Raw genomic sequence first — 58,312 nt, 5'->3', positions numbered from 1 at the left:
AGTTTACTACTTCCGGCGCCGACAGAGATGGCCGCCTCGCTTCGCGTTCCTAGGAAACTATGCAGTTTTTAGTTTTTTTACGTGTTATTTCTTACATTAGTACCCCAGGTCATCTTAGGTTTCATCACATACAGTCGAGAAGAACTACTGAATATAAGATCAGCGTCAACTCACCATCAGTACGACCAAGAATACGCTTTTCGCGACGCGGATCCTGTGCTCTGCCTTACAAACAGGACAACGGAGTGGATCCCATGCAGCGACCCAAAAAAACGACTCCGAAAAAGAGGGAAACGAGGCGGTCTTCTGGTCAGACTCCGGAGACGGGCACACCGTGCACCATTCCCTAGCATTCTTCTTGCCAATGTCCAGTCTCTTGACAACAAGGTTGATGAAATCCGAGCAAGGGTAGCATTCCAGAGGGACATCAGAGACTGTAACGTTCTTTGCTTCACGGAAACGTGGCTTACTGGAGAGACGCTATCCGAAGCGGTGCAGCCAACAGGTTTCTCCACGCATCGCGCAGACAGGAAAAAACATCTTTCTGGTAAAAAGAGGGGCGGGGGCGTATGCCTTATGACTAACGTGACATGGTGCGATGAAAGAAACATACAAGAACTCAAATCCTTCTGTTCACCTGATTTAGAATTCCTCACAATCAAATGTAGACCGCATTATCTACCAAGAGAATTCTCTTCGATTATAATCACAGCCGTATATATCCCCCCCCAAGCAGACACATCGTTGGCTCTGAATGAACTTTATTTGACTCTTTGCAAACTGGAAACCATTTATCCGGAGGCTGCATTCATTGTAGCTGGGGATTTTAACAAGGCTAATCTGAAAACAAGACTCCCCAAATTTTATCAGCATATCGATTGCGCAACCAGGGGTGGAAAGACCTTGGATCATTGTTACTCTAACTTCCGCGACGCATATAAGGCCCTGCCCCGCCCCCCTTTCGGAAAAGCTGACCACGACTCCATTCTGTTGATCCCTGCCTACAGACAGAAACTAAAACAAGAGGCTCCCACGCTGAGGTCTGTCCAACGCTGGTCCGACCAAGTTGACTCCACACTCCAAGACTGCTTCCATCACGTGGACTGGGACATGTTTCGTATTGCGTCAGACAACAACATTGACGAATACGCTGATTCGGTGTGCGAGTTCATTAGAACGTGCGTTGAAGATGTCGTTCCCATAGCAACGATTAAAACATTCCCTAACCAGAAACCGTGGATTGATGGCAGCATTCGTGTGAAACTGAAAGCGCGAACCACTGCTTTTAATCAGGGCAAGGTGTCTGGTAACATGACCGAATACAAACAGTGCAGCTATTCCCTCCGCAAGGCTATCAAACAAGCTAAGCGTCAGTACAGAGACAAAGTAGAATCTCAATTCAACGGCTCAGACACAAGAGGCATGTGGCAGGGTCTACAGTCAATCACGGACTACAGGAAGAAATCCAGCCCAGTCACGGACCACCAGGATGTCCTGCTCCCAGGCAGACTAAATAACTTTTTTGCCCGCTTTGAGGACAATACAGTGCCACTGACACGGCCTGCAACGGAAACTTGCGGTCTCTCCTTCACTGCAGCCGAGGTGAGTAAGACATTTAAACGTGTTAACCCTCGCAAGGCTGCAGGCCCAGACGGCATCCCCAGCCGCGCCCTCAGAGCATGCGCAGACCAGCTGGCCGGTGTGTTTACGGACATATTCAATCAATCCCTATACCAGTCTGCTGTTCCCACATGCTTCAAGAGGGCCACCATTGTTCCTGTTCCCAAGAAAGCTAAGGTAACTGAGCTAAACGACTACCGCCCCGTAGCACTCACTTCCGTCATCATGAAGTGCTTTGAGAGACTAGTCAAGGACCATATCACCTCCACCCTACCTGACACCCTAGACCCACTCCAATTTGCTTACCGCCCAAATAGGTCCACAGACGATGCAATCTCAACCACACTGCACACTGCCCTAACCCATCTGGACAAGAGGAATACCTATGTGAGAATGCTGTTCATTGACTACAGCTCGGCATTCAACACCATAGTACCCTCCAAGCTCGTCATCAAGCTCGAGACCCTGGGTCTCGACCCCGCCCTGTGCAACTGGGTACTGGACTTCCTGACGGGCCGCCCCCAGGTGGTGAGGGTAGGCAACAACATCTCCTCCCCGCTGATCCTCAACACTGGGGCCCCACAAGGGTGCGTTCTGAGCCCTCTCCTGTACTCCCTGTTCACCCACGACTGCGTGGCCACGCACGCCTCCAACTCAATCATCAAGTTTGCGGACGACACAACAGTGGTAGGCTTGATTACCAACAACGACGAGACGGCCTACAGGGAGGAGGTGAGGGCCCTCGGAGTGTGGTGTCAGGAAAATAACCTCACACTCAACGTCAACAAAACTAAGGAGATGATTGTGGACTTCAGGAAACAGCAGAGGGAACACCCCCCTATCCACATCGATGGAACAGTAGTGGAGAGGGTAGCAAGTTTTAAGTTCCTCGGCATACACATCACAGACAAACTGAATTGGTCCACTCACACAGACAGCATTGTGAAGAAGGCGCAGCAGCGCCTCTTCAACCTCAGGAGGCTGAAGAAATTCGGCTTGTCACCAAAAGCACTCACAAACTTCTACAGATGCACAATCGAGAGCATCCTGGCGGGCTGTATCACCGCCTGGTACAGCAACTGCTCCGCCCTCAACCGTAAGGCTCTCCAGAGGGTAGTGAGGTCTGCACAACGCATCACCGGGGGCAAACTACCTGCCCTCCAGGACACCTACACCACCCGATGTCACAGGAAGGCCATAAAGATCATCAAGGACATCAACCACCCGAGCCACTGCCTGTTCACCCCGCTATCATCCAGAAGGCGAGGTCAGTACAGGTGCATCAAAGCTGGGACCGAGAGACTGAAAAACAGCTTCTATCTCAAGGCTATCAGACTGTTAAACAGCCACCACTAACATTGAGTGGCTGCTGCCAACACACTGACACTGACTCAACTCCAGCCACTTTAATAATGGGAATTGATGGGAAATGATGTAAATATATCACTAGCCACTTTAAACAATGCTACCTTATATAATGTTACTTACCCTACATTATTCATCTCATATGCATACGTATATACTGTACTCTATATCATCGACTGTATCCTTATGTAATACATGTATCACTAGCCACTTTAACTATGCCACTTTGTTTACATACTCATCTCATATGTATATACTGTACTCGATACCATCTACTGTATCTGCCTATGCTGCTCTGTACCATCACTCATTCATATATCCTTATGTACATATTCTTTATCCCCTCACACTGTGTACAAGACAGTAGTTTTGGAATTGTTAGTTAGATTACTTGTTGGTTATTACTGCATTGTCGGAACTAGAAGCACAAGCATTTCGCTACACTCGCATTAACATCTGCTAACCATGTGTATGTGACAAATAAAATTTGATTTGATTTGATTTGAAGTTTAGACATTAACTCAGAATTTCTCAAGGGTAGGCATTAACGCTGAATGGTTAAGGTAAGGGTTATGGTTTGGGATACACTTACAACAAAATATATCAAAAAAATCTTCCTAACGCTGGAATCGAACGTGCAACCTTTGCAATCAGTAGCAGATGCAGATGCTTATGGGCTCCTGAGTGGCGCAGTGGTCTAAGGCACTGCATCTCAGTGCAAAAGGTGTCACTACAGTCCCTGGTTTGAATCCAGGCTGTATCACATCCGGCTGTAATAGGGTGGCCCACAATTGGCCCAGCATCGTCCAGGTTTAGCCGGGGTAGGCCGTCATTGTAAATAAGAATTTGTTCTTAACTGACTTGCCTAGTTAAATAAAGGTTAGCTCACTGATGCCCCTAGTGGCCAGTTTCCATGTCACCTCCTGATGTTCTCAGACATGGATGGACATCGAATACTGACTTGTATCACTGGTGACCTGCCTCGTCATCATTGGAAATACTGTAGAAAGGGCCACATCCTGGCCTACCCATTTCTGTCTGTAACTTCTATCTGGTGCTACTTTTCACTGAGTCCCCTGACTCAAGCCCTTCTGTTATGATCTAATTTTAGATGTTCCCTCGATCAATAATTAATCAGACACGATAAATGAAGAATAAACGACTAGCCTTCTGGTAAGCACTGCCTGTGAGAATAGGATAGATGTACAGTAATAAAGAATATTCAGGGGGTTGAGGAGAAGGATGGAGCCCCTCGACTACTTCCATGATAGACATACTGTACTGAGCTGGGGATCTTCAGGGGTTAGGAATAAGGATGTGTGTGTCATGTTTGTGTGTGTGTGTGTGTGTGTGTGTGGCCAGAGACTTAGAGACAGACCTAGCTTTAGGGGCTTTTGTGAGGTTGTTAAACATGTTCCTGTTCACTTTTCCAGCTGCGCCTCCTAAATGGTGCATTAAACTCTGGTAAACCCCAAAAGTCACCTGGGAAACCATGAAATGCTCTGAGCGTCAAGTGGGTTCAAGGACAATCCTCTTGCTCAATTCTCTTCTTTCACATGTGTCATTTTTAGGGATACAAAGATAATAGACTCTTATAGATCACCAATAGCCATATCTCACTTAAAAAGCATTTTTAAATAGCTTTTTAAACACAGAAAAAAGATGTTGCATAAAGCTTACTTAATTTTTAGATTATTTTCACTGCATCAGGGATAGCGTACACAGACTTTTCGGATTTGCAGCCCTCTTCAGTGTGTACTGTAGGTACAATTGAAAAAAAAAATCAAAACAGCATTTGTAGGGAACACAGGTGAGTGACCGATGAGCAGCAGGTGCTTCTAATCAGGGTTGTCACTCATCTGCCAATCAGGGATGTGGCTTCTCTGGTCTACCTTAAATTCACTTACGCAAAATAGTTATAGGATAGAACAAATTGTTCCTATAATTAAGAAAATGTTGACCATTAAGCCCCATTTTACAATTTTACGTATCACTAATAGCATATTGCACAATGTTAAATTCAACATGTTTCAAACATGTTTGTTTTTTGCTATTAGTGGATGTGAGTCATGCTGTAACAATGAGTCATACGAATGTTGAATTACAGTACATAATAACTGTATTTTTCTAAACATATGTGCTGTAATTTTCCCTGGCCCAGAAAGATTACCCACTGTGGATAAGGATAATCCTGAAATGGTTTTAGTGCTAATGTTACATCTGGTCACACTGTGTTTGGTAGCCTATAACGACAGGTACTGGACAGATAAAGCCTATTCCTCTGAGAGCACATGAACCCAGCTAGTCTACATTTGCACTATCAAGGACACAGTATCACAGCTTGCTATTAAATTGATGAAGAACCCTGACTACTTATTGAACGTACGCTACAGCTTGGAAAGATGCACTTAAAGATGCAGCGTTGCATTTTAAAATGATAATGAACAACATAAGAGGCTATTCAGACATGTTTTTCAATACATAATGCAAAGTTGATACCACGCCACAGCCTTGAATCAAGACCCTTCTGCCCTAGAGAAGACATTCACTAACACCAAGAACACTGAAGAGCAAGATGTGAAAACACACATTGTGGGGATAATAATGTAACATTGAAAGAGGACACTTATTCTGTATTATGGAAAAAAGCTTGCTCTAATGCATTTAACATTCATAACGCAAAGTGAGAGGCAGTCAAAGGTGACAACCCACTGGGCACACACTTCAATTCTATTCCACGTTGGTTCAACGTAATTTCATTGAAATGATATGGAAACAACGTTAATTCAACCAGTGTGTGCCCAGTGGGAAACCGTTTTATCAAAGCATAGTCTGGTTGTTTGGTGATAAAGAGATATAGGTTGAGGAAAGATTGTAGATAGTACAGTGGGAAGAACAGTGATAACTGTTTCTTTGTAGACGACGAGTTCACAATGACTGTATGAGACTAGACAGCAGAATCTGTTAAAACATACATTATCACATAACGCATCCATTTTATTGGTTGCGGTAACCATCTTAATTGGTAGGACCTCATTGGATGATGGCCCGTGGTATATCTCTGCTACCCTTTGAGCAGACGCAGATGGGGTGATCTATGTATGTATCCATGTCGTCTCCTCTGTCATGCAAATAAACCATCTTTTCGAGATGTTATCCTGTACACTGTTGTGCTCCTTATTCAAGAGCAATAGAACCCTGCTCCCGGGGATGCAACACGGACTCTCCTCTTAAAGAGAAGATCACGTCTTTTCACCTACCCTGCTGTTCACTGCCTCTGTTTTTTCTTCCCTTATTTTTTTTCATGGCAGGAGGTAGTTGCCACGGAAATATGACTTTGACCGATACCCTGCACAAAGGCAGTGAGATATCAATGCTTCACGATGCAAAATTCAAGATGTTTTTCTCTCTGTTCTGTGCATTAGACATGGGACATTGTCATGGTAACAGCTGCCATTTTAAATGTTAAGGATTTCTTCACATTATGCTAGGTATGAATTGCACATAAATATTTCCCATAAGGGAAAAAAATATAGATGTTCAATCAAACACTTGGTTTCATAAAGTTTCATTAAATTGATAAGGTTTTGAAGTGCCAAAACACTGTCATTTATGTTATTTTTTCACTAATGCTCTCTGCATTGCTGCTATTCTAAATTTTACAGTTGAAATAATCTCAAATATGCTTACATTTCTATCACTAAACACTGAGTCTAAAAACACTACATCATTGGCTGCTGTCGAGCCTTCTAAACTATGATTGTTACCAGGGCTACAGCAATATTTTCACAGCCTATTATTTTAACAATAACCACCTAAAGGCCAGTGAGAACTATTTCTCTCTAACAGAGTCTGGTAAATAAAACTTGAATTGACTATTGGCCTTGACGACAGCCTTACACTGACTGACTCTATGCCATGACTGTTAATCTGCCATCACCTGTTGCCAGGTAACGTAACAACGAATGAACGAACACAGTGCCATCACCATCCATTCTTTATGAAGAGATGAGCAATCTGTTTCTCCCTCCTCTCTCCCTTGCTCTCTGGCTTACGGGGGAGTTTCCACTCAAGGTCAGAGACAAGCCTCTTAGCTATCCAGCAGCTATATTCAAAACAAAATGTATTGTGTAGGCTGACATGCACATGCTCCATGTCTATATGTGTTTGCATACATATGTGGATGTACATCAATGTACTGTATCTGTTAGTGTGTAGAACAGATATAGCAGCATGTAAAACATACTGTACCTTACAAAAGCTATTCCTCATAAGTGCATATCATGAATGTTTGTTGTTGTGCTACAGCAAAGTATAATACAGTCCAGTTGTTACAGTAAGTGGCACCCATTTGGATTTAAAATGCCACCATAGCACACTATGGAGCAACAGAGCTCAATAAATTACAGTGGCAAATCCTACTACCTTAACAGTGATTGCCCTTGTTGCCTGTCACTGTGATTTCGAAACCCCTGTGATTCAATAAGGGAACATTGTTTGGATTCGACCTGGGCTTGGAATGCAACAGGTCCTCACAGTAACATGTATTTCCCAAGCTTGCCGATTATCTCCCCATGGTTCTGTCTGTACCATACTGTCATTTAAAAAAAGTTGCAGAGCACAATCTCAGTAAGTTGCTGAAACTATTAGCTGAATTAGCTGTGAATAAGACCCTCTGAAAAGTGGAGCATGAGTCAAAGGTATCCCGCTGCCATGGGGCTGTGAACTCTTTTCACAGAGTCAAAGAAAATAAATGACATTGCACAAGACGTCTGCCAAATATCTACTGGAAAAGATTTAATTTCATATCACATTTTAAACAATTTATTTTGATTTTATCAGATAGGATAATTTTGCAAAAGTTATTGTTGATTACAAAAGAGAAACATAATTAATGTGCGCCTTTGATGTGCTTATAAAATGAATGGAAACAAGCTGAACCAGGTGTGTGGAATGGTCACACACACACACACACACACACACACACACACACACACACACACACACACACACACACACACACACACACACACACACACACACACAACACTTTATTTCTGATCTCCGTAACATGAGGGATCATTTTTGTTTTGATAAACTTTTACAGCTACAAAGCCAGACATTATTGTGAGATTCCTCTTCTGATCCACTCATTTCCCTAAGAATGCAAACCCTGAAAAATGCAGTCAGGTTGGTAAAATTCATGTCAGCTGATATTCAGAAATGGAGCTATACAGGCCATAAAATCTAAGACTATTTGATACAAAAAGAGAGAATATACTGTATAACAGAATCACAAGTTGCCTCAAAATCAATCCTAACCTTAAAACATTACTGCATCATAAATATGAACTAATCCATTTTAATTGACTCAAATTTAAAACCTATGAAACTTGGTGGACATGGCAGGTACTATAAGCTGAAATTGAAAAAATGCATCCTTTGTATATTAAATAACATTTTACTCCTTTGTGATATGTTTTACAATCACATCTTCAGAGATGTAATTTACTAAAAACAAGTGTTTTGACGTGAGAATAAAATGTATCATATTTTATCTTCAAATTTATTTTTCATATACAGTATGTCACTCCATGTCCTCAAATTAAAAAAAATTCTGCAATTTTTCAGAAATGAAAGCAGCATATTTTTGCCAGTGTTTGCAAAAATGGAGTTCGCTATACTTATTTACAACACTTTGTAATATGATAGTAGTAATACAAAAATGGAGTTCGCTATACTTATTTACAACACTTTGTAATATGATAGTAGTAATACAAAAATGGAGTTCGCTATACTTATTTACAACACTTTGTAATATGATAGTAGTAATACAAAAATGGAGTTCGCTATACTTATTTACAACACTTTGTAATATGATAGTAGTAATACAAAAATGGAGTTCGCTATACTTATTTACAACACTTTGTAATATGATAGTAGTAATACAAAAATGGAGTTCGCTATACTTATTTACAACACTTTGTAATATGATAGTAGTAATACAAAAATGGAGTTCGCTATACTTATTTACAACACTTTGTAATATGATAGTAGTAATACAAAAATGGAGTTCGCTATACTTATTTACAACACTTTGTAATATGATAGTAGTAATACAAAAATGGAGTTCGCTATACTTATTTACAACACTTTGTAATATGATAGTAGTAATACAAAAATGGAGTTTGCTATACTTATTTACAACACTTTGTAATATGATAGTAGTAATACAAAAATGGAGTTCGCTATACTTATTTACAACACTTTGTAATATGATAGTAGTAATACAAAAATGGAGTTCGCTATACTTATTTACAACACTTTGTAATATGATAGTAGTAATACAAAAATGGAGTTCGCTATACTTATTTACAACACTTTGTAATATGATAGTAGTAATACAAAAATGGAGTTCGCTATACTTATTTACAACACTTTGTAATATGATAGTAGTAATACAAAAATGGAGTTCGCTATACTTATTTACAACACTTTGTAATATGATAGTAGTAATACAAAAATGGAGTTCGCTATACTTATTTACAACACTTTGTAATATGATAGTAGTAATACAAAAATGGAGTTCGCTATACTTATTTACAACACTTTGTAATATGATAGTAGTAATACAAAAATGGAGTTCGCTATACTTATTTACAACACTTTGTAATATGATAGTAGTAATACAAAAATGGAGTTCGCTATACTTATTTACAACACTTTGTAATATGATAGTAGTAATACAAAAATGGAGTTCGCTATACTTATTTACAACACTTTGTAATATGATAGTAGTAATACAAAAATGGTGTAAATATTTTGTTCTCCATTTCAAACAAAAATAATGTAAAAACATTTTTCTCAATTTTCACGGTGGCATAAAATACCTGCATTTTGGAGGCCAATTTCTCACATTTCAGAAACCAAATATCTCACCGTTGACCTTGTCTGCAGCAGGGCTGCTGGTGTTGTTGTATTAGCTTTGGTCTAATAGGTGTAATGTGCTGTCACGTCTTTAGCTCAGGGGGAATGCATTTCCTTTATCACACAGCATGGAGAAAGCCCAGCGCGCGCGCGCGCACACACACACACACACACACACACAGACACAGACACACACACACACACACACACACACACACACACACACACACACACACACACACACACACACACACACACACACACACACACACACACACACACACACACACACACACACACACCCCAGCGGGAGAGCCCAACAAAAACCCCAGTGCAGTGGTTAACAGAGTAATGCGTGTGACAGGTAACTGTAGACCTGTTTCTAAGTCAGTGGAAGTGTTTCATATGAGAACTGACAGTTTTCCAATTGTATTGTGCTCAAACTGGGATGGTTTTTGACAGATGACACAATGGACAAACAGGCTCACGCATACACATAGGCCTATGCACATGTGTACACACACACACACACACACACACACACACACACACACACACACACACACACACACACACACACACACACAGCTTCAATGCTCCTTGGCATAGATTCTACAAGTGTCTGGAACTCTATAGGAGGGATGTGACACCATTCTTCCACGAGAAATTCCATCATTTGGTGTTTTGTTGATGGTGGTGGAAAACGCTATCTTAGGAATCGCTCCAGAATCTCCCATAAAAGTTAAATTGGATTGAGATCTGATGACCGAGACTGATATTATTTAAATAGTTTTCATGCTCATCAAAGCGTTCAGTGACCACTCGTGCCCTGTGGATGGGGGAATTGTCATCCTATGGAGGCATAACCATGTTACTCAAAATAATGGCATGCTCAGCATTTTTATACATGACCCTAAGCATGATGGTATGTTAATTGCTTAATTAACTAAAGACCACACCTGTGTGGAAGCACCTGCTTTCAATATACCTTGCATCCCTCATTTACTCAAGTGTTTCCATTATTTTGGCAGTTACACACTCACTCAAAATGATATCACGCCTTTTCAGATGTGGATTTGATGAGGCCTCTTGTGTACTTTGTCCTAAACCATAACAGCCATAATCTCCTATAATATGCCTCAGTGTAGAAGTCTAACATCCTGTTCTGTCTACCATCTCCCTCTCCTTCTCAGTCTCTCTGTATCCCTCTCTCAAGTTTCTCTCTCTCGCTCTCTGTCTCTCTGTCTCTCTGTCTCTCTCTCCTGGTCTCATGTTTCTCTATGAATATTTCCCCCTGTCTCTCTGTTTCTGTCTCTCTGTTTCTCTATGAATCTTTCCCCCTGTCTCTCTGTTTCTGTCTCTGTTTCTCTCTCTCTCTTTCTCCCTGTCTCTCTCTCTCTCTCTCTCTCTTTCTCCCTGTCTCTCTCTTTCTCCCTGTCTCTCTGTTTCTCTCTCTCTCTCTCTTTCTCCCTGTCTCTCTGTTTCTCTCTCTCTCTTTCTCCCTGTTTCTCTCTCTCTCTCTTTCTCCCTGTCTCACATGTTTCTCTCTTTTAGAATGTCTATAGCCTTGGTCACAGTATTGTTGAAGCAGCAATATACAATTCAAATGAACAAAAGCTACTTCATAAAAGCTGTGCATGAGAGGAGGATGAAATAACACCAAGACACATAACTAAACACTATTCTTTAGGTTACCGGGCATAGAAACAGGCTGGGTATGATTCAATAATGTTATAATTACTTAATGACGTTTACTTTAATCAGTAGGACAGAGCGTGGGAGCTGGATTTTGTCCAGACCATGCATTTCTTTGTTCAATCAGATAAAAAATAATAATGCCAATCCAATAGCCCCAATACAATCCAATACCCCTAATACAATCCAATAGCCCCAATACAATCCAATACCCCTAATACAATCCAATAGCCCCAATACAATCCAATACCCCTAATACAATACAATAGCCCCAATACAATCCAATACCCCTAATACAATACAATAGCCCCAATACAATCCAATAGTCCCAATACAATCCACTACCCCCAATACAATCCAATAGCCCCAATACAATCCAATAGCCCAATACCACCAATACAATCCACTACCCCCAATACAATCCAATAGCCCCAATACAATCCAATAGCCCAATACCACCAATACAATCCAATAACCCCCAATGAAATCCAATAGCCCAATACAATACAATCCAATACCCCCAATCCAATCCAATACCCCCTGTACATATGCAAGTTGGAATGCAGAATACGCCACAAGCAGATGCAGAATGCCGTGGCAGTGTGGTGGCAGGGTGGTGGCAGGGTGGTGGCAGGGTGGGAATGATGCACAGCCACATTCAGATGTTCTTTATCTTTCTGCTGCAGAGTGAAATGTAGAGGAATGTAAGCTGTGCATTTACAGGGGCCCTGAGGAAATATAATACTTCTGCTTTGTGGATGTACTAATGTAATTATGCATAGTTCCCGCTTTGGCTCAAGATTGCTATCCCCCACTAACATAAACATTTGTCCGCAAGAACACCTTTTCAGTCTAATATGACTGTTTTATCTGTGTGTGTCCCCCCCCCCCAGTAAAACCAGGGTGAAATGGTAAAATCAGATTTTTTTTGTAACACATTTAGGGTGCACACGCAGATGCATACACACACACCACATTTTGGAATACAGGGTCTGTGATCTGAGTTTCAATGAAACATCTTGTTTGATGTATTTGGAAGGTCCAAATCACCGTCGGGAACAACATCAAACAGAAACAAATGAAAACACTGTAATGTCTGCTAGGACTCCGGCTTATTGTGCCTTCATTTGTGACCGGGCCCTGTGGACACAGCTACAGGACTGTCTGATTATAGATTAAAGATGGGTTGATTAGTCCAGTACTTTCATCTCTACCAAACTTCGACAACTTCTCATTTGCTACACGAATAGGGTCATCATTGATATGCTGTATCATAGTCTAACCCAAAGTAATGCCCAGTTGGAAAGCTTGATGGCTAGGAAGGTGAATGGTGACATTGAGGGTGCGTGTTCTTTTATTAATGGCATGTGACTGTGTTCCAATAGGGAATGAAGCTGCTCCCTAACCCCTCCCCCTCCTAAGAGTATATTATAGTATTATCCCGCCTCCCACTCATCATGGGGAAAGAACATGATCACCAGTATATTGAACGGTATTACAATGCACTTCTCTTGAAGATGATAAGGCAAGAAAGCTAATTTAACAGACAGATTACTTAGCGATAATGAACCAATATATATGCATCATGCAACAACAAAATTACCTAAAGTCTTGGGGAGAGAAGGGAGGTCCATATTTTTCATTCATCATTATGTTTTTTGCCTGAGCTACGAACACAGAGGATTCTGACTCAAAATAGACACCGTCACATCTTGGACCCTGTCGTGTTGATATTGGTGTTAGAAAGGGGGATTTGATTGTGTGCCACTGATTTAACAGTTTATGATAAAGCTACCTCTTAAAGGGATACTTCGGGATTTTGGCAATGAAGCCCTTTATCGACTTCCCCAGAGTCAGATGAACTTGTGGATACCATTTCTGTCTCTGTATATAGTATGAAGGAAGTTAGAGGCAGTTTCGCAAGCCAACTAGCTAGCATTAGCACAATGACTGGACGTCTATGGGTATCTGCTAGCACGTTAGCAGATACCCATAGACTTTGTGTCATTGCTCTAATGGTAGTTACCAAATGCGCTAGTAAGCAACTTCAAACCGCACGTAGAGAAATACAAATGGTATACACGAGTTCATCTGACTCTGGGGAAGTAGATAAAGGGCTTCATTGCCAAAAATCCTGAAATATCCCTTTAAGAGGTAGCTTTATCGTAAACATCTAAATCAGTGGCACACAATCAAATCCCCCTTTCTAACACCAGTAACAACATGACAGGGTCCAAGATGTGACGGTGTTAATTTTGTGTCAGAATCCTCTATATGTGTTCGTAGCTCAGGCAAAAATAATGATGAATGAAAAATATGGGCCTCCCTTCTCTCCCAAGACTTTAGGGGTTGTTTTTTGAGAAATCCTGACGTATCCTTTTAAGACAAGACAAGATCCACTCCTTTCCAACTGAACTGCGAGTCCGAGAGAGCCTGCTTGTACTGTATTTATGGTCCTGGTCCCTGGTCATCAGCCAAGTTTCCAAATAATATAACAGACCGGTTCAGTGTCTCCCGGCCGGGGCCTGTTGGATCTGGATAGCTCTGTGTAAACGGAGAGGCTGACATTCAAACACCGCGGCAGGGAGCCATGGTGGACTTAGCAGCTCTGCTCCTCTCTGCCCTGCCTTGGCCACGGCCCCCGCTCCTCTCTGCCCTGCCTTGGCCACGGCCCCCGCTCCTCTCTGCCCTGCCTTGGCCACGGCCCCCGCTCCTCTCTCTCACTCCGTCTGACAGAGAATTGGCATCTCACATGGTCTAATGAAGTGTATGTCACAGTTAAATGCAGAACTGAGCAGACGTACGTTGTCTACTAAGAACAGCTGGGTGGTCAGCTTCAAGCAGGACCTACGGGCTGGAAGACCTTACTAGGCAATAATATTTGAATGAAAGTTATTGAGCAGGATCAATCAGATAACTCTCCTGTTGACATTTATTTCCATGACTACAGGTCTAAACAGAAGCTTAGCTCTCATCTTGCTCCATGTCTGGACATGAAAGAAAAGTAACAGTGAGCCATTGCAAACAAGAAAAAATCTCACATTTATTTGATATCAAACAAGAGTTGAATTTTTATATCAGCTGACAATGGGCACTTACAAAATAAATGAACTTAATCTAAACCGTGCTGAAAGTCGCACTGCCCAAACATTTTTATTTTTCAAATTTTCAATAATTCTGTTAATAAATTAATGTCAAAGGCGGAAATATGCTCGTAATATGCTTGAAATATCGCATTGACACAAATGTTTTTATTTTCTTTCAAGTAAAATAAATTACACAATGATCCAATTCACTCCAAATCTGTGCATGGCATGGTGTTAACAACAAATATTACTGCCAAAACTCTTCATTCATGAAAGCAAAATGCACTTCACAAGCGGAGATGTGAGTATTGTTTCTTATGAGATTTTCAAAAAAGTATATATATTTTATGTTCAAACATACTACAACGTGTCAAGTGAGAGGAAAAAAGACATTTGCACCGTTTGAGCAACCTGTTTTGAGGACAATCTCCTCAACATTGAAAGGTTGTATAATTGGTTGCCACAACATTTCTATTCTTTTCTCTTTTTTTTTTACACTGTGGTACAGCAAAATATATTTTATTTAGCTGTTACTCTGACAACAGTTAAATGTGCAATAGAGAAAATATAATGCCTGAGTCTGAATTAGTGGTTCTTCATTTGACATTCCTCAATGTGGAGTGAAATGACTCTAGGTTCTGGAGTGGAATGACTCAACAGATCCTCATACTGGAAACCCTTCCAGGAAGACTTCCCCAGTGTTCCTAAAGTTCTAAACCTGGAGTTTGAAACCATATTTTTTTTCTTCTTCCATATAATACAAATGCAAGCTGGACAGGGATGGCGCCAGACAGACTACTCTCTCACACATTGAGTAGTCTGTGCATTTCCTTCTCTGTAGTCCCACAGCAGAGCGGAGCAGTTCTTGTCCAAAGGACATTTGTATGTGACCGAGTGTATGTGTGAATAAGCCATCCATCTCCTGCCTACCAGCCACAAACATTTCACTTCTTGCTCTCACGGGTCATTGGGAGTGCAGAGGAGGACCAGGAGGAGGACCGGTGAGGGCTGGCAATAGTCTTGACATCAACCAAAGCCCACACACACATACATATGTTCAAACCTGTGCAAAAACACCAGAGAGGTGCTTCCTCTCCTTCCTCCATCCACCTGCTCAGAGGCTGGTAATGAGCTGCATCTGTCCATCCTGGGGGCCCTGTCCCTCAGGTTCACAGTCCTCAGCGCTGGGGGGCACAATGCACCCATCGCTGGTGCCCCGGTGTATGTGGTAGTAAGACAGGGGCTGGGGCCCATCGACCAGCTCAGGCATGCTCTTATGGTACAGGTCCTCCCCCTCACTCCTGGGGGAAGGGGACAGGTCGTCGGCTTCATCGGGGGGGTAGGGTGAGGCCGAGGGGGAGTCTCTCAGGTTGGGCATGCTGGTGTACTGGGAGTCCCCGTCCTCCATCACCCCCACTGTCTTTGAGCCGTGGCCCCCAGGCCCCTCCACAGCCCTCCTGGGGGCCTTGTGGGCGCTGTAGAGCAGGGAGTGAGTCCTCTGGGGTAGGAGGGGGGCCTCTAACGCCTCCTTATGGTGGGGGTGCAGCAGCAACTCCAGGGTAGGGTGACCTCCTCCAATTACCCCGACTATACTACCTCTCTGGGGGGACGAAGCCTCAGCACGGTCGTTCACTATGGCATCATCCTCGCTGCCGCTTCCACCCCCACCATCCCTATCCCTGTCCCCAGTCACCCTGGTCTGGGGAGGGGCCCGGTCCCTGTCCCTCTCCCTGCTATCCCGGTGGGGGTTGTGGCCCTTAGGGGGCCCGCGGGGCCTCAGGTTGTTTTGAACCAGCTCAGAGATTATCATCTTCTCGAAGGCAGCGTCGTCCAGGCTGAGGCCCCCCAGGTCCCCTGGGCCGCAGACCACACCCCCGACCACACCCCCGCCCACAACATCCTCATAGTCATCGTCATGGTCACGCAGGGAGTAGCAGTTGTTAAAGTTTCCGTTGAGGGGGAGGGTGTCCATGGCACTGATGTCCTTGCTGTGGGTCAGAGAGTGCTGCCCTGCAACGAGAGGTACGACACCTGGATTAGATATCACTAAAGCACTATTTATAAATCAATATTAAATTACAAATCAATACAATACAGTTTGATACTGCTCAGGACACTTCACTGTTAAGTGTTTTCAATAGTTGCTAACTCGATTTTTATGTTCAAATTTTCATATTTATACATAATATACAGTTCAAGAGGTTCAAATTTGAAATCATTATCTATCATGTCTGTTTCCATTTTGCATCATCATGTCTGACATTATCATAGCCAATACTGAAGTTATCCTGAACAATATTCGACAAATGAGAAAGGAAAAAAAAAGAAGAAACATTACACATCCAGCAACAACACACTGATAATGTAGCTAGCCAGGTAGCAACAACATAGCAAGATCAACATATCATAGCACAGGTTATGAGAGAAAGAAATACTGTGGGGGAGGTGGAGGTAGAAAAGAGACAATGAATAAAACATTCATTCCAGCCGTAAAAAAAAAGAAAAAAGAAGGAGTAATGTGGAACACAGACGCAGGGCCACCTTGTTCACCCACTGGGGCCACCCAAGCACAGCCCCCCCCCCCCCCCACACACACACACACAAACAACCACGACACAGGCACGGTGCAATGACTCACTTTGCCACCACTCACATCAAGTGTGTCTGCTCAGGCTATCTGGCCTAAGAACTGCTGATATGCAACAAAAAAAAGTAAAACATATGCTTTTTATTGCGGCATAAAAAAACAAGAAAATCACTGAAATAAGACAAAAGAAGAAGGAGGCCTGGATTCAGTCGGCCCCGCTCAGATTTGGGTCCCCTTCAAAAGTTAACGATTTAACTCGAATTTACAGATTCATCTGAAAAAAATTTGAAACATTTGAGAAAGCTCTAGAGAAATAATCCTGAGAACAACTGAATCCAGGACTTGGCAGGTGGAGGGGTTTCAGCAGCAAGCAATCACAGCCTCTTTACAGTCTAAAATGGCAAGTACACTATCATATCATTACTATCTCTCTCTCTCTGCTTAGAATGTGATTGAGGGATGATTTGATTTAACAGGTTTCTATCCATCTACTTCTCCCAGATGGGAAGGAAATACTTTGTACACAATAGATCACATTGATAACCTCTTGTGAAGCTCAAAGATTGGCTAGAAGAATGTCGGCAGAAGATGAAGAAGACTTGGAATAGGAGGATCAGTCTAAATGAGTAAGGGAAGACGATGAAAAAAAGAGCCGTATTTTGGCAGTTAGTGACTGCCTCGCTTCAAGCTCCGCGAAAGGGGGGAGATTGAAGTTTTAGATTTCAGTTAAATGAGTCTGAATAGACCTGACTGTGAGATGGAGGAATAAAATTGGAGCTGGGCTGTGACACACACTGCCGTGGAGATAAGGACCGTCTCTTTCTCTCTTTAGTAGGGAGAAAAGAGTGTAAAAACAGACATCAAAGATTTTTTTTAAAGAGTGAAAGGAGGGAACAGGGAGGGAGGGGTGGGGGAGGAGTGTGAGGGCAAAAAAAGGGGGTTCGAAAAAAAATGACAGAAATAGCGTGAAAACAGCCCCACTGCAGGATTTGCATTTGTTTAAGCACGGGCAGTCATTTTAACGCAGACAGATATTCTACAGGGAGAGGGGTAAGTGATGTGAACAGAATTTAACTGGACACCGCCAGAGCCAGACATCTGCATTCTGGGAAAGATTCCAACGGAGATTCGCCCAAGACGTTCTCTCTACCGTTACTGCAGCAAATGAACATCTGCACTGCATTACCTTTGCATTAATACACTTCATAGAAGCCATGTTGATCCTTCAGGATGGGGAGGATCATCTATAACGACTACAGCAGAACACATTAGGAATAAGCTAACATTTTCAACTTGAGCCTCTACAATACTTCACACTTTTTATTTATTTTCTATTTCACCTTTATTTAACCAGGTAGGCCAGTTGAGAACAAGTTCTCATTTACAACTGCGACCTGGCCAAGATAAAGCAAAGCGACACATACAACAACACAGAGTTACACATGGAATAAACAAACGTACAGTCAATAACACAATATAAACATCTGTATACAGTGTGTGCAAATGAAGTAAGGAGGTAAGGCAATAAATAGGCCATAGTGGCGAAGTAATTACAATTTAGCAATTAACACTGGCGTGATAGATGTGCAGATGAGGATGTGCAAGTAGAAATGCTGGTAGAAATGCTGGTGTGCAAAAGAGTAGAAAAACCTTCACCCAAATCCAGACAGCTGATGTTCTGATAGAGCTGCAAAATCTGGACCTCTACTAATCAGCTGGTCTAGACAATCTGGACCCTCTCTTCCTAAAATTATCTGCCGCCATTGTTGCAACCCCTATTACTAGTCTGTTCAACCTCTCATATCATCTGAGATTCCCAAAGATTCCCTCTTCAAAGGGGGAGACACTAGATCTAAACTGTTACAGACCTACAGCGCCTTGCGAAAGTATTCGGCCCCCTTGAACTTTGCAACCTTTTGCCACATTTCAGGCTTCAAACATAAAGATATAAAACTGTATTTTTTTGTGAAGAATCAACAACAAGTGGGACACAATCATGAAGTGGAACGACATTTATTGGATATTTAAAACTTTTTTAACAAATCAAAAACTGAAAAATTGGGCGTGCAAAATTATTCAGCCCCTTTACTTTCAGTGCAGCAAACTCTCTCCAGAAGTTCAGTGAGGATCTCTGAATGATCCAATGTTGACCTAAATGACTAATGATGATAAATACAATCCACCTGTGTGTAATCAAGTCTCCGTATAAATGCACCTGCACTGTGATAGTCTCAGAGGTCCGTTAAAAGCGCAGAGAGCATCATGAAGAACAAGGAACACACCAGGCAGGTCCGAGATACTGTTGTGAAGAAGTTTAAAGCCGGATTTGGATACAAAAAGATTTCCCCAGCTTTAAACATCCCAAGGAGCACTGTGCAAGCGATAATATTGAAATGGAAGGAGTATCAGACCACTGCAAATCTACCAAGACCTGGCCGTCCCTCTAAACTTTCAGCTCATACAAGGAGAAGACTGATCAGAGATGCAGCCAAGAGGCCCATGATCACTCTGGATGAACTGCAGAGATCTACAGCTGAGGTGGGAGACTCTGTCCATAGGACAACAATCAGTCGTATATTGCACAAATCTGGCCTTTATGGAAGAGTGGCAAGAAGAAAGCCATTTCTTAAAGATATCCATAAAAAGTGTCGTTTAAAGTTTGCCACAAGCCACCCGGGAGACACACCAAACATGTGGAAGAAGGTGCTCTGGTCAGATGAAACCAAAATTGAACTTTTTGGCAACAATGCAAAACGTTATGTTTGGCGTAAAAGCAACACAGCTCATCACCCTGAACACACCATCCCCACTGTCAAACATGGTGGTGGCAGCATCATGGTTTGGGCCTGCTTTTCTTCAGCAGGGACAGGGAAGATGGTTAAAATTGATGGGAAGATGGATGGAGCCAAATACAGGACCATTCTGGAAGAAAACCTGATGGAGTCTGCCAAAGACCTGAGACTGGGACGGAGATTTGTCTTCCAACAAGACAATGATCCAAAACATAAAGCAAAATCTACAATGGAATGGTTCAAAAATAAACATATCCAGGTGTTAGAATGGCCAAGTCAAAGTCCAGACCTGAATCCAATCGAGAATCTGTGGAAAGAACTGAAAACTGCTGTTCACAAATGCTCTGCATCCAACCTCACTGAGCTCGAGATGTTTTGCAAGGAGGAATGGGAAAAAATTTCAGTCTCTCGATGTACAAAACTGATAGAGACATACCCCAAGCGACTTACAGCTGTAATCGCAGCAAAAGGTGGCGCTACAAAGTATTAACTTAAGGGGGCTGAATAATTTTGCACGCCCAATTTTTCAGTTTTTGATTTGTTAAAAAAGTTTGAAATATCCAATAAATGTCGTTCCACTTCATGATTGTGTCCCACTTGTTGTTGATTCTTCACAAAAAAATACAGTTTTATATCTTTATGTTTGAAGCCTGAAATGTGGCAAAAGGTCGCAAAGTTCAAGGGGGCCGAATACTTTCGCAAGGCACTGTAAATGCTAGTAAAACGAATTGCATGCTCTTCAACCGATTGCCGCGCGCCTAGCATCACTACTCTGGACGGTTCTGACTTAGAATATGTGGACAACTATAAAAACCTAGGTGTCTGGCTAGACTGTAAACTCTCCTTCCAGACTCATATTAAGCATCTCCAATCCAAAATTAAATCTAGAATCGGCTTCCTATTTCGCAACAAAGCCTCCTTCCCTCATGCTGCCAAACATACCCTCGTAAAACTGACCATCCTACCGATCCTTGACTTCGGCGATGTAATTGACAAAAAAGGCTCCAACACTCTACTCAGCAAATTGGATGCAGTCTATCATAGTGCCATCCGTTTTGTCACCAAAGCCCCATATACTACCCACCACTGCGACCTGTATGCTCTCGTTGGCTGGCTCTCGCTACATATTCGTCGCCAAACCCACTGGCTCCAGGTCATCTATAAGTCTTTGCTAGGTAAAGTGCCGCCTTATCTCAGCTCACTGGTCACCATAGCAACACCCACCTGTAGCACGAGCTCCAGCAGGTATATTTCACTGGTCATCCCCAAAGCCAACACCTACTTTGGCCGCCTTTCCTCCCAGTTCCCTGCTGCCAATGACTGGAACGAATTGCAAAAATCACTGAAGTTGGAGACTTACATCTCCCTCTCTAACTTTAAGCGTCAGCTGTCAGAGCAGCTTACCGATCGCTGGGTGATTCACCATTATATACCTAGGCCTGGGAATTGCCAGGGACTTCACGATACGATATTATCACGACACTTAGGTGCCGATACGATATGTATTGCGATTCTCACGATTCTATATGTATTGCAATTTCATACTGCAATTTCATTGCGAATCGATGTTCCAAACATATTCCTCCCCATATGTCTGCTGCAGAGGGACCAGAGAGACATGAGCAAACACGTTCTGATCAGTTCTGCTGCAGGTACAGCCAAGTAGCACAAAAATAATACTGCGATATTGTCAAAATGATACGATGCAACATATCGTCAAAAATAATTTCCTGATCTGTAACTGTATACATCCCCCCCATCGCCACATATAACACTACTTGACATCTGTCTGTTAGGAAGTTACACCCAAACCAGTCAACATCTATTGAGGTCCATTCCTAAGTGTTTCATGTCTTTCAACTGTTAGTCATTAATAATAGTATCTGTTGTGTTTGAGGATGCAGGTATGTGGACTATCTCCCTTTTGATTGGCTGTGTCTTTCATGTATTTCCATGATTCAGCCAGGCCTGTACAGAGGGCTGATGATGTGCTTTGGCAGGTCATGGGATGATCACACTGACGCATACAATAACCTGTTAATTAGACTCTGTCACTGTTAATTTATTACCACCGCTCAACTAGAATAAGTTATCTTATACTGTAATTACCTATGATGACTGTGAATTTTAATGTCTCAAAAGCATTGTTTGCTTTGCACGTGGCGTGGGGCTATTTGCAGATTCTAGATACATTTGTGGTGTTTTGATTATGGTCGTTGGTATATTGATTGTAATGAAATAGCAACGATATCATGAAATGTCTGATTTCTGTGACAATCTGTTCATGGTAGGTTCCGAACTCTTTCCAACCTCCAGAGAAAAAGGCAGATGATTTGCCTTAAGTGTTCTCAGTGTGAAGCGAGCGAAATTGGAGACCTGCCAAATCCGAGCGAACAACTACAGTTTCCCTTCTTCTCTCCCTCCACACATTCATCCTGGTGCTGCTTCCTTTCCTTCCATCCTCTCCTCTTTCATCATCAAATGCCTCTGCATATCTGAGGGGTATAATTCAGCCTGCACTGCGTCTTGTACTCCTGTGTTTTTTATTGGGCTTCCTCCTTTAGTCTGATAGAGAGCGTATCTGGTTCACGCTACACAGACACTGACAAAATTCAAATCAAAACGGGGATCAGGGTTTGTAGTCAAGACATTCTTTTTTTTATAATGCCATTGAACCTGCTATACATGTAGCATCAACAGGTGTAGGAGGAGAATGGTAAATAATAAGATATAATATACAAACGGAATAAATGCATCTGATTTCCAATAAATGACTGTTGGAGTAGTCTTGATAAGATAGCACTGACCTTTCTCAACCGCATCTAGTTGGGTGTTACAAAGCACAGCTTGTATACTAGATAACATTGAAATAAAGATCTGTGGTAATGAGAGGAGAGGAAGGGCAACCCTACAATCGACAGCAAGACTTCTCAACACATGCTGTGTAGGGGCCACAACCCCACAAACAACTGCTATTACAATTAGTTTCAAACACACACTAAAACAAAACAAAGTGTGTCCACAAGGCACCCTATTCCCTATATAGTGCACTCATTTTGACTAGAGTCAAACTTATCAAGGTAACACACCACACAGGGAATATGGTTCCATTTCAGACACAGAGAAAGACAGATCAACATAGGGAGAAAGGTTAGAGGTCACCATGCACCTGGTGGGTGAAATGCCGGAGGGGAGGGGGCGTTGCACACCACCGTCTCAGCCAGCAGGTTGTTATAGGGGTTGTTAGGGTCGTGGGCTCGGAGCAGAGGGTTAGTTAGGAGGTAGTTGCCAGTCATTCCTGTAAGAAGGAAGGAAAGAGTGAGGGAGGGAGGAAAGACGAGGCAGGATAGTGAGAAAGAGAGGAGAAAGGGGGAGAGAGGGTATGTTAAGAAGTAGTTGTCAGTCAACCCTGTAAGAACGGCAGGAGAGAAAGGGAAACAGAGTGAGAGAGGGAGACAGCGAGTGAGAGGGAGGGAGACAGTGAGTGAGAGAGGGAGACAGAGAGAGAGAGGGAGGGAGACAGTGAGTGAGAGAGGGAGACAGTGAGTGAGAGAGGGAGACAGAGAGAGAGAGGGAGGGAGACAGTGAGTGAGAGAGGGAGACAGTGAGTGAGAGAGGGAGACAGAGAGAGAGAGGGAGGGAGACAGTGAGTGAGAGAGGGAGACAGTGAGTGAGAGAGGGAGACAGAGAGAGAGAGGGAGGGAGACAGTGAGTGAGAGAGGGAGACAGTGAGTGAGAGAGGGAGACAGAGAGAGAGAGGGAGGGAGACAGTGAGTGAGAGGGAGACAGTGAGTGAGAGAGGGAGACAGAGAGAGAGAGGGAGGGAGACAGTGAGTGAGAGAGGGAGACAGTGAGTGAGAGAGGGAGACAGAGAGAGAGAGGGAGGGAGACAGTGAGTGAGAGAGGGAGACAGTGAGTGAGAGAGGGAGGTGAGACAGAGAGAGAGAGGGAGGGAGACAGTGAGTGAGAGGGGAGACAGTGAGTGAGAGAGGGAGACAGAGAGAGAGAGGGAGGGAGACAGTGAGTGAGAGAGGGAGACAGTGAGTGAGAGAGGGAAACAGAGTGAGAGAGGGAGACAGCGAGTGAGAGATGGAGACAGCGAGTGAGAGAGGGAGACAGTGAGTGAGAGAGGGAGACAGTGAGTGAGAGAGGGAGACAGAGAGAGAGAGAGGGAGACAGTGAGTGAGAGAGGGAGACAGCGAGTGAGAGGGAGGGAGACAGTGAGTGAGAGAGGGAGACAGTGAGTGAGAGAGGGAGACAGAGAGAGAGGGGGAGGGAGACAGTGAGTGAGAGAGGGAGACAGAGAGTGAGAGGGAGGGAGACAGTGAGTGAGAGAGGGAGACAGAGAGAGAGAGGGAGGGAGACAGTGAGTGAGAGAGGGAGGGAGACAGTGAGTGAGAGAGGGAAACAGAGTGAGAGAGGGAGACAGCGAGTGAGAGAGGGAGACAGTGAGTGAGAGAGGGAGACAGTGAGTGAGAGAGGGAGACAGAGAGAGAGAGGGAGGGAGACAGTGAGTGAGAGAGGGAGACAGTGAGTGAGAGAGGGAGACAGTGAGAGAGAGGGAGGGAGACAGTGAGTGAGAGAGGGAGACAGAGAGAGAGAGAGAGGGGAGACAGTGAGTGAGAGAGGGAGGGAGACAGTGAGTGAGAGGGAGGGAGACAGTGAGTGAGAGAGGGAGACAGAGAGAGAGAGGGAGGGAGACAGTGAGTGAGAGAGGGAGACAGAGAGAGAGAGGGAGGGAGACAGGATAGTGAGAGAGGGAGACAGTGAGTGGGAGAGGGAGACAGAGAGAGAGAGAGGGAGGGACAGTGAGTGAGAGAGGGAGACAGTGAGTGAGAGAGGGAGACAGAGAGAGAGAGGGAGGGAGACAGTGAGTGAGAGAGGGAGACAGTGAGTGAGAGAGGGAGACAGAGAGAGAGAGGGAGGGAGACAGTGAGTGAGAGAGGGAGACAGAGAGAGAGAGGGAGGGAGACAGTGAGTGAGAGAGGGAGACAGTGAGTGAGAGAGGGAGACAGAGAGAGAGAGGGAGGGAGACAGTGAGTGAGAGAGGGAGACAGTGAGTGAGAGAGGGAAACAGAGTGAGAGAGGGAGACAGTGAGTGAGAGAGGGAGACAGAGAGAGAGAGGGAGGGAGACAGTGAGACAGTGAGTGAGAGAGGGAGACAGTGAGTGAGAGAGGGAGACAGTGAGAGAGAGGGAGGGAGACAGTGAGTGAGAGAGGGAGACAGAGAGAGAGAGAGGGAGACAGTGAGTGAGAGAGGGAGGGAGACAGTGAGTGAGAGGGAGGGAGACAGTGAGTGAGAGAGGGAGACAGAGAGAGAGAGGGAGGGAGACAGTGAGTGAGAGAGGGAAACAGAGTGAGAGAGGGAGACAGCGAGTGAGAGAGGGAGACAGCGAGTGAGAGAGGGAGACAGTGAGTGAGAGAGGGAGACAGTGAGTGAGAGAGGGAGACAGAGAGAGAGAGGGAGGGAGACAGTGAGTGAGAGGGAGGGAGACAGTGAGTGAGAGAGGGAGACAGTGAGTGAGAGGGGAGGGAGACAGTGAGTGAGAGGGAGGGAGACAGAGAGAGAGAGGGAGGGAGACAGAGAGTGAGAGAGGGAGACAGTGAGTGAGAGAGGGAGGGAGACAGTGAGTGAGAGAGGGAAACAGAGTGAGAGAGGGAGACAGCGAGTGAGATAGGGAGACAGCGAGTGAGAGGGGAGACAGTGAGTGAGAGAGGGAGACAGTGAGTGAGAGAGGGAGACAGTGAGTGAGAGAGGGAGACAGTGAGTGAGAGAGGGAGAGAGGATGTGAGTGAGGGAGGAGAAACACTAGTATCTGATTATATTTGATTATATTTAAAAGACAAGGCAGGAGAGTAAATAAGGGAAGAGGAGATGAAGAGAAAGAGGCCAGAGTAAAAAGTACCATCAGTATAGGGTTTGCAGCAGTGTGCTTCTTCAGTAAATGCAACAGGCTGGGTAGTTGATGTTTAAATCATGTCTACACATCGTATTCTCCAGATTTAATTTCACAGAACAGCAAGCAATATTGTCCGCAACAAGTGAGTCGCTATAAACAAAGCCACATTCTGTACCACCAGAAAGTACCAAGCAAACATGTACTAAAAACATTGTCAAGTACTTTCTCTGTAAAACAAATACTTGACTAATAAATAAATACTACTGTAGGGACTACATTTTAAAGTGGGAGTTAAAATATTCTGTGTGATTTCAGTAATGATAAGAGGCCATCTGCACTCTTTGAAGATCTTTACTAGTGAATAGTGTCTGTTCCAGGTGCCTAGGAATGAAAATAAGTATACTGGAATAGATTGTTTTCTGGGCACCATGATGTTTTTATAAACATATTTATTTTGCATTCAAGCCTCAGTTTTGGATTATTCCTTCTTTTTTAAACTTTTTTTTATTTTTTACAGTGTGCAGGTCTAAAATCTCTTCCGGTATGATTACAGTAGTCATATAAAACATGTCATTGTAAACAACCACTTTACAGTCTAGAGTCAGTGGACTGTATGGACTATACAATCAAACTGATAATGTGGGGACTACACACCGACATCACTGTGCTCCCACATAATGGAAGTGTACATAATGCATCTATCTATAAGTATAATGTATAATAGCAATGTCCAGTCATTGAAAACAATATCTCATTTCTTATCAGTGGTGATTAAGGGAGCTTAATGCTGGCACTGATAAGGGGGACAGAAGTTAAAATCTATTTTACAGTGCAAGTCTGAGCTGTATCATGTTAAGCCTCTCTGTGACCTCGCCCTCACTCTCTTCCTCTGTCCTCTGTCTTCTTTCCCCTCTCTCTCTACCTCTCCTCTTTCTTATTCTCTCTGTCAGTCTCTCTCCATCTCCCCCCTCTGTCTGTTTGTCTTTCTCTCCCAAGCCTATGTCTGTCTCGCTCTCTCTCTCTCGCGCGCTCTCTCTCTTTCTCTCCCTCTCGTGCTCTCGCGCTCTCTCTCTCTCGTGCTCTCTCTCTCTCTCGTGCTCTCTCTCTCTCGTGCTCTCTCTCTCTCTCGTGCTCTCTCTCTCTCGCTCTCTCTCTTTCGTGCTCTCTCTCTCGCTCTCTCTCTTTCGTGCTCTCTCTCTCTCGCGCTCTCTCTTTCGTGCGCTCTCTCTCTCGCGCTCTCTTTCGTGCTTTCTCTCTCTCTCTCACGCTCTCGCACTCGCTCTCTCTCGCCCGCTCTCTCTCTCTCGCTCTCTCTCTCTCGCTCTCTCTCTCTCGCGCGCTCTCTCTCTCTCGCGCGCTCTCTCTCTCTCGCGCTCGCTCTCTCTCTCGCGCGCACGCTCTCTCTCTCGCGCGCGCTCTCTCTCTCGCTCTCTCTGTCTCATGGCTGAAAATCATCAGGAGACCAGGCCAGGGTGAGGATGAGTCAGTGCACAGCCAGCAGAGCCCCTGTAGCCAGTCAGTCAGGGTCGCCCAGAGTTGAACACACAACACCAGCTTCTCATCACTGCCACTTGAAGCCAGACTAAGTAGCAATGTAACACTTCTCTCATCCAACAAGTAGCAGCTGTGCAGATCGACCACCAAAAGACACATTGACGTGAACTTTGAGTCGTCATAAAACATGTGTTTAGCGTGTATTTGTTTACTTGCTGCTGAATAACCTGTATTTGATTTGTTGTTTATGTTTTGTTTTGTAATAAGGACAGACACTAGCAATATTGAGTAAACATTTATCATTTTACCACAAAGCTGCCTCCTTGAATGAAGAGCATCATCATTGACTTGTTAAATAAAAGGTTAAATGCATAAAAATAAAATCTGCATCTGCCATATTTATTCAGGCACTTGTTGTCTATTCAAGGGCCCATAACAGAGAGAACATAACATGTGTAGATCGAGCCAGAGGGGCCAGAGGGGCCAGTCTTACCCTGGTGGTTCAGGGTGGAGGTGCTGTTGATGTCTCCGGAGATGAAGGAGGATTCGGTCTGCTTCCTCACCGTGTCGTTCCACATCCTCCTGATACGACTCTGGAGGAGGTAAACAACAACACACATATATTAGAATAACCTTAAACACTGATGTCACTTCCCTTTACATGCTATCATGCAACAGAAAAAGACCACAAGAAAAATGCTCTGTGAAGGCAGCAAGCAAACACAATGGATTACAAGAACAACCAAAACAAAATGGATGCATGCGAAATGACACCCTATTCCCTATATGGTGCGCTACTTTTGACCAGGGCCCATAGGACTCTTGTCAAAAGTAGTACACAAAATAGGGAATAGGGTGCCATTTCGGACGCAACTTTAATCTTCAACGCGGGTATCCTTCCCTGTTCCCTCTGTATGCTAGCATGCAGCAGGAGAACAAGGCGTGGGCTCTCCCTTTCACCCTCAGTGGAAAGAGAGAAGGCAACTTCACACAAGAGGATCAGAACGACCACCTTTAACTCAATACAGACTCTTCCCTCTATGTGTTAGCATGCAACAGGAGAGAAAGACCACGACTGGCCTTTCCCTCCTATGCCGCAAAACAATTTCTCTCTGGGCAAATACAGTTCCTGAAGTGTACTAGAGTACTGCTCTCAATAAAGAAAGGGTTGAGAGAAGGTACATTCAAGTGTTCATGCTGGTCCTTGGGGTGATAGCATGCAACAGGAGAAAGACTAGAAAAAGAAACCTCGTTTCCCTCTCCATAGAAAGAAAGGATAGAAAAAAGGGTATATATAGTCCAACTGGCCGCTGCTGTACCGTACCTAGTATGTACTGTACCTGTGTGGCGGAGGAGTAGCGTGCGGTGGATCGAGACGTGGCCGTCTTGGCCGAGCTGTGGGACCCTTCAGAAGGCAGACCTCCGCAGCACTGGGACTGGCGGAAGCATTTGCTGTACTCTTTACGGACCTGCAGCGGGCACAGGATCAGGGCAGAGCGACAGAGACACAGTGAGCTCAGAGACACCACAACAGTGACAGTCGACTCCAGAGAGCGATAGAGAGAGGAAAGCTTTCCAACAAAGCCACAAAATCCATATCTTTATCAAATGCCACCAAGCCGACAGCAGCAGTTCAAATGGCGTGTCTCTGGAGATAGGCCTATCGCGTCCGCCATGATGACACATTCAAATCTCACACAGAGGGGGGTTTCCAGGGGGGCAAATATGACATAGAAGCGGTGCTAATATCAGAGATAGTCTTAAATGTCAAGAGACAGCAGACATTGAAATGAGAAGCATATATTTTGCTTTGGACTTAAGTACACATAGATACATTCAGTAATCTTATTTCTTTGGGAAACTGGTCATTAGAAAGGTTATTTCCCACTTCTGGTGAGGAAAGCTTGTCTTATATTCAAACATTGACGTACAAAATGCAGTGCTTGTTAGAGTCTGCAGCATTATCTTTATATAGGCCATTGGCATTAAATCCTTACCTTTTTCTGGAGGAGGCAGTGAAAGATAAAGATGAACATCCCTTGCAGAGTGTTGAAGATGGTGAAGAGGTACGCCATGACAACGGAGGACTCGTTGAGGAAGAACAGACCAAAGGACCAGGTCAGGCCCAGGAGAAAGAGCAGGGCGAAAGCTCCGAGCACCCAGGATCTGAAACACACAAACAATATTGATCACAATCATTAATAATAACTGAAGCGACTGCCTTGATTTCATCTTTCATTCATTTGAAGTTGCTCTCTGTTCGGTTCCTAAGGATTTGTTCTGTGGGGAGAGAGGGGGCCATGTTAGTATTCCTCCTTCTGGACATGTCTATACACTGAACAAAAATATAAACGCAATATGCAACAATTTCAAACATTTGACTGAGTTACAGTTCACATAAGGTAATCAGTCAATTTAAATAAATAAATTAGGTCCTAATCTATTGATTTCACATGACTGGGAAGACAGATATGCATCTGTTGGTCACAGATAACTTTTTTTTTTAAAGTAGGGGTGTGGATCAGAAAACCGACCACCATTTGCTTCATGCAGCTCGACATCTCCTTCGCATAGAGTTCTTCAGGTTGTTGATTGTGACCTGTGGAATGTTGTCCCACTCATCTACAATACTGTGGGAAGTTTCTGGGTATTGGTGAGAACTGGAACACGTCCATCCAGAGCATCCCAAACATGCTCAATATGTGACATGTCTGCTGAGTACGCAGACCATGGAAGAACTGGGACATTTTCAGCTTCCAGGAAAGGTGTACAGATCCTTGTGACATGGGGACGTGAATTATCATTCTGAAACATGAGGTGATGGCGGCGGATGATCGGCACGACAATGGGCCTCAGGATCTTGTCACGGTACCTCTGTGCATTCAAATTGCCATCGGTAAAACGCAATTGTGTTCGTTGTCTGTAGCTTATACCTGCCCATACCATAACTCCACCATGGGGCACTCTGTTCACAACATTGACATCAGCAAACCGCTCGACCACACGTCGCTATACACGTGGTCTGCGGTTGTGAGGCCGGTTGGATGTACTGCCGAATTCTCTAAAACGATGTTGGAGGCAGCTTCTGGTAGAGAAATTAAGATTAAATTCTCTGGCAACAGCTCTGGTGGATATTCCTGCAGTCAGCATGCCACTTGCACGCTCCCTCAAAACTTGAGACATCTGTAGAATTGTGTTGTGTGACAAAACGTCACATTTTCGAGTTGGCTTTTATTGCCCCCAGCACAAGGTGCACCTGTTTAATGACCATGCTGTTTAATCAGCTTCTTGATATGCCACACTTGTCAGGTGGATGGATTATCTTGGCAAAGGAGAAATGCTCACTAACAGGGATGTAAAAAATGTGTGCACAACATTTGAGAGAAATAAGCTTTTTGTGCATATGGAACAATTCGGGGATCTTTTATTTCAGCTCATGAAACCAATACTTTACATGTTGCGTTTATATTTTTGTTCAGTGTACATAGAGTACAACCCATACATGCTGATACATAGATTTGGAATGAACGGAGGTCGTCTGACACAGTCAAACTATGTTTCCCTGTTTCTTCTCAGGGTTGGTTGGCTAAACAGGAACCGCAAACACAGCATGTTTCTCACATGAGGTTCCAGGAAAGCCCAAAGAGAATCAGATAGCCAACGGTAAGTTCCAATGGCGACGGCTAGCAAAGGGAGCCTCCACGGAAGAGAGAAAAAGAGAGAAAAGGAGACTAGAGAAAACCAGACACCACGTCTTTTGACTTTCAGAGAGACAAAAGACAATACAAACCCGAAATAGCGAGAGATGCTACAGATTAGTTGCCCTTTTGTGTCAGTGTGTACATTGTTCATTATTTGATGGTATTTTGGGCGTGGGTATTCTGGCTCTTTATGCTTTTCAAACCTCAATTGACTTATTATTTCAAAGTCTTGTGGAAAGTTACAAATCTAACTTTGCAGGAGTAAATAATTGGTCGATTAGAGGTGGACTCCAATTAATGACAGTTTAATGAGTTTTGCATCCTTTGAATGATTTGTTTGAATGAGCCTGCTATCTTTGAAAGCAGACCCTCTTTAAACTACATTCTTAACCAGGACAGCTTGATAGAGGTCAATTCATGTTTTTAAAAGCTTAGACTCTTCTTTTATCCAATTCCCTGGAATGACAGGCTGTTTGAATAAAGATGTGGGTACAACTACAGTTCCTCCACCCCACACATTCATCTACGAGCCACATGTTTAAGCCAGTGTTCCAAAGGAACCTGTAAATGACCACAGGAGCAACTGATACAAGAGTTCAGGGATGCAGTTATGAAGAAATGAAAGAGGCAATGTAACCCCCGCATAGTGCAAACACTGCCCTCATAAACACTAGCCCCCCCAAAAAATCTGAAAGGAAAATATTTGTCCACTCCAGTTATGGGTTATTGAGATGTAATTCTAAGGTCAAATACACCAAATAAACCATTCAATATCACACAAGCAGGGCCTTGGCTGGGAACAGGACAGCACGCAAGACATTGGTTTCTCACTTCAAACTGAGCTGACACAAAACCAGTAGTATCAGCCTTCACATCATCTCCAGAGTGACCTCAGAACCCCCTCTCACCTGATACCGCCCAGCCGTGTCGAGTCGGGTTTCATAGAAGTGGAGTGCTTCACCATCTTGTACATGGTCACCACCAGGAAGATGAGATTGAGCTGTCAAAACAGAGGCACAGCGAGGTTGACACACCACACTGGAGGCATGTCGCCTACATTTCCTGGTAACTTAGACCCAAACCAGGGTGGTTCGTACACAAATAGGCAAATACATTTAACAAGCAGCATGTCGCCTACATGTTTAGTGACTCACTGAGAGCATGTAATAATTCCACATCAACATTATTATGTTACACCAAGAGGGATATGAAACGTTCAATCTTTAAAACAGACTCCCAAATGTGAGAATAGAGAGGATGTAGCGTAGCTTTGGTCTCCAGCTCCACTAACACTGGCTATGATAAAGTGCCTTCGAATGCCCCTTCCCACTCCTATGGCTGACGTAACGCACAACACCTCAGGCCTTGGCCAAGCAGTCTGGTGCCAAACACGTGTTATTACTCATCACAGCATGGGAATGTTCATCTAATACAGCAAAAACAGAACGAGAGAGAGACCAGAACGCCATATTTTACAAACAAAGGTCTGGAGCCAGGAAAAACAGCTCCATATTCTAAGCTATACATTCAGAAAGGTTTCCATGACTTCAGGATGTTTGTCTGTAAGCACAGGGAGGCCCATCGCCACCAGGGGAAGGAGGGATATGGGACATTAAAACCTCACTGAAAACAATTGTTCAGTAAATATTCGATATTTTTATACTTCTATATATTTAGCATTTTCAGTTATTACAACATTCTCTATGAAAGAAATGACAAAAAGTGCCTGGCCTGGAAGGAATACAAAGCAATTCTGATCTAGCAGAGATACTGTCCCAAGATGATCAAATGCAATATACTTGAGGGCTGAATTTTATGAAAGCTGTTCAGTATATAATCTCACTCTAAAACATGAATACACCAGGCCAATATAGAGCCGTGGCTATATACATCCTTTTCAAATAGAAACCAATAACGTGGGGTGGAAGAGGGAGAGGGCAGAGTTAGAGAGAGGGATAGAGGGAGAGACAGAAAGAGGGAGACAGAGAGAGGGATAGAGGGAGAGAGAGAGAGTGATAGGGGGAGAGAGAGAGGGATAGAGGTAGAGAGAGGGGGATAGGGGTAGAGAGAGAGAGGGATAGAGGGAGAGACAGAAAGAGGGAGACAGAGAGAGGGATAGAGGGAGAGAGAGAGAGGGATAGGGGGAGAGAGAGAGGGATAGAGGTAGAGAGAGGGATAGAGGTAGAGAGAGAGAGGGATAGAGGGAGAGAGAGAGAGGGATAGGCGGAGAGAGAGGGATAGAGGTAGAGAGAGAGGGATAGGGGTAGAGAGAGGGATAGAGGTAGAGAGAGAGCGGGATAGAGGGAGAGAAAGAGAGGGATAGGGGGAGAGAGAGAGGGATAGAGGTAGAGAGAGAGGGATAGGGGTAGAGAGAGGGATAGAGGTAGAGAGAGAGAGGGATAGAGGGAGAGAGAGAGAGGGATAGGGGGAGAGAGAGAGGGATAGAGGTAGAGAGAGAGGGATAGGGGTAGAGAGACAGAAAGAGGGAGACAGAGAGAGGTATAGAGGGAGAGAGAGAGAGGGATAGCGGGAGAGAGAGAGGGATAGAGGTAGAGAGAGAGGGATAGGGGTAGAGAGAGGGATAGAGGTAGAGAGAGAGAGGGATAGAGGGAGAGAGAGAGAGGGATAGGCGGAGAGAGAGAGGGATAGAGGTAGAGAGAGATAGAGGGAGAGAGACAGAGATAGGGAAGGAGGTAGAGACAGAGAGAGGGATAGAGGTAGAGACAGAGAGAGGGATAGAGGTAGAGACAGAGAGAGGGATAGAGGGAGAGACAGAGAGAGGGATAGAGGGAGAGAGAGAGAGGGATAGAGGTAGAGACAGAGAGAGGGATAGAGGTAGAGACAGAGAGAGGGATAGAGGTAGAGACAGAGAGAGGGATAGAGAGAGAGGCATAAAGGGAGAGAGAGAGAGGGATAGAGGTAGAGACAGAGAGAGGGATAGAGGGAGAGAGAGAGAGAGGGATAAAGGGAGAGACAGAGAGAGGGATAGAGGTAGAGACAGAGAGAGGGATAGAGGTAGAGACAGAGAGAGGGATAGAGGTAGAGACAGAGAGAGGGATAGAGAGAGAGGGATAAAGGGAGAGACAGAGAGAGGGATAGAGGGAGAGACAGAGAGAGGGATAGAGGGGGAGACAGAGAGGGATAGAGGGAGAGACAGAGAGAGGGATAGAGGGAGAGACAGAGAGAGGGATAGAGGGAGAGACAGAGAGAGGGATAGAGGGAGAGACAGAGAGAGGGATAGAGGGAGAGACAGAGAGAGGGATAGAGGGAGAGACAGAGAGAGGGATAGAAGGAGAGACAGAGAGAGGGATAGAGGGAGAGAGAGAGGGATAGAAGGAGAGACAGAGAGAGGGATAGAGGTAGAGATAGAGAGAGGGATAGAGGTAGAGACAGAGAGAGGGATAGAGAGAGAGGCATAAAGGGAGAGAGAGAGAGGGATAGAGGTAGAGACAGAGAGAGGGATATAGGTAGAGAGAGAGAGAGAGGGATAAAGGGAGAGACAGAGAGAGGGATAGAGGGAGAGAGAGAGAGGGGGATAAAGGGAGAGACAGAGAGAGGGATAAAGGGAGAGACAGAGAGAGGGATAGAGGTAGAGACAGAGAGAGGGATAGAGGTAGAGACAGAGAGAGGGATAGAGGTAGAGACAGAGAGAGGGATAGAGAGAGAGGGATAAAGGGAGAGACAGAGAGAGGGATAGAGGGAGAGACAGAGAGAGGGATAGAGGGGGAGACAGAGAGGGATAGAGGGAGAGACAGAGAGAGGGATAGAGGGAGAGACAGAGAGAGGGATAGAGGGAGAGACAGAGAGAGGGATAGAGGGAGAGACAGAGAGAGGGATAGAGGGAGAGACAGAGAGAGGGATAGAAGGAGAGACAGAGAGAGGGATAGAAGGAGAGACAGAGAGAGGGATAGAAGGAGAGACAGAGAGAGGGATAGAAGGAGAGACAGAGAGAGGGATAGAGGGAGAGACAGAGAGGGAGAGAGAGAGGGATAGAAGGAGAGACAGAGAGGGATAGAGAGAGGGATAAAGGGAGAGACAGAGAGAGGGATAGAGGTAGAGACAGAGAGAGGGATAGAGGTAGAGACAGAGAGAGGGATAGAGGTAGAGACAGAGAGAGGGATCGAGAGAGAGTAATAAAGGGAGAGACAGAGAGAGGGATAGAGGGAGAGACAGAGAGAGGGATAGAGGGGGAGACAGAGAGGGATAGAGGGAGAGACAGAGAGAGGGATAGAGGGAGAGACAGAGAGAGGGATAGAGGGAGAGACAGAGAGAGGGATAGAGGGAGAGACAGAGAGAGGGATAGAGGGAGAGACAGAGAGAGGGATAGAGGGAGAGACAGAGAGAGGGATAGAAGGAGAGACAGAGAGAGGGATAGAGGGAGAGAGAGAGGGATAGAAGGAGAGACAGAGAGAGGGATAGAGGTAGAGATAGAGAGAGGGATAGAGGTAGAGACAGAGAGAGGGATAGAGAGAGAGGCATAAAGGGAGAGAGAGAGAGGGATAGAGGTAGAGACAGAGAGAGGGATATAGGTAGAGAGAGAGAGAGAGGGATAAAGGGAGAGACAGAGAGAGGGATAGAGGGAGAGAGAGAGAGGGGGATAAAGGGAGAGACAGAGAGAGGGATAAAGGGAGAGACAGAGAGAGGGATAGAGGTAGAGACAGAGAGAGGGATAGAGGTAGAGACAGAGAGAGGGATAGAGGTAGAGACAGAGAGAGGGATAGAGAGAGAGGGATAAAGGGAGAGACAGAGAGAGGGATAGAGGGAGAGACAGAGAGAGGGATAGAGGGAGAGACAGAGAGAGGGATAGAGGGGGAGACAGAGAGGGATAGAGGGAGAGACAGAGAGAGGGATAGAGGGAGAGACAGAGAGAGGGATAGAGGGAGAGACAGAGAGAGGGATAGAGGGAGAGACAGAGAGAGGGATAGAGGGAGAGACAGAGAGAGGGATAGAAGGAGAGACAGAGAGAGGGATAGAAGGAGAGACAGAGAGAGGGATAGAAGGAGAGACAGAGAGAGGGATAGAAGGAGAGACAGAGAGAGGGATAGAGGGAGAGACAGAGAGGGAGAGAGAGAGGGATAGAAGGAGAGACAGAGAGGGATAGAGAGAGGGATAAAGGGAGAGACAGAGAGAGGGATAGAGGTAGAGACAGAGAGAGGGATAGAGGTAGAGACAGAGAGAGGGATAGAGGTAGAGACAGAGAGAGGGATAGAGAGAGGGATAAAGGGAGAGACAGAGAGAGGGATAGAGGTAGAGACAGAGAGAGGGATAGAGGTAGAGACAGAGAGAGGGATAGAGGTAGAGACAGAGAGAGGGATAGAGGTAGAGACAGAGAGAGGGATAGAGGTAGAGACAGAGAGAGGGATAGAGGTAGAGACAGAGAGAGGGATAGAGGTAGAGACAGAGAAAGGGAGAGACAGAGAGAGGGATAGAGGTAGAGACAGAGAGAGGGATAGAGGTAGAGACAGAGAGAGGGATAGAGGTAGAGACAGAGAGAGGGATAGAAGGAGAGACAGAGAGAGGGATAGAGGGAGAGACAGAGAGGGAGAGAGAGAGGGATAGAAGGAGAGACAGAGAGGGATAGAGAGAGGGATAAAGGGAGAGACAGAGAGAGGGATAGAGATAGAGACAGAGAGAGGGATAGAGGTAGAGACAGAGAGAGGGATAGAGGTAGAGACAGAGAGAGGGATAGAGGTAGAGACAGAGAGAGGGATAGAGGTAGAGACAGAGAGAGGGATAAAGGGAGAGACAGAGAGGGATAGAGGTAGAGACAGAGAGAGGGATAGAGAGAGAGGGATAAAGGGAGAGACAGAGAGAGGGATAGAGGGAGAGACAGAGAGAGGGATAGAGGGGGAGACAGAGCGGGATAGAGGGAGAGACAGAGAGAGGGATAGAGGGAGAGACAGAGAGAGGGATAGAGGGAGAGACAGAGAGAGGGATAGAGGGAGAGACAGAGAGAGGGATAGAGGGAGAGACAGAGAGAGGGATAGAGGGAGAGACAGAGAGAGGGATAGAAGGAGAGACAGAGAGAGGGATAGAAGGAGAGACAGAGAGAGGGATAGAAGGAGAGACAGAGAGAGGGATAGAGGGAGAGACAGAGAGGGAGAGAGAGAGGGATAGAAGGAGAGACAGAGAGGGATAGAGAGAGGGATAAAGGGAGAGACAGAGAGAGGGATAGAGGTAGAGACAGAGAGAGGGATAGAGGTAGAGACAGAGAGAGGGATAGAGGTAGAGACAGAGAGAGGGATAGAGGTAGAGACAGAGAGAGGGATAGAGGTAGAGGCAGAGAGAGGGATAGAGGTAGAGACAGAGAGAGGGATAGAAGGAGAGACAGAGAGAGGGATAGAGGTAGAGACAGAGAGAGGGATAGAGGTAGAGACAGAGAGAGGGATAGAAGGGGAGACAGAGAGAGGGATAGAGGGAGAGACAGAGAGGGAGAGAGAGAGGGATAGAAGGAGAGACAGAGAGGGATAGAGAGAGGGATAAAGGGAGAGACAGAGAGAGGGATAGAGATAGAGACAGAGAGAGGGATAGAGGTAGAGACAGAGAGAGGGATAGAGGTAGAGACAGAGAGAGGGATAGAGGTAGAGACAGAGAGAGGGATAGAGGTAGAGACAGAGAGAGGGATAAAGGGAGAGACAGAGAGAGGGATAGAGGTAGAGACAGAGAGGGATAGAGGTAGAGACAGAGAGAGGGATAGAGGTAGAGACAGAGAGAGGGATAGAGGTAGAGACAGAGAGAGGGATAGAGGTAGAGACAGAGGGATATAGGTAGAGACAGAGAGAGGGATAGAAGAGAGAAGAAAAGAGAGAGAAGGGATTTTAGATCAAAGTGATGTTTGTCTCCTAGCCACCAGGGCCGATTTAGGTCTGCATGAGTCTAGTGGTTGGAGATACATTTAACACAGCTGCCTGTGATGACACAGATCTGATGAGACAGGCAGTCAGGCAGAGGAGCAGGCAGAGGCAGCTTAGGGCTGGCTCAACTACCGTATAACCGTGTAACCGACTGTTATTAATGAAGAGCGTCATGAAAACAATAACTATCATAATCGTTTAAAAAATATATTTTTTTACATGGCATTCTTTGTAATGTCAGTTGAATCAACAAATCACAACACATATTTTAGCATATCATTCACTAGCTGCCAGTCCACCCATTACGCCGTCATTGACTTGAAAGAGGACGCCCACTCTATTTATTCTATTTCTATGGCAGCAAATGCAATCAGGAGCAGAGAGCAGAAAATGTGCATAATTTCGTATATAAACGGTTATTGAGGTCACCACGGTCATTTGGCTGGCCAATTACCGTCAAATAAAGTTCCATGACCGTCACAGCCCTAAGGCAGGCAGGCAGAGGCAGGCAGGCAGAGAGGCAGGCAGGCAGAGAGGCAGGAAGGCAGAGAGGCAGGCAGGCAGAGAGGCAGGCAGGCAGAGAGGCAGGCAGGCAGAGAGGCAGGCACTGAACTGTACATGTCCTTGCTTCTCCCCGCACCCCACCCTCTACAGACTCTCTGCTCTGCACTACCTACTAGCTCTGCAATACCCATTACCTCCTCAGAAAACACACCACCAAAACCACAGCACCCTTTCCCTTATGTATCTATGCAGAGTATGTGCGTGTGTATGTGCTGTATAAACACAGTATGTACACATGTTTTCTGTGTGAATAATACAAATGTACAGTACCAGTCAAAAGTTTGGACACACCTACTGATTCCAGGTTTTTCTTTATTTTCACTATTTACTACATTGTAGAATAATAGTGAAGACATCAAAACAATGAAATAACACATATGGAATTATGTAGTAACAAAAAAAAAGTGGTAAACAAATCAAAATATATTTTATATTTGAGATTCTTCAAAGCAGCTTTGCACACTCTTGGCATTCTCTTAACCAGCTTCATGAGGTAGTCACCTGGAATGCATTTCAATTAACAGGTGTGCCTTGTTAAAAGTGAATTTGTGGAATTTCCATCCTTCTTAATGCGTTTGAGCCAATCATTTGTGTTGTGACAAGGTAGGGGTGGTATACAGAAGATAGCCCTATTTGGCAAGAACAGCTTAAATAAGCAAAGAGAAACGACAGCACATCATTACTTTAAGACATGAAGGTCAGTCAATCTGGAAAATGTCAAGAACTTTCTTCAAGTGCAGTTGCAAAAACCATCAAGCGCTATGATGAAACTGGCTCTCATGAGGACCGCCACAGGAAATGAAGACCCAGAGTTACCTCTGCTGCAGAGGATAAGTTCATTAGAGTTACCAGCCTCAGAAATTGCAGCCCAAATACATGCTTCACATAGTTCAAGTAACAGACACATCTCAACATCAACTGTTCATAGGAGACTGCGTGAATCAGGAATTCAAGGTCGAATTGCTGCAAAGAAACCACTACTTAAGGACGGCAATAATAAGAAGAGACTTGCTTGGGCCAAGAAACACCAGCAATGGACATTAGACCGGTAGAAATCTGTTACATTTTTGGTTCCAACCCCTGTGTCTATGTGAGATGCAAAGTAGGTGAACGGATGATCTCTGCATGTGTGGTTCCCACCGTGAAGCATGGAGGAGGAGGTGTGATGGAGTGGGGGTGCTTTGCTGGTGACACTGTCAGTGATTTATTTAGAATTCAAGGCACACTTAACCAGCATGGCTACCACAGATTCTGCAGCAATACACCATCCTATCTGGTTTACTCTTAGTGGGACTATAATTTGTTTTTCTACAGGACAATGACCCAACACACCTCGTGGCTGTGTATGGGCAATTTGACCAAGAAAGAGAGTGATGGAGTGCTGTATCAGATGACCTGGCCTCCACAATCACCTGACCTCAACCCAATTGAGATGGTTGGGGATGAGTTGGACCGCAGAGTGAAGGAAAAGCAGCCAACAAGTGCTCAGCATATGTGGGAACTCCTTCAAGACTGTTGGGAAAGCATTCCAGGTGAAGCGCTGGTTGAGAGAATGCCAAGAGTGTGCAAATCTGTCATAATGGGTGGCTACTTTGAAGATTCTAAAATACATTTAGATTTGTTTAACACTTTTTTGATTACTACACGATTCCATGTGTGTTATTTCATAGTTATGATGTCATCACTATTATTCTACAATATAGAAAATAGTAAAAATAAAGAAAAATGCATGAGTAGTTGAATGAGTAGGTGTACAAACTTTTGACTGGTACTGTATGTGCATGCATGGGTGTGTGTACGCGTGTGTGAACTCCATGCGGCCTGCATGAAATATTTAGAGGTGAGGATGGAGATGTCCATACGACGGGATTGGCTGGGGACGTGTCATGATCCTCGGGAGGGCCAGGGGGTTATGGGTAATGGCTGTCTGGCCCACCCACTCATTATTTCCATGTTCAACCCTGAGCAAATGACCTTCATGCCTGAGATTGTCTCTCCTCCTCCTCAGACAACTGACAGTGTAAGGCAAGACCTGCTTCCTCCATCATCAACGATTTCCACCAAACAAACAGCTAAGCTGATGAATACTGCTGCTCACTAGACTAGACACATTTCATAGGATTTTACAGCTGAATGACTGCTGATGTCCTCATGTCAGCTATAATGGACCACTTTCCTTTCATGCAACTTGATCAGCAAAAGCAATAGCTAAGTGACCAGGCGAGACAGAAAAACTAAAAAAACATTAACTTTTCCCCCCATTCACATTACTTTGTGGAAAACACATACATGGAACAGACTATACCAACATAGTAACAGACGTAGGCACAGACACAGACACCAACATAGTATCAGACGTAGGCACAGACACAGACACCAACATAGTAACAGACGTAGGCAGAGACACAGACACAGACACCAACATAGTATCAGATGTAGGCAGAGACACAGACACCAACATAGTAACAGACGTAGGCAGAGACACAGACACCAACATAGTATCAGACGTAGGCAGAGACACAGACACCAACATAGTAACAGACGTAGGCAGAGACACAGACACCAACATAGTATCAGACGTAGGCACAGACACAGACACCAACATAGTATCAGACGTAGGCAGAGACACAGACACCAACATAGTAACAGACGTAGGCAGAGACACAGACACAGACACCAACATAGTATCAGACGTAGGCAGAGACACAGACACAAACATAGTAACAGACGTAGGCAGAGACACAGACACCAACATAGTAACAGACGTAGGCACAGACACAGACACCAACATAGTAACAGACGTAGGCAGAGACACAGACACAGACACCAACATAGTATCAGACGTAGGCAGAGACACAGACACCAACATAGTATCAGACGTAGGCAGAGACACAGATACCAACATAGTAACAGACGTAGGCAGAGACACAGACACCAACATAGTAACAGACGTAGGCAGAGACACAGACACCAACATAGTATCAGACGTAGGCAGAGACACAGATACCAACATAGTAACAGACGTAGGCAGAGACACAGACACGAACATAGTAACAGACGTAGGCAGAGACACAGATACCAACATAGTATCAGATGTAGGCAGAGACACAGATACCAACATAGTAACAGACGTAGGCAGAGACAGACACAGATACCAACATAGTAACAGACGTAGGCAGACACAGACACAGATACCAACATAGTATCAGACGTAGGCAGAGACACAGACACCAACATAGTAACAGACGTAGGCAGACACAGACACAGATACCAACATAGTAACAGACGTAGGCAGACACAGACACCAACATAGTATCAGACGTAGGCAGAGACACAGACACCAACATAGTAACAGACGTAGGCAGAGACACAGACACCAACATAGTATCAGACGTAGGCAGAGACACAGACAGACACCAACATAGTATCAGACGTAGGCAGAGACACAGACACCAACATAGTAACAGACGTAGGCAGAGACACAGACAGACACCAACATAGTTTCAGACGTAGGCAGAAACACAGACAGACACCAACATAGTATCAGACGTAGGCAGAGACACAGACACCAACATAGTATCAGACGTAGGCAGAGACACAGATACCAACATAGTAACAGACGTAGGCAGAGACACAGATACCAACAGAGTAACAGACGTAGGAAGAGACACAGACACAGACACCAACATAGTAACAGACGTAGGCAGAGACACAGACACCAACATAGTATCAGACGTAGGCACAGACACAGACACCAACATAGTAACAGACGTAGGCAGAGACACAGACACCAACATAGTAACAGACGTAGGCAGAGACACAGACACAGATACCAACATAGTATCAGACGTAGGCAGAGACACAGACACCAACATAGTATCAGACGTAGGCAGAGACACAGACACAGATACCAACATAGTAACAGACGTAGGCAGAGACACAGACACAGACACCAACATAGTAACAGACGTAGGCAGAGACACAGACACAGATACCAACATAGTAACAGACGTAGGCAGACACAGACACCAACATAGTATCAGACGTAGGCAGAGACACAGACACCAACATAGTATCAGACGTAGGCACAGACACAGACACCAACATAGTAACAGACGTAGGCAGAGACACAGACACCAACATAGTAACAGACGTAGGCAGAGACACAGACACAGATACCAACATAGTATCAGACGTAGGCAGAGACACAGACACCAACATAGTATCAGACGTAGGCAGAGACACAGACACAGATACCAACATAGTAACAGACGTAGGCAGAGACACAGACACAGACACCAACATAGTAACAGACGTAGGCAGAGACACAGACACAGACACCAACATAGTAACAGACGTAGGCAGACACAGACACAGATACCAACATAGTAACAGACGTAGGCAGAGACACAGATACCAACATAGTAACAGACGTAGGCAGACACAGACACAGATACCAACATAGTAACAGACGTAGGCAGACACAGACACAGATACCAACATAGTAACAGACGTAGGCAGAGACACAGACAGATACCAACATAGTAACAGACGTAGGCAGAGACACAGATACCAACATAGTATCAGACGTAGGCAGAGACACAGACACCAACATAGTAACAGACGTAGGCAGAGACACAGACACCAACATAGTATCAGACGTAGGCAGAGACACAGACACCAACATAGTAACAGACGTAGGCAGAGACACAGACACAGACACCAACATAGTATCAGACGTAGGCAGAGACACAGACACCAACATAGTAACAGACGTAGGCAGACACAGACACCAACATAGTAACAGACGTAGGCAGAGACACAGACACCAACATAGTAACAGACGTAGGCAGAGACACAGACACCAACATAGTAACAGACGTAGGCAGAGACACAGACACCAACATAGTAACAGACGTAGGCAGAGACACAGACACCAACATAGTAACAGACGTAGGCAGAGACACAGACACCAACATAGTAACAGACGTAGGCAGACACAGACACCAACATAGTAACAGACGTAGGCAGAGACACAGACACCAACATAGTAACAGACGTAGGCAGAGACACAGACACCAACATAGTAACAGACGTAGGCAGAGACACAGACACCAACATAGTAACAGACGTAGGCAGACACAGACACCAACATAGTAACAGACGTAGGCAGAGACACAGATACCAACATAGTATCAGACGTAGACAGAGACACAGACAGATACCAACATAGTAACAGACGTAGGCAGAGACACAGATACCAACATGGTAACAGACGTAGGCAGAGACACAGACACCAACATAGTAACAGACGTAGGCAGAGACACAGACACCAACATAGTAACAGACGTAGGCAGACACACAGACACAGATACCAACATAGTAACAGACGTAGGCAGAGACACAGACACAGATACCAACATAAAAACAGACGTAGGCAGAGACACAGACAGATACCAACATAGTAACAGACGTAGGCAGAGACACAGACACAGATACCCACATAGTAACAGACGTAGGAAGAGACACAGACACAGATACCAACATAGTAACAGACGTAGGCAGAGGCACAGACACAGATACCAACATAGTAACAGACGTAGGCAGAGACACAGACACCAACATAGTAACAGACGTAGGCAGACACAGACACAGATACCAACATAGTAACAGACGTAGGCAGACACAGACACCAACATAGTAACAGACGTAGGCAGAGACACAGACACCAACATAGTAACAGACGTAGGCAGAGACACAGACACCAACATAGTAAGAGACGTAGGCAGACACAGACACAGATACCAACATAGTAACAGACGTAGCCAGAGACACAGATACCAACATAGTATCAGATGTAGGCAGACACAGACAGATACCAACATAGTAACAGACGTAGGCAGAGACACAGATACCAACATAGTAACAGACGTAGGCAGACACAGACACAGATACCAACATAGTAACAGACGTAGGCAGAGACACAGATACCAACATAGTATCAGACGTAGGCAGAGACACAGACAGATACCAACATAGTAACAGACGTAGGCAGAGACACAGATACCAACATAGTAACAGACGTAGGCAGACACAGACACAGATACCAACATAGTAACAGACGTAGGCAGAGACACAGACACCAACATAGTAACAGACGTAGGCAGAGACACAGACACAGATACCCACATAGTAACAGACGTAGGCAGAGACACAGACACCAACATAGTAACAGACGTAGGCAGAGACACAGACACAGATACCAACATAGTAACAGACGTAGGCAGACACAGACACAGATACCAACATAGTAACAGACGTAGGCAGAGACACAGACACAGATACCCACATAGTAACAGACGTAGGCAGAGACACAGACACAGATACCAACATAGTAACAGACGTAGGCAGAGACACAGACACCAACATAGTAACAGACGTAGGCAGAGACACAGACACAGATACCAACATAGTAACAGACGTAGGCAGAGACACAGACACAGATACCCACATAGTAACAGACGTAGGCAGAGACACAGACACAGATACCAACATAGTAACAGACGTAGTCAGAGACACAGACACAGATACCAACATAGTATCAGACGTAGGCAGAGACACAGACACCAACATAGTAACAGACGTAGGCAGAGACACAGACACAGATACCAACATAGTAACAGACGTAGGCAGAGACACAGACACAGATACCAACATAGTAACAGACGTAGGCAGAGACACAGACACCAACATAGTAACAGACGTAGGCAGAGACACAGACACCAACATAGTAACAGACGTAGGCAGAGACACAGACACAGATACCAACATAGTAACAGACGTAGGCAGAGACACAGACACAGATACCAACATAGTAACAGACGTAGGCAGAGACACAGACACCAACATAGTAACAGACGTAGGCAGACACAGACACAGATACCAACATAGTAACAGACGTAGGCAGAGACACAGATACCAACATAGTAACAGACGTAGGCAGAGACACAGACACAGATACCAACATAGTAACAGACGTAGGCAGAGACACAGACACAGATACCAACATAGTAACAGACGTAGGCAGAGGCACAGACACAGACACCAACATAGTAACAGACGTAGGCAGAGACACAGACACAGATACCAACATAGTAACAGACGTAGGCAGAGACACAGACACCAACATAGTAACAGACGTAGGCAGAGACACAGACACAGATACCAACATAGTAACAGACGTAGGCAGAGACACAGACACCAACATAGTAACAGACGTAGGCAGAGACACAGACACAGATACCAACATAGTATCAGACGTAGGCAGAGACACAGACACCAACATAGTAACAGACGTAGGCAGAGACACAGACACAGATACCAACATAGTAACAGACGTAGGCAGACACAGACACCAACATAGTAACAGACGTAGGCAGAGACACAGACACCAACATAGTAACAGACGTAGGCAGACACAGACACAGATACCAACATAGTAACAGACGTAGGAAGAGACACAGACACCAACATAGTAACAGACGTAGGCAGAGACACAGACACAGATACCAACATAGTAACAGACGTAGGCAGACACAGATACCAACATAGTAACAGACGTAGGCAGAGACACAGACACCAACATAGTAACAGACGTAGGCAGACACAGACACAGATACCAACATAGTAACAGACGTAGGCAGACACAGATACCAACATAGTAACAGACGTAGGCAGACACAGACACAGATACCAACATAGTAACAGACAAAGACACAGACACAGATACCAACATAGTAACAGACGTAGGCAGAGACACAGACACAGATACCAACATAGTAACAGACGTAGGCAGACACAGACACAGATACCAACATAGTAACAGACGTAGGCAGAGACACAGACACCAACATAGTAACAGACGTAGGCAGAGACACAGACACAGATACCAACATAGTAACAGACGTAGGCAGAGACACAGACACAGATACCAACATAGTAACAGACGTAAGCAGACACAGACACAGATACCAACATAGTAACAGACGTAGGCAGACACAGACACAGATACCAACATAGTATCAGACGTAGGCAGAGACACAGACACCAACATAGTAACAGACGTAGGCAGAGACACAGACACAGATACCAACATAGTAACAGACGTAGGCAGAGACACAGACACAGATACCAACATAGTAACAGACGTAGGCAGAGACACAGACACAGATACCAACATAGTAACAGACGTAGGCAGAGACACAGACACAGATACCAACATAGTAACAGACTTAGTCAGAGACACAGACACTCAATCCCATACTGTATGAATAATGCACATAATATACCGGACTTTCATGCCATCATAGACACACACACATCCCATAAAGTATAATGTGGCTTACCATGATAATGAAGGTGACAGGTCCTATGAAGCTCCAAATGAAGTGGTTATCCACCCTCAGCCAGCAGCTGCAATGGAACATGGTCATGTGATCAGGTGATCGACATCCCTCAAGAGCAAATGATCTATTCTGTCTCCCCCACTGTGACTGTGACATCTCTGCATTTTCTACACTCTAAAAACACAGCAGCATTTATCACAATGTATCCTACTGATCAGTAGCCAGCCTGGCTTTTAGACTAGCTAGATGACATGATGATATAGTTACTACAGCAATAGAATAGTGATTGTCATTCTGGACCACAGAGAGAACCTGACCTTGAACACATTCTGGCTGTGAGCCATACATCAGCACTGGTATTGCATTCATGACTTCAGTCTGCCAATGTCTACAATTGAGAGAGCAGTCTGGCTATACTTTTGACCCTAAACACAGTCAAAACGTACACACAAATAGTTCCTACAAGATTTGTGCTGAAGCTACTGTATGTATTATCAGATAATATGTTCATTCAAATGCAGGAAGTGCTGCACTACAGACCCAAATGTAAAAAGAATATCCAATTTACATAACTCCCTCTGGAAAAAGAAAAGCCTGCGACAAATCATATGGCTTGTTTCTTGGATAAAGGCCACTGGAGAAGAAAAGTTTAAAGAATTAAGGTCAAGAGAGAAAAAACTAGCTCACAGAGAACACACCAGACCAGAGCAACCAACCGGCCAGACAACTCATTAATGTAGTAGTTTTGCTCACAGCTTTCCTCTATGACAGGGTGTACATTTGCCAGGAGGCAGAGGCAGTGGGAGACTGGGGCCTGTGATGTAGCTCTCATTAGCAATATATCTATCTATGTGCGAAGAAAGGGAGTCTTGATCTGGAGCTGGCTGGCTTGGGAGACCTGATGCTCTCTGCACCAAGAAAGGAAGATAGATACTGTTGAATGATCCCAGTTTTATTGTGCGGCGTTTCCACCCCAAGGTCAACATCTGAAGAGGGTATCTATCTTTATTTCTATCTTTCTTGACATTACTTTTCGTACCCTGCACCTGGCGGTTACTGGACGCACGGGCACTACTTCTTAACTTCTGCATTTTGTACCAAGAACACAAAGAGAAGGTCTACAGATGTGATAAGATGTTACTTACGCTCTCGGTGTCCCGTAGCTGCGGTAGTCGATGGCGGCCGAGATTCCCACCACCACAGCGGGAAAGAGGTATCCTGAGGCGTAATAGTACTTCCTGCGGGAGAACTCACTCTCAAACACCTCAACCAGCATGAGGTAGAGCTGCACGCCCTCCAGGCACATCCAGGCAAACGCCGCGAGGAAGAAGAAATGAAGAACGACCGCAATGATGGAACACACCAGCTGGGATGGGGACACATTTAAAGGTTACACATAGAGCGGTACAGGGACAGTGGCATTGAAGCTGCATTGAGACCAGGGAAGTTAAAGTAGGCATAGATAACTGGAACATATTCCCTGGGAACACAATGATAATTAGCCAAAATAACTGTGCATCGAAGCCCACTCCGATCCATGTGTACGCTCTGGGGGCACCCGCACTCCTTACCTTGGGTTCAGTCATATTGATGCCCACAAGAAAGACCAGCTCAGCAATGAAAAGGTTGAGGCAGAGGTTCTTGTGGATGGTGTTGCGGTCGCTCTGAAGGCCCCTGAAGAAGCAGAAGGTGAAGAGGCTGATGGCCAGACACACCAGCGACACAGCGATTCCCATCCGGGTTATCACCGTCAGCAGCAGCTCATGGACACTCCCCTCTGCCTGGAGGACAGGGCAGAGAGACACAAACCGCCGGAGTTAGAACCAATAACTTGCCGGATCTAAGACCTAACATGACATTGGGGTTAGAAGCAACAACCTGCCGGATGTAGCTAAACACAGGGGGTGGTTAGACCTAATAAGCTTTTCTTTGTTGCGAAGACCTTTTTATCTTATTCAAATGTTAGGGAATACAACAAGTAGGAAGACAGAGACCACGCTATCTAGTACAGTACCACCGCCACCTTCCTTTCTCAGGCCACTTTAAACAAATCCCGTTCCCAACATTTATCAGTATATGCTATATAATCTTAAGTAAACCCAATAATCTGGTATAATGATATATACAGATATTTATAAAGGGATTTAACTCAGCATCTAGCTGAACCAATCAGAAACATGAGGCAACACAGGAGGGAGGGTTTAGACCCAATAGCCTGCCGGAAAACATAAAACATGACAGACTTCATGTCCCCATCAACGAACCTTGGCATAACATGAATGTCCTGGCTCACTGAGGGTTTGAAAACTCAACATCTACTGCAGGAAACAGATGATGCCCTGCCAATGTAAAGTCCTTAGTAAGCGGTCACAAAAGCGCGACATGTTATAACATATATTGGGGGATCGCATTATAAAATGACATTATAAATGACATTATAAAATATAGTGTGGGATCACTCTGTGAAGGGATGACATTATAAAATATAGTGTGGGATCACTCTGTGAAGGGATGACATTATAAAATATAGTGTGGGATCACTCTGTGAAGAGATGACATTATAAAGTATAGTGTGGGATCACTCTGTGAAGGGATGACATTATAAAATATAGTGTGGGATCACTCTGTGAAGAGATTACATTATAAAATATAGTGTGGGATCACTCTGTGAAGAGATGACATTATAAAATATAGTGTGGGATCACTCTGTGAAGAGATGACATTATAAAATATAGTGTGGGATCACTCTGTGAAGGGATGACATTATAAAATATAGTGTGGGATCACTCTGTGAAGAGATTACATTATAAAATATAGTGTGGGATCACTCTGTGAAGAGATGACATTATAAAATATAGTGTGGGATCATTCTGTGAAGGGATGACATTATAAAATATAGTGTGGGATCACTCTGTGAAGGGATGACATTATAAAATATAGTGTGGGATCACTCTGTGAAGAGATTACATTATAAAATATAGTGTGGGATCACTCTGTGAAGAGATGACATTATAAAATATAGTGTGGGATCATTCTGTGAAGGGATGACATTATAAAATATAGTGTGGGATCACTCTGTGAAGGGATGACATTATAAAATATAGTGTGGGATCACTCTGTGAAGAGATGACATTATAAAATATAGTGTGGGATCACTCTGTGAAGAGATGACATTATAAAATATAGTGTGGGATCACTCTGTGAAGAGATGACATTATAAAATATAGTGTGGGATCACTCTGTGAAGGGATGACATTATAAAATATAGTGTGGGATCATTCTGTGAAGAGATGACATTATAAAATATAGTGTGGGATCACTCTGTGAAGGGATGACATTATAAAATATAGTGTGGGATCACTCTGTGAAGGGATGACATTATAAAATATAGTGTGGGATCACTCTGTGAAGAGATGACATTATAAAATATAGTGTGGGATCACTCTGTGAAGAGATGACATTATAAAATATAGTGTGGGATCACTCTGTGAAGGGATGACATTATAAAATATAGTGTGCGATCACTCTGTGAAGGGATGACATTATAAAATATAGTGTGGGATCACTCTGTGAAGGGATGACATTATAAAATATAGTGTGGGATCACTCTGTGAAGGGATGACATTATAAAATATAGTGTGGGATCACTCTGTGAAGAGATGACATTATAAAATATAGTGTGGGATCACTCTGTGAAGAGATGACATTATAAAATATAGTGTGGGATCACTCTGTGAAGAGATGACATTATAAAATATAGTGTGGGATCATTCTGTGAAGGGATGACATTATAAAATATAGTGTGGGATCACTCTGTGAAGGGATTACATTATAAAATATAGTGTGCGATCACTCTGTGAAGGGATGACATTATAAAATATAGTGTGGGATCACTCTGTGAAGGGATGACATTATAAAATATAGTGTGCGATCACTGTGAAGGGATGACATTATAAAATATAGTGTGGGATCACTCTGTGAAGGGATGACATTATAAAATATAGTGTGGGATCACTCTGTGAAGGGATGACATTATAAAATACAGTGTGGGATCACTCTGTGAAGGGATGACATTATAAAATACAGTGTGGGATCACTCTGTGAAGGGATGACATTATAAAATATAGTGTGGGATCACTCTGTGAAGGGATGACATTATAAAATATAGTGTGGGATCACTCTGTGAAGGACTGATTAAAGTGTGTGTCACAACCCATGAAAATGAACACATTCCAACGTAGGCTATGCAAAAAAAATAGACGGCTTCACCATCCAGAATATCACTCAGGGACAGTGGTCTGAACATGAGGTAATGCGTTCCGTGATATGAGTCATTTTATTGAGGGCAGGCCAGGAGGAGTTGTAGTTGAGGTGTAGGGCTGGTGTGACGGGAAGACCTAGCTCAGGGACTCTGGTTTCTCCTTGTGGTGAAGGGTTGTAAAGGTTTGGGGTTTGTGAAGGGAAGAGTTCATGAGTCGGGACATGTTATTATATAAACCACAAACTTACGTTCCACGTTTATTACTGGGTAGATGCTTGCAGCACATTATATTCATCATAAATTGGATTGTAATTGCATTTTGCTTGCAAATGGATCTCACCTACTTCATGTCGTTGAGTGGAAATGCAAATGAAAGAAGCGTTATGCAGGGCCACCGTGTACGTTTTCCTGTGTATGATTCCAGCAGACGTGCGTGAAGGCTATTAGTCACGGACCATAGGTAAAATGTCATTTATTTCCAATAATGTTTCAGCTAGCTCTCACTACAGTATCTTATGCCTGCGATCTCCTGCTTTTTTGCTTACGGCAAAGTAAGTGACAGCCTCCTTCCGCTTCTCTCCACATACATTAACTAACCCCATTCTTCACCTCAACTCCCATCCCTCCAACAATCCCCCCCACATACATTACCTAACCCCATTCTTCACCTCAACTCCCATCCCTCCAACAATCCCCTCCACATACATTACCTAACCCCATTCCTCACCTCAACTCCCATCCCTCCAACAATCCTCTCCACATACATTAACTAACCCCATTCCTCACCTCAACTCCCATCCCTCCAACAATCCCCTCCACATACATACTGTACAGTACATACGACGAGGGGGATGGGGTAGATTCACTAGTGTCCTTAAATCCCAAATCAACCCCTAGCCCCTACCCCCTAGAGCAGGGATGGGCAACTTTGATGGGGGTGGGGGCCATAAAAAAATCAACTCATCATGAGGGGCCACAGTGGCTCTCGGGTCTGGGTACCCACATCCATACCCACACTTGCAGTCAGAGGCGGTTCTAGCCTTTGGGGGCCTTAAGAAACTTTTTGCTGGAAATTCTACACATTTTGCCATGTCATTTGTCATTTCTAACTAATTTCATGCAATTCTACTCATTTTGCCATGGGGCAGAGACAAAAATGTGCAGTTTTACAGCTAATTTCCTGCATTTCTATTCACTTTGCCATGGGGTTGAGAGAAATGTTTGCAGCTCTTAATATAGAAAAAGAAAAACTTTGACGCGCTTCCAAATGACAAAATCGCACCTGTATTCTACTATTCTAACTCTCAACAGTAATTTGAGACCCCGACTGAATTAAATTGTTTTTTGTATTGCGGGCGGGCCAACAATGGTCGTCAGTTGCCCATCCCCGCCCTAGAGACTTATGTATATCTAATAGGATTGGATGGGTATCCACAATATGGTTACAATTCCACAGAGGACAAGAATGGTGGACATTCCACCATATTTCTTACACATACAGCACTAGTCAAAAGTTTAGACACACCTACTCATTCCAGGGTTTTTCTTTATTTTTTAAAAATGTTCTACATTGTAGAATAATCAAAACTATGAAATAACACATACGGAATCATGTAGCAACCAACAAAAGTGTTAAAACAAAGCTAAATATATTGTATATTTAGATTATTCAAAGTGGCAACCCTTTGTCATAATGACAGCTTTGCACACTCTTGGCATTCTCTCAACCAGCTTCATGAGGTAGTCACCTGGAATGCATTTCAATTAACAGATGTGCCTTGTTAAAAGTTAATTTGTGGAATTTCTTTCCTTCTTTATGTGTTTGGGCCAATCAGTCGTGTTGTGACAAGGTAGAGGTGGGGAGAGAACGTCAAGACTGTGGAAAGCTGTCATCAAGGCAAAGGGTGGCCACTTTGAAGAATATAAAATATAAAATGTATTTTGATTTGTAGAATTTTTTTGGGGTTACTACATGATTCCATATGTGTTATTTCATAGTTTTTATGTCTTCACTGTTATTCTACAATGTAGAAAATAGTAAAGGTAAAGAAAAACCCTTGAATGAGTAGGTGTGTCCAAACTTTTGACTGGTACTGTATACAATCCTCTCTGATCTACACAAGTGTCTAGGGGGTTAGTGGCTAGCTAGGGGATGGTTTGAACCAGCCACTCACCATGTTCCCTAGATGGGAACATGCATACATATTACATCCATCAGTGGAGTCCAACCCCACGGCATGATAGAACCCCTTGAAGGCCACTCACCACGTTCCCTCTATGGGCCATTAGGATGGCAAAGTTGGTCAGGTGACTACAGGAACAGGTGGTGTGGCTCTTGTTGGTGTCCAGGAGCTTACAGCCCTGAGTGGACCAGTAGCCTATCATACTCCTCTCTGAGTAGTTCCAGAATGAGCAGTTGGGGTTGTCGTAGTGCTCCTTCTACAGAGCAGGACATTAAGAAATAAGAACATTGTTTCAGACAAATAGTTAACAGTTAGGGTTGTAGAAGTTCTCAATAAGCAACACATGAGGAAACCTTTTAAATACCACAAACAATAACATTCTAAGCATTGTTTAAAACAAACTAACACATTACTTTAGAGTACATATGCTTCTTACCTATATATAGATACTGTTATTTTCCATCAAAAGGCAATTAACAGCAGGCTAAGATTTGAGTTCAGTATACTATATATATATATATATATATATATATATATATATATATATATATATATATATATATATATGTATATAGTCTAGTGAGTGTGTGTAGGAACAGTGCAGATCTACTAATCTGGGTAAGAGCCTAATAAAATTTGATTTGATTTATTTGTCTGTCATGCCAAGTGTAATTATACACAATTTCAGTAAATTATAAACAATTGCAGAATACCATGGCATAAACATGGTAGCATGTTCTATGTAAACTAACAAACGTATAACCGTGGGAGTTCCAGATGTACACAAGTATGGATATTTTACAGCCGTGCTCACAGTGCAGCTGTATCTTATGACATTGGCGTTGATCCTCCAACTACTAAAGACCACACTGCCATTTCCTTTCCCACTATTTCCCCCTGCACTGAACAACACCGCAGAATGACACTAGGGCTCCAGAGTTTTCTCAGGGGAAGGGGAACTCACGTCGAGATGCTCCAGGGTGAAGATGACGGGGTCAGACACGAACACACGGCTGGACTCCTTGGTGATGGAGGCGGCCAGGATGTGCGAGTTGACGGTCAGGTCTGAGAGGTTACGTCCTCCTCCTCGGAGCGTGGCGTTCTCTGTACTGAGGAACTGGCCCAGGTGCTTGTAGAGGACAAACACCAGCTTGGCCACACCTGGGGAAAAAAGAGAATAAGATTTGCGGTGGCATTGTGAACGTATAAAATTGCTGCTCATTTCTATCCTTTAGCCACTTTCTCAGTGAAGGACAATTATCCTTCAGCATGATCTCATTCATTCATTCATTCAAAAAGTTACCGTTTTTACTGTTGACTTTGACTGTGTTTGCAGACAGCTGAATGGAGGCTCCGCCCTTGCTGGTCTGGGGGAACCTGAAGTCCTGCACCTGGCCGTCTGTACTGAGCACATACACATCCAGCACTGGAGAAGGACAAGGAGAGAGGGAGGTAGAGGGGGAGGAGGGAAAAAGGATTCGGGAATGTTGGTGGTATACATTACTAAAAGATCACGTTTCAATCAATGATTTATAGATACACTAGATGACTATTAAGGGGTGCTGTGTTGAAGCCACCGTACCTCCATCTTGGCACTCCCCACAATTGTAAAAACACATAGAATCAGCAATTAAGGGTTTATATACATCATTGGTTTCAATTGCAACACACAGTGTTTAATAGAGCTCTGATATAAAGGTTGGGAAGGGTGAAACAAGAGAGCAGCTATGTCCAGTGTTCCTGCTACAGAATCCAATCAATATCCCATCCAGTGCTATTTACTATATATAAAAAAAAATGCACTAAGCTGCTCCTGGTAACCCCGGTCTACAGAGCTCCTCAGGGAGAAAGATCACACCACCATACAACCTGCTGCAGATAAAACGTTTTACCATGTCTTCCCCTTTGGTCTCTCTCTCTCTCTCTCTCTCTCTCTCTCTCTCTCTCTCTCTCTCTCTCTCTCTCTCTCTCTCTCTCTCTCTCTCTCTCTCTCTCTCTCTCTCTCTCTCTCTCTCTCTCTCTCTCTCTCTCTCTCTCTCTCTCTCTCTCTCTCTCAGAAATCTATTGTTGAGGCCTTGTGTGCTAAAAGCACATAAACTATGCAAGTATTCATGGTGCAGTGTATAAGCTTTTCCTTATCTGCTTCTATTTACCATTTACTGAGAAAGAGTTAAGGCATGGTTAGAGGATATAGCTACCATATAGAATATGAAATTATTCAATTGATTTCTTAGATTTTCCATAAGGAGACTGGACAGCTCATCTTGCAAGGCGAGCGGGGAACTCATAACCATGGAACAAAGAGGCTTGTGTGGGAAAATGACAGTTCACTGCACAAAGCTGACTTAAATGAATGAGATCACATTGCTAATAAACTGCCTGTGAGAACATATTAGCTTGCCTGGCGCTGAGCGAGACATCAAACCTCCTACTGTGACTTCAACTAAATGTGGTCTTTTTAAAAACCACTTTGCCTTTCTCCTGGAGGAATAGCTGTCCAGGTTATTTTTCTGTGTCTAGAATGAGAAGCCCACGGAAACTAACATCAGTATCTTTCTATAGAATGGTTGTGAATGTTAATTTCCACTTCCTTGGACATAACAAACTGTTGTAAAAAAGCACATTTTACTACTGAGGTCAAAGTAATTTTCTTCCAAGACAGGGTCACAGTTCAATTAAAATTATAATTAAACTGTGGATTGCAACTGGCAGACGTGTCTGTCTCGTTTTTCCTTTTTATGAGTGACGGACAGGGAGGGTAGAGAGAAGAAAATAAACATACTGATATTGTCTGCAGGCACTTTGACTACAGCGGGCTCAATCAGGTTGTCGGCAAGGACGAAGGCTCCTTCTTCCAGGGTATCCAGTAACATGGTGGCGGCGTGTGTTTGCTCTGTGGAATTCATGTCTTCCCAGGACTTCAGGGCTTCCGGCCTCAGGAGGTTGTCAACCGTATCTACAATGGCCTGTATCCATGGAAACAAATGTCAGAGTTTGTTGCTTTTTTATACCTCATAAATTCTACAACTGTCTGCAGCAGAAAGGGGGCACGGAAGGCATGTTATGCAGATAGCAAGCAAGGACAAGCAAATCAACATCAACAAGTAAACACTTTAATAAATAAGGTCACTGGCATTATAGGATGATATGAAGATACATTTAAATTAAAACATCACTTAAAGATGCCATGGCGGTCACAGAATATAAACTAAAGGAAGTTGTCTCCCCACTTCCCTGGTTTAGACCCATGTATTTTCTTTTGAATAACAAAACTGTGCCAGAGGGGAAGTTGGAACACAAACCAAATGTTTTTCAAATGAACGGAGCAGTTCCTTCTCAATACTGCTCTCTTAGTTCCTGTTCTTAAACATCTTACTTTTCCCAAAGAACAATTATCTTCCTCTTCCCTAACAATGAATATATTCCATAACAGGATCTGGTGATAATGGCCTTGAAATGTGCAGCTTTTCCTTCCTTGAGGCGAAAATGGTATCAAAAAACGAAATGCATTTGTTTCTTGGGTAGCAGTCGAAGTAAAGATTGGGATATTTCTGCTTGTTTTCAATGGCATTTCATTTCCTGCTTGGCTGATAAGCAGTAAGTAAGCAAAACATTCCAAACCTTCTAGAAAAAGTATCATATTTTGATCAAAATGGAGGTCCCTGTGACCCTGTGCAGGAGAGTTCATGACTCCCATGTAGCTTAGCATATCTATATTCACACAGCAGCACTAATGCTAGCCCCACTGACGACTCTTATGTAGCTTAACATATCCATAGCCACACAGAAACGCTAGGCTAGCCCCACAGATAAACATAGCCATTGGCATAATTACCCCACAAATCCATATCAACCCATGGCCCAATAAACCAGAGACAATTTAACCACAGGTGCCATTAACCACAGCAGAGGTCCGGGCTACACTATAGTGGTAATTAGGAAATAAAAAAGTCACTCACTGTACCAATTAGTGCAAAGCTGTGATTATCATACACACACACACACACACACACACACACACACACACACACACACACACACACACACACACACAAATTGACCATAGGCACAATTACTCTGTTGCCTGGATTAACCATTGGGGGGATTAAACACAATAATTTATACATACACTAGATGACTGATGCGGGTGCTGTGTTGAAGCCCTGTGCCTCCATCTTACCACTCCCCCACCAATGTAAAATAAAATATTGGAAGCTATAGATAAGCATTTCTAATATCTATATTCGTTTTTGCCACATGTATTTTATTACAGACTTAATGCATACTTCTAAATTGTTTTATGTGAGCTAAAAAATAATCTTTAAAGTAGGAGTTTTTAACATTATGAATGTTGCTGTCCCCAGTACAAGAACAAAAAATACATGTCCTTGAAACATTTAATTGAAATATCGTAGAGTTCCATTCATTCCTATGGAGGACTGCTCCTACTGGGGAGTACCAATACATTGCATCAGCAATCCAGGGTTTATATACATCATTGATTAAACCCTGTAGTCCCTCACTATCAAACCAGACTGATGATTAACCAATCACCACAACATGTAAACAGACTACACAGCATGGCAACCATTATTACCTAGAGCTATGATAAGCGTACAGTCCAGCTCTGAATCAGATGCCTATAGTGTCTGTTTGTGTCTCTCTATGGGGGAGTGCTGACCCTTCAGATGGGATAGATAGAGCCTCTGTTAAGGACCACACACACAACATCTAACGTTGATCTGACGTTCATTCGGGCGCGCTGTGCTTTAGGGAACACCCGCTGTTGGATGTCTGACTGCGCAAATTAGAGCAGGCACTGTACAGAGGTGATAATTACTCTCGGCCGGCAAACGCTATTGGTGTGTCCTTTATTGG

The 58,312-nt window shown here is 44.1% G+C and overlaps 1 protein-coding gene across 2 annotated transcripts; it reads right to left on the bottom strand.

Annotated features, from left to right (window-relative positions):
- Positions 1-15,170: 15,170 nt before the first annotated feature.
- LOC139398294 (adhesion G protein-coupled receptor L2-like) lies at positions 15,171-57,413 on the bottom strand. Of its 2 annotated transcripts, XM_071144349.1 has the most exons (13): positions 56,217-57,413; positions 54,738-54,860; positions 54,399-54,595; positions 53,517-53,690; positions 48,562-48,771; positions 48,136-48,356; positions 46,991-47,057; positions 32,076-32,167; positions 29,464-29,632; positions 28,807-28,935; positions 27,960-28,059; positions 23,242-23,370; positions 15,171-16,703 (listed from the first exon to the last, which is right to left on the bottom strand). In XM_071144349.1, exons 1-13 carry the CDS (start codon positions 56,338-56,340, stop codon positions 15,808-15,810), a joined length of 2,631 nt encoding a protein of 876 aa, XP_071000450.1. In that variant the 5' UTR covers positions 56,341-57,413; the 3' UTR covers positions 15,171-15,807. The 2 variants fall into 2 exon arrangements, with proteins under 2 accessions (XP_071000450.1, XP_071000451.1); XM_071144350.1 differs by lacking the exon at positions 23,242-23,370.
- Between the last annotated feature and the right edge of the window lie 899 nt (positions 57,414-58,312).

This window comes from Oncorhynchus clarkii, unplaced genomic scaffold, assembly GCF_045791955.1.
Source record: "Oncorhynchus clarkii lewisi isolate Uvic-CL-2024 unplaced genomic scaffold, UVic_Ocla_1.0 unplaced_contig_12443_pilon_pilon, whole genome shotgun sequence".
NCBI lineage: Eukaryota > Metazoa > Chordata > Actinopteri > Salmoniformes > Salmonidae > Oncorhynchus > Oncorhynchus clarkii.
The sequence above is the reverse complement of the archived record's forward strand: the minus strand, read 5'-3'. Positions and strand labels throughout refer to the sequence as shown.

Bases quoted from the DNA above. Each gene is read 5' to 3' on its own strand.
- LOC139398294 (XM_071144349.1), bottom strand. From the start codon at position 56,340: ATGAATTCCACAGAGCAAACACACGCCGCCACCATGTTACTGGATACC. The intron at 54,596-54,737 runs GTAACTTTTTGA...TTTTTTCCCCAG, and splicing joins CAAAGTCAACAGTAAAAACG to GTGTGGCCAAGCTGGTGTTT. The intron at 29,633-32,075 runs GTGAGAGGGGGT...TGTGTGTTTCAG, and splicing joins ACACGGCTGGGCGGTATCAG to ATCCTGGGTGCTCGGAGCTT.